This window comes from Engraulis encrasicolus, chromosome 2 (genome assembly GCF_034702125.1).
Source record: "Engraulis encrasicolus isolate BLACKSEA-1 chromosome 2, IST_EnEncr_1.0, whole genome shotgun sequence".
In the NCBI taxonomy this organism is placed as follows: domain Eukaryota; kingdom Metazoa; phylum Chordata; class Actinopteri; order Clupeiformes; family Engraulidae; genus Engraulis; species Engraulis encrasicolus.
The window spans coordinates 44,417,482-44,489,570 of record NC_085858.1 but is presented as its reverse complement, the minus strand read 5'-3'; the positions used below and the strand labels follow the sequence as shown (position 1 = coordinate 44,489,570).

Below are 72,089 nucleotides of genomic sequence, written 5' to 3'. Positions count from 1 at the left end.
GTAGTTTGCCTGCCTCTATGGAAGTACCAGCACTCAAGCAGGGAAAAGCAGAGGAGATGGGGTGACAATAATAATAATACAGTAATAATAATAATAATAATAATAATAATAATAATAATAATAGTAATAAAACTTGTCTTTACTGCATTGTGGTAGTCTTTCATCCAAGAATCTAATCTTTGCATGCTTCACATAAGCAAGAACTTCAGTATTGATTCATTGCATGCAATACATTTTCAAAATGACACAGAAATCCCATATGACACGTTTAAGCTCAAAAGTCAACTACAGTGTGTGCGAAGTGAGTGTCAAATCCCTTAACCCAGCGTAGCTTTTGAGGGAGGTCTTAATGGAGCTTTGGGAGTATTACAGCCCTAACCAATTTGTATTGTCTGTACGCCACACCACAGAACAAATATGAATATCCTGTTCAACTATCTTTGTAAACTTTAACTTTATTAAAGTAGCAAACCGTGGCAAAAAAAGAGAAATAAAGACAAGCTTTAAAAGAGGCAGGAAGTGTTTGACAACTGATATTTTCCAAAGATAGCGATGTGCATCCAAAGCATCTGAAACTGATGGACAAAGATTGAGCAGACAAAGAAAACTGAAAAAAAAGATAGAGGGTTAGACAAAATATTACATAGAGCCCTTTGATAGGAACAAAAAATAATGTAGCAGAGTGGAAGTTAGTGATTAATTATCAGTTTTAAGTACCACATTTTGGTTGCAGTACCCGACTACGCCACTAGAGTGAGGTGGAGCCCCACTCTAGAAAATGAAGATTATTCACTACCGTTAAGACACCCAGGTTCGTTAAGAACAACAGAGACGGAGAAAGGCGAACCATTCCATTATTGTTTTATTAATACACAATTTCTTCTTGAAAGTAAAAAAATAGTATTTACAATAGTCCACTGAGGCTGTTCACAGAAACCTGAATAGACAACGCAAGACAAAGACTCTCCCCGACCCAACCTGAGCTTCAATACTTAGGATACATGCATTATGACACTTTGCACGGCAAACAAAAGTTAGTGATAGACATGCAGGAGAATAACACGCACACAATTATTTACACTTGATAGATAACACAGTTAGTATTTACACAGCAAGCGTGAAGCTATGGAGTAGGCTAGGGGCGGCCCAAACGAGCTAGTCAAATTACGGCAATGTGCACAACTCCAGAAAATAAATACAAAAGGGGACAAACAAACTCGCCAAACGAGCACAAATAAAACAGAAAGGAAGTGCACACACATCCATACGCGCAGTCACCGCTCATGGGAGCACCAATTGCCACTGCTCCCAGACGCACCAAACACACTCACATACACTCAACACTCGCTCGTCACAGTCGCGCTCCTGTACACACGCCCTCGGCGCGCGTCATCAGCCAGGACTCTCTCCAAACAAAGCAGCAACTCGGACCAGCAGTCGGCCCCACAGCTAGCAATCTGCAGGCTACCTGCACACACACAAGGCACGAGACACATGAGCATACAGCTGCAATTACATTCATAATAAAAGGGGAAAGGAGGAATGACATACCGACTGGTGAGAAACAGAGTAATCAATCTGCAGCAGAACGGGCGCGTCACGACACTCCAATACCCGTAGGCTACCTAGTCAAGTAATACAGCGGGTGAGATAGGCTACACACAACGTTTACCAGCTCTTCGACATAGGCTGTCAAAGGACAAGTGTGCATACATACCCAGGATACGACAGTCCGTGAACGAATGTCCACGATCTAGTTGGAACTAATTACACTTCACGCGAGCAGCCAATTCTCCGTGAAGTACCAATTTGGAGACGTAAGTTCAGGCTTACGGAATCCCCTAACGCACGCAAATATGCCACCAGCAAACATATCTGCTGCCTCCTGCAGTAGCAGGTGCCAAGGCCTTTTTAAAGACACTCAGGCATTTGGCAATTGGTGGTGCCCACAATCACATGACACCAATTCACCAGCGACTACTGCTATGGCTTAAAGGCGCACGACATTCAACATGCTACATTCTACCCCGGCCGATTTTGTCGTCGCCCCGACGACAACACACATACATCCATCAACCTGGGCCCTAGGTTGCGCCCCGAGCGCAAACACAGCCGCGCACGCACTCTCACACAGACGCGCACTCACACATTCTCACACAGACATGCGCACCCACGAACATCAAAAAAAGGAGGTGAACACATACTATGTAAAAATGAGATTAAGCAGCAACATTACACACACACACATACACACGCAGAGACAATGCAGGATGACACCAGGCGCTGTGAAAGTTTGGTTAGAGGGGTCTATCAAGCCCGGCAGCCTCCCAGGGCTGTGCCCCCCTCGCCCGGTAGATTTCGGTCCAGCTGGCCGCCTATGGGGCGATGGTCCCTTGTCACTGGATTGGCCTGACGGGGAGGGTGGGGTACCAGCAGGAACTCGCACCCCATCGCAGTCGCGCGCCATGTGACCTGGTTGCTGGCACCGCCAGCATATGAAGAGCCCACCTCGCGGCCCTGGTAGAGGCCGCTGCATCCTGTCAACATCCTGCTCCAGTTGGTCTATTAGTCGTTGTTGCTGTTTCACCATGTCCATGATCTTGGTCAAGTCATTCCGCACGTTCTCCCACATCTTACCAAAGCACTGAAATGACATGTAGGTTACAAAGCTCACAAGAACATAGGCCTACAACAAACTGTAGCCTATAGAGAAAAAAATGTCACAGTCCCTGAACCGGGCTGCTGCCTTGTTTGGAGTTACCCTATTACAAACACAATTTCACAACCCAGACATAGAAGTTAAACAACTGGACAATTGCCTACCACAGCGCAAAACAATGAAAGGTTAAGTTGCCTACCCGTCTCTATTAAGTCCTTCTCCTGCCGACACACGTCAAATGTAGCAGAGTGGAAGTTAGTGATTAATTATCAGTTTTAAATACCAAATTTTGGTTGCAGTACCCGACTACGCCACTAGAGTGAGGTGGAGCCCCACTCTAGAAAATCAAGATTATTCACTACCGTTAAGACACCCAGGTTCGTTAAGAACAACAGAGACGGAGAAAGGCGAACCATTCCATTATTGTTTTATTAATACACAATTTCTTCTTGAAAGTAAAAAAATAGTATTTACAATAGTCCACTGAGGCTGTTCACAGAAACCTGAATAGACAACGCAAGACAAAGACTCTCCCCGACCCAACCTGAGCTTCAATACTTAGGATACATGCATTATGACACTTTGCACGGCAAACAAAAGTTAGTGATAGACATGCAGGAGAATAACACGCACACAATTATTTACACTTGATAGATAACACAGTTAGTATTTACACAGCAAGCGTGAAGCTATGGAGTAGGCTAGGGGCGGCCCAAACGAGCTAGTCAAATTACGGCAATGTGCACAACTCCAGAAAATAAATACAAAAGGGGACAAACAAACTCGCCAAACGAGCACAAATAAAACAGAAAGGAAGTGCACACACATCCATACGCGCAGTCACCGCTCATGGGAGCACCAATTGCCACTGCTCCCAGACGCACCAAACACACTCACATACACTCAACACTCGCTCGTCACAGTCGCGCTCCTGTACACACGCCCTCGGCGCGCGTCATCAGCCAGGACTCTCTCCAAACAAAGCAGCAACTCGGACCAGCAGTCGGCCCCACAGCTAGCAATCTGCAGGCTACCTGCACACACACAAGGCACGAGACACATGAGCATACAGCTGCAATTACATTCATAATAAAAGGGGAAAGGAGGAATGACATACCGACTGGTGAGAAACAGAGTAATCAATCTGCAGCAGAACGGGCGCGTCACGACACTCCAATACCCGTAGGCTACCTAGTCAAGTAATACAGCGGGTGAGATAGGCTACACACAACGTTTACCAGCTCTTCGACATAGGCTGTCAAAGGACAAGTGTGCATACATACCCAGGATACGACAGTCCGTGAACGAATGTCCACGATCTAGTTGGAACTAATTACACTTCACGCGAGCAGCCAATTCTCCGTGAAGTACCAATTTGGAGACGTAAGTTCAGGCTTACGGAATCCCCTAACGCACGCAAATATGCCACCAGCAAACATATCTGCTGCCTCCTGCAGTAGCAGGTGCCAAGGCCTTTTTAAAGACACTCAGGCATTTGGCAATTGGTGGTGCCCACAATCACATGACACCAATTCACCAGCGACTACTGCTATGGCTTAAAGGCGCACGACATTCAACATGCTACATACATAGAGCCCTTTGATAGGAACAAAAAATAAAGAGGGGGAAACTGTGGCGCTGCGGTTGCAATATTTCTATGACTTTTTCTTCAAGGCCAATGGACTGTCTGGGTCAGTTCATTTGCCTTGAAGAAAAGGTAAAAAAAAATATTGCCACAGTTTCCTCTTTATGTTTTGTTGTCTACTACCCACTGACTGTTAGAGCACCCGTGTTGAAAAGCTTGAATCCTTGCAGCGCTTCCGTTTTTTTCCTTTTTTTCTGAGCCATTAGATATGAAGTTTTAGGGGGGACACACAACCAAAAGTTTGTCAATGGAAGATAGTTTAACTCAACAACAACACATAAAAAAAACACTGTAGTAACAATATTAATGGGTAAACTGTGCCAAAAAGTGATAGAGTGAAAGACAAAACGATAACGAAAACGAGAAATTATATGACAAGAAGTAAATAGAGAAGGGCTGTGAAGTTTGGTCATGACAAAAGGATAGAGTAGCCTAGACAGGGCATGACAGACAGACAAATAGATGATCAGATAATGATCAGATGATCAGCATCAAGTCAAGTCAAGTCAAGTCAAGTCAAGTCAAGTCAAGTCAAGTCAAGTCAAGTCAGCTTTTATTCTCACTTTCTTCATATGCACAAGTCACACAAGGAAAATGAAATCCCGTTTTCTCTACCATGCCAGGACATAGACATATACAAGACTGACATTTTACAGACTGACATGAAGTACAAGACAGGATAGGTAACAGTGATGGACTGGTAACAATAAGTGGTCAATAATAAATACAGTACAAATGAACATTTAACATTTAACATTTAACATTTAATATTTAACATTGAACATGTAAACAGAAGATAAGATAAATATAAAATAGAATGTGGACATTACAATAATAGAATAAAATAGAATATAGAATATATAGATAACGACAGACAGACAGATAGGCAGACAGACCATTCCACTACACTAAAATTGAGGATATAGTGTATATGACAAGGGATGTATGCCAGATATTATATGCTGAAACATGAAACGCCATCATACTAGTTGTCATTAACATGTCACATATGGTATGCTCTGTGCAAGCCATGCACGCAGGTAGCAGTGTTTGAATTTAGTGTCTGCTGTGGCTTTCCAGCCATTGTCTTTGGAACACACGAAGAGTCTTAAAGAACAAGGCCGACAGGCAGACAACAGATGCATCCCTCTAGCGAGTTTGCGAAACATAGGGCGATGATGCGTCCGCCCGCGTTTCTCGTCTCCAATTGGCCACAGCGGCTCCCCTATGTCTCCTTCCCAGGTAGCAAAAACCGTTAAGAACAGTCGGCCCAATCTTGGCAGAATGTCGGCACTGTCGGCTGAGAGTCGGCTCGGCTGGAACACTGGTTACCGTGACTCAGCCAACACTTCATAGAACACTGAAAATAACTGTCACTTCATGCAGTAGGCTAGCCTAACTGAGCCAACACTCTGCCGACACTGAAAATAACTGTCAGTCTCATGCAGTAACTGAGCCAACACTGAGCCGACACTGTCGGCATACGGTCATAGGACCATTATTGGGCCGCGGACAAAGCCAGAATCGGACCGACTGTTATCACTCGCGAAAAAAGGATCGGGCCAACCATGGACCAGATAAACTTTGCTACCTGGGTTCTGATTGGCTTTCATTTAACAGCGCGCACGACTTACAGATGTTTAAATGCCGTACCTGAAGATGGTTTTTATCACGTTTTGCAACTTAGTGCAGTGTGAGAATGACACATTGTAAACAGTCCCTCTATGTCAGTTCCAACCTTTTTTTCCCCCAAACGCCCCGCTGGCCTCCTCCTAACCTGTCAACCACCAACCCACCCCCCCCCACAAGAGGATGTGCTTTTTGGTTATTATCTTTTTGCAGTTTAGGCTATAATAAGCTTGGATTTGGAAAAGAACATCTAATTTCAAATTTCACATAGGGCCTAGATCAAGTAGGCATAGGCTAGGCTACATTACAAATTACCAGACATTATTAGTAGGGGAGAGGGGGGTACAAAGTAACGGTTTTTGCTTTTGAGCTGATATCTTCACATATAAGGCAGTTACATTATTTATTTTTTAACACATGAAACGTACACATCTCTGTTACATATTAGCACTAGTGGTTTGTTATAAAAACCTACCATTGCTTTACATTTTTACTGTTTGTGGAGGATGTAAAATGTTACATTTTACCCCACAGGTAGTGTAAATTGTAACAGGGGGAGGATTAGTTGTAACACATGCTGAAAATATGTATTTAAAACAATTTACTCAGTATAATTTCACCACAAGTGTGTTTGTTTATAAATCTACGATACTTAAAGATACTTTCTTACCAAACACACTAATAAAAATAAATGAATAAGCTTTAGAGGCTTTAATTGTATTAGTCATTAAAAATCACAAAATCCAATCTCACAGTATAGCTTAATAATAACTTTTATAAACACTTATTATGAATAATATTTAAATAAATAGAGCCATACTTCAAATAAAATGTGATAGGTTTGCATTTGTGTGCCAATTTTATTTCACCTTTATTTTACCATTGACAAGAATGAGAATTTCACTGAGATTTACCGTGTTACAACTAGCCCCCTAAAGCTAGATTTATGCTTCGCTCGCATAGAATCTGCGTCCGTCCGTTTTCTGTCTATGCGAGTCCACGCCCCCCTCTCAGAGGCTCTGCGCCCGTCGTCTAGCGCCTCGAAAAAATTCTAACTATCCGTCGGACGGACGCGGAGTACGCAGACAAAAAGGCACTATGATTGGTCGTCTCGCTACTTCCTTGTTCTGTTCTTGTGGCAGCGCAATGCCAGTAGTTTGCGAGAGCAGAGCTGTATTCTGTTAAAAACTTTATTAATGCCTTGTGTGTAAATGTGTGTAAATACACGAAGCTAAGCTAAGTAACAAACAATGCATCAGTTGAACACTCGTGGCACAATGCCTGCGGTTTTACTACCGTTCCTCCACCGAATGTAAACACACATCGGCAGAATCAACTGTCTTTACATGCTTGCATTTTCTGCTCGTGAAAACAGACTGGGTATGTCAAATAATGATACCACTGCATTGCCTTTGCAATTTGTGTGAAAATACCTAGCTAACCGGGATAGAAAGCAACATTGCTTAATAATGACCGCAGTGCTTACAATGTAGTGAAAGTAGCCTAATCGCGCAATTTCAAATGTGGCTGGCAACGAGACCTCGGACCTCGCAGAGCTCGCAGATGCATGAATACAAAATTGGTTCGTGGCCATTCCCACGCGACTTTTCACGCTCGCAGTTGCTGAAGTCTAATCTGACCTTTAGCCTCAGCCATGATTGTTGTCAACCTAGCACTGGCTACGAAGTAGCAACAAACTTCATTATGGTATCATTTTGTAACTGAGAAAACACAGTATCCGGCAATATCGGAATAGTTTTGGTAGCTTGTACCCATGCTTCACTATACAAAAAACAAGCGGCTTGGAAAAAAATACTTTCAGGGTGCTAAAACACACTTTGTGGAATAACTCAATGAAATCTCAACGAAAATGTTTGAAATTTTTCCGAAGGCTTCTGTTGACTCAAACAATCGTGTTTACAAAAGTAGGCAGAAAATGATTGGTCCGTCTTGATAAAAAGTCCGTGTTACATCTTGCCCCCCGTTAGTTTGTGCCCCGTGCTCCCCTAGGTTATTTATCAACCTTAAGTATCACCATTTCAGCATCATGTGCATGTGGGAAAGAATCTAAACATAGCCAAAGAATAAATAAATAAAACCGTTTGGGTGAATCATGCGCTTATGGGTTCACCCTTTGGGTGAATTATGTGCTTAATTTACAATGCCAACTTTTCACCGTCAAGGAACAAAGCAGTGAGCTTTAGTGCCACTGTTTACCAAATTCACACGACTGCAAACCAATTACGAATCAAAAATGGCATGTCAACTAATTACGGTTACATGTCGTGGAGCATTATGCAATGCAAACGCCCCACTATCCGAGCACAAACATCTGTGTCAAATACTGCCTGCCGACTTCTAAACCGTTCATTTCCGCGAGTTTCTGATGAACCAAAATAGCTGAGCACAACGCGACACTATCATACACAACAAGATAAAGTCCCCTTCCTGTTTGACATCCTCATGACCCGAAGTGTATCACAAGACCATGAACATTAAGTGACACTCACAGTGGTGTTGGTGTGCTGTGGAGAAGGAACGAAGTTGCCTCCCACTGTCCAAACGCAAAACAATGCCGAAAATTGAATGCTCCCCTCAGTTGTCTCACAATGCAATCAGTTTAGCCTTGCCGGTTTGGTAACATATCCGTTTTGGCACGCAAGCTTAGCCTTGCCGGTTTGGTAACATATCATATAGGCTACGTTTTGGCACGCATTCGCTCCAGGCCAAAATGCCTCTCTGCCTCCGCCTGGTGGACACAGGAAGGAACAATTGAAGGAATGCGTTTCAGACGGACGGACAGCGGACGGATGGGCGGACGGACGGGCGGACAGGCGGACGGGCGGACGGACAGACAGACCCTCTTATAGAGATGCTGGGACACATCTAACAAGACGGAGCATACTACACGTAGGTAAGAAAAGAACAGAGAGAGAGGGAGAGAAAGAAAGAGAGAGAGAGAGAGAGAGAGAGAGAGAGAGAGAGAGAGAGAGAGACAGACAGACAGAGACAGAGACAGACAGACAGACAGACAGACAGAAAGCAACAGAGAGAAGTGATATTGATGAGAGATATGGAAGAAAATGAATTGATAGTCTGAGAGAGAGAGAGAGAGACTCAGAGAGAGAGAGAGAGAGAGAAACTCAGAGAGAGAGACAGAGAGAGAGAGAGAGAAACTCAGAGAGAGAGACAGAGAGAGAGAGAGAGAGAGAGAGAGAGAGAGAGAGAGAGAGAGAGAGGTGATATTGATGAGAAAATGAATTGATAGTCTGAGAGAGAGAGAGAGAGAGACAGAGAGAGAGAGAGAGAGAGAGAGAGAGAGAGAGAGAGAGACAGACAGACAGACAGACAGACAGACAGACAGACAGACAGACAGACAGACAGACAGACAGAAAGCAACAGAGAGAGAGAGGGGTGATATTGATGAGAGATATGGACCCAGAAGTGAATTGACAGTCTGCCACTGTGCAGCAGCATCTCCTCCATTCCCCTGGAGAGACGGCAAATGGGCCAGAAGGAGCAACACACACACACACACACACATGCACACACACACACACACACGCACACACGCACGCACGCACACACACACACACATGCGTGCGCGCACGTGCGCACGCACGCACACACACACGCACACACGCACGCACGCACACACACACACACATGCATGTATACCACACATGCACACAAATACACACACACATACATACGCACACACAAATGCATGCCAAACACTCACGCACACACACACGCTCACACACAGACATACACACACACACACACACAAACACACACACACTCACACACACACACACACACACACACACACACACACACACACACACACACACACACACACACACACACACACACACACACACAGTAAGGCCTACTCCCAAATATGTACACACACACACACACACACACACACACACACACACACACGCACACACACACACACACACACACACACACACACACACACACACACACACACACACACACACACACAAACACAAGCACACACACACAGGAGAAGCTTCAAATGAGTCAAGAGGAGCAGCTCTCAAATCAATTGCCTTCTTCCCAGAGAGACACACACTCCACACACTCCTATCCCATACTATCCTTCATACTAATTTCATTTGGAGGGATTTTCTTTTTGGACTGGAGCACTTACGTCTCGCCATGCCAGGCTACATATACGCACGTTTACACACACGCATGAATGCACGCACGTACGCACGCACGCACACATACTCAGAGAGGAAAACCATACAAACAACACACACATGGAGAGAGAGATAGAGAGAGAGAGAGAGAGAGAGAGGCAGAGAGAGAGACAGAGAGACAGAGAGAGAGAGAAGGTCTATAGATACATAAAATAAGTCTGGTGTGCCTCGAAGTGCTCAATCAGAATACACACTGTGGAGTGAAAGAACTTTTCCCAACAGTCAATACCTACCAAAAATAATTGCACATAGACTTGTTGTTTCTGTCTGCTCCAGACTGTCTTTGTCTCTAAGAATAGATACAAGAAAAACAAAAACTTAAAAGTTGTGTGTGTGTGTGTGTGTGTGTATGCGCGCGCGCACAGAACAGACATTGTTGCTTGCAGGGAAGGACACGGATGGGACAGAGGGTCCGTTGTCCCAGGCCCAAGGGGTGTGTGTGTGTGTGTGTGTGTGTGTGTGTGTGTGTGTGTGTGTGTGTGTGTGTGTGTGTGTGTGTGTGTGTGTGTGTGAATTGGGTCTCCATTACATTGTATGCATTGAGTGAGGGCAGGGCCCTTGATGTCTTTGTCCGGCGCCCGACCAAAACTGTCGATGGTCCTGGTTGCATGCATTGGCACCAAAAGAGATGACAGACCAAAGTGTGACTCCATTGGCACTCATTTAATGCAATCTCAAATAACTTGCAGTGCATTGGTTGATCTGATATCACCAAGTATTTACTGATCCAGGATCAACATCAAACTTGTTGGTCCAGGATCAATGTTACAATTGACCAATCAGGGATCATTTTGAGATTGATGATGTCATTGACCAGAGACACGAACATTTCAAATTTCCCTCTCCTTTTACCATCGGGACCATTTTGAGCCTGCAGGACCCTGCATTAGAGGGGACTCACTACTCACTGACAGACAGAGATCCACACATTTTGATGACTGCTTCAGAAACACCTTGCTTTCTCAAAGCAGAGGTAAGGTTAATCAAAAAATCTTTATGAGTGAAATTCAAACCAATGTAACCTACCAGTAATTACCTTCACATATCATGGGTGTCCACAGGTTTAGATAGCCTACTATCTATTAGCTACAATATAATATTATCAATTGTGGTGGGTTAAAACTATCTTAAATAAAACTTAAATAAAACTCACAATGATCCTGGACCTTTGTTTATTTTGCCATTCACACTGAACCTGGACCATTGTTAGTCTTACCACTCATATTCCTGGAAACCAAGACCTTATGGAAGATTATATTTTACTTATGTGTTCTCACCGGTCAATCAACCATACATTGTAGTTCATGTTCATGTTCATCGACCGAGAATTAATCTTGGGACTGAGAGTACTATATTATGTTACATTTGAAAACAAATCAGGGGGCCCCTGGCAGGTGGGGCCCCTTAGGCTGCAGCCATATCTAGCCTGTGCGTCAATCCGGCCCTGCTGCCACCCCCTCCTGCATAGCTACCATGGGTGCTGCCAGGGCAGGGGGCGGATGTTACAGGTTCTGAGGGCCCAAGCACTGACAGCACTGGCAGGGGCCCCTCAGGGCTTCCGTACACCGGCTCCGACAAAGTGCTGCGCACTTTTGCTTCCGACATAATTCGGACCCCAAAACCAAATTTCACACGAACATTGCATTGATAGTCAATGGGCAGCGCCGACAAAATAGAACTCGTCTCTAATTGCTATCCGACATCGGCCAATGTCCACGGACATCGGCGCCAGTGTGCGTGGTTCTGTTGAAAACAATGGAATCACAGGGGCCCGTAAGGGCTTCCGTACACCGGCTCCGACAAAGTGCGGCGCACTTTTGCTTCCGACATAATTCGGACCCCCAAACCAAATTTCACACGAACATTGCATTGATAGTCAATGGGCGGCGCCGACAAAATAGAACTCGTCTCTAATTGCTATCCGACATCGGCCAATGTCCACGGACATCGGCGCCAGTGTGCGTGGTTCTGTTGAAAACAATGGAATCACAGGGGCCCGTAAGGGCTTCCGTACACCGGCTCCGACAAAGTGCGGCGCACTTTTGCTTCCGACATAATTCGGACCCCCAAACCAAATTTCACACGAACATTGCATTGATAGTCAATGGGCGACGCCGACAAAATAGAACTCGTCTCTAATTGCTATCCGACATCGGCCAATGTCCACAGACATCGGCGCCAGTGTGCGTGGTTCTGTTGAAAACAATGGAACAATGTGCGTTACGCCCCTTTACGGGGGAAAATCAAGCCGAATGTCTCATTAATTTACATGCTACATAGGCTAGCCTAAATGAACACAGTCCATGCCTCAGCCACGGCTATTTGGCTATATTATTTGAACAGCCGGCAACACAACACGTTTTCGGAATGTTGAGCGTGGACAACGCTAGTCTACAGGTCCTTGTGTTTCGTTTATTCTTTCCCAACACTACCAATTGACTTGCATTGGCTGTTTTCCCCCACAAATGGGCGTAACGCACATGGAAAACGTCACGCCGTTCATGAGTATAGCTGCCACCACTCCTGTTGTCCAGAGGTTTCTCCCATATTTCATTACCCAGGCTCCGCCCTCCTAATGACACAACACCTTGTTCAGTACATTCTTTTTTTGTGATCAATTTTTTATTTATTCAACAACATCAAAATAGTGGAACAACACATGTACAACAACATAATCGACACAAAGCCCTCAGCCCACCCACCCAACCAGACCCCCCNCCACACACACACACACACAACACATAGAGAAAACCAAAGAAACAACATGTAACATCAAGACAAGGACACAGACAATCACAAAGACACATACATACACCTACACACCAAGCGGGAAATTACACACTGGGTTACCCCAACAGCTCTCTAAGAGATGATGCAGCTGACTGCCACGAGGATAGTGTTCTCTCTGAGGCGGCATGAATCCGGGCAGTGGATAACTCCATATAGACCACATCTAAAAAGGAAAGAACCCACTGCCTGGTGGTAAGTTTGTGGGGTGGTTTCCACCTTGTGGCTACTAGCTTTTTGGCAGCCGTCAAACCAGCCAGAACGATTCGTTTAGTCAGAGCAGGTATGTTTAACTCAGAGAAGTCGTTGAGGATCAGAACAGGCAAAGTAACAGGTATAGGGGTGCCCACCAGCTCTGCCAGAGCCAAAGCCACACCGTTCCAGAACCGTGCAACTGGTGGGCACTCCCAGACCATATGCACGAATGTACCCTGACAGTTAAGGCTACAAAATGAACACATAGGTGAGTTTACCAGCTTCATATAGAAAAGCTTCCGTGGGGTTAAATATGTTCTATGAATGAAGTTGAAGTGTATTTGTTGATGGTTTGGGTTACGTGATGCCACCTGTATATTTTCCCAAACATCATCCCAGTCAAACTCTGGGTCAAGAGCAGGATAGTCTTGTCTCCACAATCTATCTACAACTAATGCAGAATATGAGGATTGAAGAATGAACCTGTATAATGTGGACACCATACCCTTAGTACCATTACATCTTGAGAACACATTAGCTAGTGGATGTGTGGGTAGCGGTTGCTGCCAGGGGACTCCATACGCCTTCATTGCTGACCTTATCTGCAAGTAGAAAAAGAAGGAAGACCCTGGGAGATTAAACAACATTCTAATGCCCTGAAAGGAACCAAGGCAGGAGTCAATGTAAAGGTCGTTTATATAGTGAACACCTGTATTACTCCAGTTTGATGGAGAAATAGGTCTCCCCCCAATCAGCAAAGCTTTATTATGAAACAAAGGAGAAAGAGTATGCCATTTACAGGATATCTTGCATTCTTTTTCAACCAGCCGCCAAATATGAAAAACATTGGATATTAAGGGCCCAAAACGCAACATGGTTTGTCTGTCAGAAATATTAGCAAAGAGAATATCCCGCAAGCTCCATGGTTGCACTATTCTGTCCTCCAAGCTCCTCCACGATACTGGTGTATCTGGATCATTCCAAACAACAATAGGACGGAGGATGAAGGACCAAAAATAATATTTAAAATTAGGCACTGCTAATCCCCCGTCCCCCTTACTTCTTTGTAATGTGGAAAGCTTCAGTCTGGGGCGCTTTTTGTTCCATATGAACTTTGACACGTCCGCGTGTAGTTTTTTCCAATAGTCTGAGGGAGGGCAGAGTGGAATCATTGAACTGACAAAATTAATTCTAGGCAAGACATTCATCTTTACAATAGCAATCCGGGCCTGTAGGGAAGCAGGTAGCGTAGCCCATTGATCCATATCTTTTCTAACAGCTGTGTGCATTTCCACAAAGTTGTAGGTAGTAGTACGGTGCAGAGAGGGGAAAATCCTAATTCCTAGATATTTAAAATACTGAACAACAGAAATAGTAGCAGGGAATGTTAGCAAATTGGCTGAGGGATTCAAGGGAAGGAGAGCAGATTTGGTCCAATGTATCCTAAATCCAGAGAGCAAGCCAAACTCCTCACAAACAGACAATAAAGATGGCAGTGATTGAATGGGGTTTTCCATAAAAACCAAAACATCATCTGCAAAGAGAGATACTTTGTGTTCTGTGCCTAAAATAGAAATGGGGTGTATAGAGACAGACATACGTATCATTTGTGCCAGGGGTTCCATTGAGAGTGCAAAAAGTGAGGGGCTCAAAGGGCAGCCCTGTCTAGATGATCTCGTAACAGGGAATGGACTAGAAAATAGTTGCCCTGTTAGTACTTGGGCAGAGGGGCTGGAATACAAAACTTGAACCATATGCATACCTGCCAACCTTTAAAAATTTTTTTGAGTAGCAACTTATCGCGGCGCGGCAATTCACGGCGCAACAACTTGGCATGGCAAAGCAACGGGGTCGCCGGCGGGCCCATCTGAGAGGCTACTTTGTTTTGCATAGTCTGCCCTACACCTAGGGTTGCCAAATGTCAACAGGGAAGATATGAGACACTTCATTCAGGCAGGGGGGTCCTCCCCCAGAAAAAAATGCTTTTCTTAGATGCAATTTCCTGCATTTTAATGCATTTTAGCCTAACATCCCGTGTATCTGGCAAATAGTTTATCTTGCTCTTCACAGTACTTTGAACTACCATAATTTATTAAACTTTCATGAAAGATTTTTTTGTTTTTGTTTCACACCATAACACCAATAAAATGCTATGATATAGTGTGCTGGAGGCCTCTAAATTAACTTTACTGATCACCAGCCAATATGGCTGTTAATCTTACTAGTCAAACATACCACCAGTCTGGCTAGTAGGCCTAAGTGGCTATTAAGTTATCCTATGTACCAGCCAAACAGAGCATTTGGTCACTTGGGGGGTGTTAAGGAGCTGGAATTGAGTATGAAATTCAAGCATTTGCTGATTATTTTTTTGGCTGTAGAAGGTACATGTAGGAAAATGTATAATTTGATTATAAAATACCGAGGAATTTCAGTGATTTTTATGAACAAAAAGTTGAATTGTAATGATTCTTACACCATCTCCCCCAATATTAATAAATGGTGATGTTGTCACCTACTGTGAAGGAGCATCAGCAGTAGAGAAAAAGATAAAGACAACTGTTATCTAAGCTAGGATAATATCAGGTTAATATTATTACGTTGGGGGCTAACATCAAAATCACACTTTCAGCATTCATTCAGTACAAAATGCGTCATTTAGTGGCTCTACTGAGGGACGGGGGCTAATGGCCAATGCTCTTGGAACTTCCACGGTAACTTTTGAGGGGCATCGCTTCTTTTTTTTCACTTCTCTGCATAATAGTAGGCCTATCTACCCTCATCTGCCGTCATGAGTTGGCTATTGTTCACTGTTCGGCACATATATGATGATAGGAGAATTGATTTTATTAATAGATTGCCATACGTGATTACGGATAGTAGTCGTGGAGTGATGCATATTTGGTATGACGCACGACCTGTTACACCTGTTCACAGAATGGGCCATGACTCAGGGGGGAACAGTATTCCTATACGGTGTCATGGTAGGTTACGGATGTAGACCTACTCCGAGCACAACCGTTAGAACTATCGCTTTATTTTCCCGAGTTAAAATGATCCGGCGCAAAGGGAAACCGAATTTAGTTTGCTGCTAATCTGCTAATTTATAGCGCGGTCATCGACACATTTTCTCATTCGGAAGTAATCTCGTGTCGGTCCAATATCAAAACAAGCAACAACATATTGCCGTCAAATACGGCGAAACATTGGGTGAATCATTACGACAGACCTCGGCCTTTATTTATTTTCACAAGTTTAGGGATTTAGCAACTGGAGGCAATTCACTATTACCATACAGGCTAGGCCTATAACTTTCTCAAAGTCCATTTACCTTTGAAACGGTGATTTTGACGATGCTCACTACAGCGACAGTACCAAGATGGATAATACATGACGACAGGAGGAGGACACTTGTTTCAGAGATTATAGGAGTACATTAACCAGTCTCTCTGCTTGTGTGATTAGTTCTAGATTTCGAAGCAAACTTTCTGTCGGCAGCTGATGCCTCGACTCGAGAGGAGCGCAGCATAACAAATGAAGACATCCAAACTAGTTCTAGCTCTCTGATTGGTCAATATTCCCCCCACACGTTGCTGGCCAATGGAAAGGCCAGCGCGAGACAATTGCAAGCAGAGCCATGTCTACGGCTCTGTCTGGTTGCAAGTCTACAGAGCAATTTATAAGGGCCCATGAACACACTTTGCTATTGGTTTTCCCCGTATTTTGAAGTGACAGCGCCGTAGTTTGATGTCAAAATCCGTATCTGCTACACAAAATGCGTAATGGTCGGCAGGTATGCATATGTATGAGATCCTTGCCAAAACCCATACTTTGTAAAACAGACCACAAGAAAGGCCACTCGAGGCGGTCAAACGCACGAAGCGCATCAACAGACAGGACGGCTTGTGGGACTTTTGCATCCTTTGCAGCATCAATAACATGAAGAAGCCGCCTCATATTATCAGAAGCAAGTCTGCCCTTTATAAAACCAGTTTGATCACAATGAACCAAGTGGGGCATAAACTTCTCTATACGGCGTGCCAAAAGCTTTGCATATATTTTCAAGTCTGCATTTAACAGACTCAAAGGTCTGTAACTAGTACACTCAATGGGGTCACGGTCTTTCTTTAAGAGCAATGTAATGAGCGCAGTATTGACATCTCTAGGAAACATCCCAGCCTCAAGTGAAGCTTGGATCATATCAAGAAGTAGAGGGCCTAATTTCTCCCAAAATAAAAGATAAAACTCGGGGGGTATTCCGTCTAAGCCAGGGGATTTATTTGATTGCATAGATCGTGCTGCCATTTCCAATTCGTCTAGCGTTAAAGGATTGTCAAGGGATGAAGCATCTTCTTCAGACAAGCGTGAAAGATTTAATTTCCTTAGATAATTCTCATAATCACATTCATTTAACTGACCATCAGATTGATACAAAGAGGAATAGAAACTACAAAAAATGTTATTTATGTGTTTTGGCTCTGTAGTGACTAGGCCATCCAGTGACCTTATGGATGGAATGTCAGCAAAACGCTCATTAGATCTTAGTCTCAAGGCCAACAAATGGCTGGGTCTTGACCCGTGAAAATAATACCGCTGTCTAGACCTATGAATTAAAAATTCTGATTGTAGTTTCAAAATGTCATTTATTTCCTTTTTAATGAGATCACGTTTTGTTTCAGTGTCTAAAGAGTAATTATTCTGTAGAAGGTTGTCAAGTCTTGAAAATTCTAATTCAAGAGCTTGTAGCCTGGCAGATTTAGCTTTACGCATAGTTGAACTGAAAAGAGTAACATTACTTCTAATAAAACATTTCACTGTTTCCCATAACACCCGGGGGTCGTCCACTGAACCCACATTAAAAGAGAGAAATTCATCCAAACAAGATAAGAATTGGTCTCTGAAAGCCTCATTCTTCAGCAGTGAGGAGTTGAACCGCCATCTAGTGGCACGTTTGGTTAGACTTTTTAAGGTGACCCGACTAAACACCGCTTTGTGATCAGAGAGCGCGATGGGGAGCAACACTGAGGCATCAATTCTTTGAAACAGATTAGGAGAAGCAAACAGAAAGTCTATTCTTGAAAATGTTTTGTGCCTGTGCGAAAAGAAAGAATAATCTTTGACCCACGGGTTCAGTGACCGCCAGACATCTACTAACGCGATACTATCGGCCCAGCCACGCAGGGCAGCAGATGCCTGTTCTTGTTCACGGTTGATGTAGAGTGGGAACGATCGACGGCCGTGTCCCACACAGCGTTCATATCAGCCCCTACCACCAGAGAATAACCAGTCAGTTGTAACATAGAGGTGGTTAATGAATCATAGAAGAATTTATCACATTTATTTGGAGCATAAACAGAGGCTATGGCTAATTTCCGCCCATGTAGTTCGGATTTAACAATGACCAGTCTCCCTTCCGTATCGGTTTCGACTGCCAGTACCTTTATGGGAAGACACCGCTTAACAACAACCGCCACTCCCCTCGTTTTCGTTTGAAAAGATGAAGACGCAATTACATGGTAAAACTTATTTGCTAGACGCTTGGAGTCGTTGCTCAACAAGTGCGTTTCTTGCAAGAGGGCGATATCGATTTTCCGACGCCGTAGCACTGACAAGAGACTGGAGCGCTTGTGTGGTGCATTTAAGCCACCAACATTCCATACGAGAACGGAAAGGTCACCCATTGATATGATCAAATGGTTCTATGAGATGGCAAAATAATAACTGAGAGTCCCCGCAGCAACCCGAGTGTAGTATGGTGGTAGTGTAAAATAATGGTAGATTATCAGTAGTGGAATCCTCAAAAAAGCAGAAATAATTAAAACCAAGACTGTCATCAAGCACCCCCTCAGTGACGAGACAAAACAATACATGGACAGACATAGACGAGGACAAAATAGGTAAGACAAAGACAAAACTCAAGACGAAATAAAAAGGACAGACACAAAACATAACTTTACGCTGATCCGTGACCAGGAATGGATATGGGGCGGCAGTAACCCAACATTTCAACCCAAATGACTTGCAGCTCAATAAAACTAAGCGTGACGGCAACTGTAGCAGAAAAAACTAACGTGAATCGGGTAATAACTAGGCCTACATTATGTAACCAATGCGGATACAGTGGAAAACTGGGACCACAATAAATTATCAAGCTAAGGACACAGAACCCACTGCGGCGTCTCATAGTGGCTAGGCAACCCAGTTCTCATGAAAAAAAAAAACAGTTCAGTTGAAGCAGAACTGCTAGCTTACCAATATGTCCAGAAAAACGGTGAAACTTCAAAAGTAACCTTATAAACTAGTAGGTGCACACGATCCGGAGCCGGCATTCAAACGCCGTAAACAGCAAAGTGTCACTGTCACTCGTCCTCAGCAGCCACCGATGCATCGCCAGACAAGCTCTCGGGGGGAGACCGCCTCGCGCCCGTGGGTTGTTCTTCGTACGCTGGCTGGCTGTCGTCCGCTAGCTGACCGTCGTCCGCTGGCTGACCGTTGTCCGCTGGCTGACCGTTGTCCGCAGGACCCACTGGATCGGACACCGGGTCAATGAGCGGCGTGAAACTCGGGAGCGAGTCGATGAACTCCTCGGCGTCCGTTGCAGAATTGAAAGACTCGAACTGTCCAGCACGTAGCTTCACTCTCAGAGTCGCAGGATAACGAAAACCAAACTCGACACCTTTGGCTCTCGCTTTGTCCATGACGTTGTAGAAAGGTTTGCGCCTGTTGAGTGTGTGCGCGCTGTAATCCAGGGTAAAACGAACCTGCTTTCCTTTCACTTTCAGAGAAGAGTTCTTGGCTGCATTCAGAATGCGTTGGTGGGTAGTGAAGCGTAGCACCTTAAAAATCAGGGTGCGGGGCCGGGGCTTGTTCGAATCATCCTCACCACTGTAAATCCGGTGTGCCCTCATTATTTCCCCTTCGATGTTCCCCAATGCGGGAAACCAACGAGGGAGAGCACGGGTCAAGTATTCCACAGCATTTGAACCCTCCGCACCTTCAGCCAGGCCGACGATGCGGAGGTTACACCTCCGGTTGCGATCCTCCAAAGCTGCTAGCTTACATTGCAACTCTTCCAGCAGGCTCTCATGGTTAGCTAGCACATTAGCATTACGTTGAACATCAGAGCGAACCTTCCCAATCTCGCCCTTCACAGCACCAACATTCCCTCTTAAAGTCCCCAAGTCCTGTTGTATCTTGGACAGTTTGGCCTCGGTCTCCTTGCCAATCCGCTCAAGTTGATCAAAACGTGCCTCAAGGAAACCACGTTGCTTGGCCAGCACAAGGTCCGCGATAGCTTCAATATCGGACTTACTGTTCGACGATTTAGATGCAGTTTTCCTGCCTGTTCCTGACATTTTGATACGGCACACGGTCGACTGAAGTATAAAATTACTGAAACTGTTCGACTGGTGTAGACTAGCTACAGAAACCAATAATTAAAACAATTTTCACAAGTCTGGGTTGAGGAGAGCTGAACTAAGCTGCCATCTTGTCCAACCGATCACGTGACTCCTCCTTGTTCAGTACATTCTAAACTTCGGCCGGCTGGGGAACTCTGCCCACTTAGCTGGGAAACAATCAACCTTGAAAATCTCCAACGGTCCTTGGTAGAGGCGTGTTCAAGGCAGTCACGTGGTTTAAGTAGAGACGTACTATTGAGACTAAGAAAATGTTTGGTTTAAATTTTGGCATAGCCTTTCCTGCCCTTGACTAGCAAACCAAGGGAGTTGGGTCAACCATGCCGTTTGAGAACGTTAGTTGTTATGCTCTTGGTCAGGACAAGTCTCGATGAGAAGTGAAAGTCAATGATAATCAGTCTAATATTTCATATCCATCTGTCATTATAATTCCAGTAGGGTACTCTCCTAGTCTATGGCATTTGGTAATTCACACTATTTTTTTTGTTCCTCATAGAAAATGAGCCAAGGCCAGTGAATCTCAGCGTGAAAAAATAATAATTGATAGCCTACTATTTTACTCAAGAAACAACTGAAAACAGGTCAAAAAGACCCAAACACCTTGTATCAGGGAGTGATAAGGGTGAGAGCAAGAGTACTGAAAAAACCTTGCCAGATACAATAGCTGAATTAATGAACAGGCCAACTGGTCCCATGTTGAGGGGGGAGGGGAGCTGAGGGCCTGAAGGACCAGGCCAAATTGCCTCCACTCCAATCCCCCTCTCAACGGGTACAATGTTGTTTTGCCCAGGAGAGCACTGACTCATGTCTTTCATCCATGCCAGTTGAGTTTGTGTGGCTGACCACATCAGGCTCAGGATACAGGAGTTAGTATGTTGACAGGGACAATCTGAATCGGAATAGAAATGTGCATGTAACCACCTTGATCTGAAAAGATGTGTCTAACCCAATTATAATGGGCAAAGACCTCCTAAACAACTGTATCTCACTCATTTCGTGAAGTATTCACGAAAAAAATAGATTAATTTTCGTGGTGCATTCACGTTATTGCCCGTTTTTCGTGGTAGGGCAACGAAACGCTGCCTATTCACTTGAATTGCCCGACTGTTGCCTAGCGACATGGGCGCAGATAGCTTTTAAAAACTGGGGGGGGGACATTTTCACAACCAACCGTCCGTCAGGCTGGGGGGGGGATTATTATTGTACACTGAATATCATTTTTTTATTGTTAGTGGCATATTCATCTTCCGCTAAATAATTTTATTTGCTTTTGTAGGTCTACTACATTAACTATTTTAAATCTTGATACATGATATTTTTTAACAAATGTTTAAACCGCTCCAGCTTTACAGATTCTACTGAGAATGTGCACGAGTCTCCCTCCCACCAAGACTCACCCGCCCCTGCGCGCGCTCCTAAACACACCTCTCCCATCCCATCAGCAAGTGCTACAGTACTTTCCCAACCAATTCAACCTTTAAACAGGACAACTGTGTCAACAAATTTCACGTTGTACTACTAATGTAGGCCTACAGCAGGCTATGCAACAGTGTGTGATTTAGTACTGTAGACATTTTAAGACGACCAGTCTCGCGGTGGTAGGCCTATTGCATGTAAAACACAACTTCAATCCAGGCGCGGTTTTGGGGCGTGTGATATTGGGGTCTCCCCCAGATTAGACATTTTTGATAAAAGCGGCGCATTTAAATGGTGATCTTGAGCTCTTAAGACAACCTCCTTGCTACTAGTTCTACTCAGTCATTTTTCTACCACGCTGCGTTTCAATTGCATCTACACTCCACCGCTACAAGCCACACGTTTGCGTTGTAGTACCGCTTAACAACAATTCACAGTAAATGCGTCCAACAGATTAACACCACCGCAGTCATCATTCCAAAAAGGAGCTCCTTAAAAAAATTAATGAAGTCAGACGTTGACAGCATACAGACCAGGGGCAGTGAACACGACAGCTACCTGCGTTAGGCTAGCCTACTTGATTGACAGCTGTCATGGCATGGCCCAACAAAGATGTCTTTTCACTCGAAAACAGGCGACAAAGAGACCAAAAAGCCCTTCTGAACAATTAACATCAGCTAACATCAGAACTAGGCTACAAACAGCGTCACAGCGGACATGAACCTATTATTGACCTTACCTTAAAAGTTGTCTTGACCGCAGTAGAACTATTTATCCCAACTTTTAATCCATGCGTTTCCACCATCATCATTCACGTTCCACAGTTTTTGTAATCCACATCATAGCTAGCAAGAATGGGACTATCCTCGAGATTAACTTTAATTATAAAAGCAAGCAACTGGTCTGAGCCAAAAATGTAATGTAAATATGACGTCTGCTCTTCGCTCCACTTCCTTCATAAAGCCAGCTCTGTTTATGGCGCTTCAAATCTGGGACTTCAGTGGCTGTTAGCCAATCAAAAAATAGATTTATATATATGGTGTAATACCGTTTTTTTTTGCCACATATGAAAGTGAATGGTCCAGGGAGGCGCTATTTCACACATTGCAAAATGCAAAGGCAGAAATCAGATATTTTCTCCAAAAAGGTGAGGGGGACGGATCTAGGTGAATGAAAATCTGGGTACGTCATGTCCCCCCCGTCCCCCCCGCTATCTGCGCCCATGCCTAGCGACCCACTAGTTTGATGCCCTTTCGGTAGCCTACCGTCACATGGTAATCAAACATTTCAAACAAGCAATTTAGGGTTAGGTTTAGGGTCAAGGTTAGGGTTAAGGTTAGGGTTAGGGTTAGGGTTAGGTTTAGGGTTAGGTTTAGGGTTAAGTAGGGTTAAGGTTAGGTTTAGGTTTAGGTTTAGGTTTAGTTTTAGGGGACATAAGGCGTAAGTACCGAAAGGGCGTCGAATTAGTGAGTCCCGAGTGTATCAGCAGTGTTCTGTCAGCACCCCCTCCCCGCCCCTGCAGACGCTTGGATAACCATAGCAGAAGTGGGGCAATTCAAGTCAATAGGTAGCGTTTCGTTGCCCTACCACGAAAAACAGGCAATAACGTGAATGTACCACGAAAATTAATCTATTTTTTTCGTGAAGACTTTACGAAAGGCGTGAGATAGGGCTCTCCTAAATGTGTGAGAGCAACCTGAGGGTGGGGTGGTTGGGGATGGCAACATTGTATCATTTCATAGAGTCAACAACCTTTTAGTGTCTTATCAAAAAGGGGAATCCAAGGTACTCTTCTTGTACAAAAATATTAAAAAGCCTTCATTTAGACATGGCTATTAAGTTTAAAAACATGAGAGCAGAGACCCACTCGGCGCGGAGCCTTCTTCAATCTTTTAGTGTTTTTCCCTCGCAGGCAGCTAAAAACCCCCACGTACTCTGGTAATCTTATCATGTCCCAGTCTTTGTAGTGTTCCAAATGAGACTGACAGGCAAACAAGAGATTCCAACCAGTTACACGGAAGCCGTCCGTTCTGCCGTTTCTGGCACTGCAGCAGTCATTTGGCAATTTTCTCTTTTTCTGCAAATGTTACGCTCATATTGGGAGTTAATTGCATCCCATTGTCTCATTGCTTTCCTCAATCCACCCACGTGACAGCAAATAAAGCAGAACCCGATTTTGAAACGTCCACAGATGTTGTCTATTGGCATAGATCAAACACAAAAGGCATGCGGTTTCTGTTTTTCCCACGATATTGCAACAGCCCTCGCAATGAGGATGCCTAACTGATTCAAGTGTCAGTTGAAGAAAGACCCCTGGCGTATTTTGCCCTGGGCATAAGGAGTTGGGTCTGCATTACATTGTACATATTGACTTTGACCCGTGTCTCATCACACCTGTCAAAAGCCCTGTGTTCTTGTACTTGAACTTTCAGTTCTAGTAGCCTACTTCTAGTACTTAAATGCAGATTTGAAAAATCATTGTCCTGTCTATTTTGTGACCTTACTTTTCAAAGAAAGGGCAAAGAAAAGTCCCTGTTTGGCTGTTGTCCATTTCCATTCCCATTGACAAATCAATACATGATCACCAGTGGGTGACCTCTCTTTGTGTTTGATAAGAGAAGACAGTCTAGTTGCTATGCTTCACGTTACAAACGCGTGAATAGAACATTCCATTCTTGGGGACAATGTTCACCAGGCAACAACCTTGAGCCTGAATGGGCAAGACCCAGTATTGGTTTCGCATTGTTCCTACAACGTAGACTGCAGTGGTATATGGGACCTGAGTGACTCTCAGTAGTCAATTATTGATGATTTTTAAATCTAGCTAGCCTAGTAAGGCTATTATGAAGAATTGCACAGAGGTACGTGGGAGGACTTACTGTACAGTCAGGCTTCAGACAAAATGAAAACCTTGATCAAAACAAATCTCAAACAATAGTATGTTAGAATGAGGTTTGCAAGAGCAATGCTGCTGTTCACAGGGTACTCTTCTGCTGTCTTTTATCTTGTGTGTTCTCGAGACTGAAGTGAAGCTTTTTAAATTCCTGAGACAACTTTTTCTTTTACAAGCATTATTCTTGACTTTTTTCCCGCATTTTTCTTTTTAAAATTATTATTATTTATTATTCTACATAGCATACAGCAGTTGCAACCGACAAATTATGAATATCTTGATTGGAAATTCAAGGGAGTGTGAAAAAGCAAAAATGTGCAAAAAAGGTTCACAGCATTTCAATGAAACCCCCCATATGTGTGAAAAAACGCATATTTTTAGTGCATTGATGTAGTGGTAGTAGATCTAATGCATAAATTCACACTTCAGTACACTGTTAAAGTGTGACAAAAATACGGCACATGTTAATTAAGTAGTGACAACAACAGTCAATTGATGGTTTTTCATTTTTATTTTTTAACATTTATCATCATATCTTGAAACTTTGAAATACAAGAACAATTGCAGGCACTGTATTGTATATATATTTAAGTTTAAAACACTTTATTGAATTATTCCCAGCCATTGACATAGAGATATCATTCTTATGAGTTTCCCTCCACAGATGTACAAGCTGTAGCAAAGGGTGTGTGTGTGTGTGTGTGTGTGGGGGGGGTTGTTAGCAACCAGGTAACCAGGTATGTTGGCTGGACTGGGGGAGAGATGGCCAGTCCAGCCCTGTCTCAGACCCACAAAGGGGGATGGGGGTGGCAGAATTTAGTCCTCATTAGATTGCATGTACAGGTATTGAGAAGAAGTGCCATTCAGATGACTTTGTCCCTGGCCCCTGCCAAACCTGCCAACGGCCCTGGCAATGAGCCGCTGCATGGTCCGTTCTTCATGCTGTGACGTGTGAGTAGATCATCACATCTCGGTGTGAAGACAACATGACAGCAGGTCTTTAATGAACTCAATACAGGCAATGGCACACACAGACAGAACAGTCTTTAACTCATTTATAAAATAATACAATTACACTGTAGGAAAAATTGCCTAAAGCAAAACATACTAAACTGAAAAAGATACCCAAGCTATCACTTTCTATCATCGCTCTGCTTTTTTCTTTTACAGCACCTCCACATTCCCATCTGCCAAACTTACATCGCCTCTGCTCCTTGTCTAAATCTCTCTCCTCTTTCATGTTTTTGTGCATTCTTATAATTAATTTCATCCTTTTTTGTCATTTTCGCTGTATTTTCGGTAACACTTTGATTGACGCTGGTGTCATAAGCATGTCATTACAGTGTCATAATAGTGTCATGACACAGTCATAGATAAGTCATAAACATTATGTCCTTGTCATGAACATTTTATGACTATTTATATATTGGGTTGGCTTTGCCATAAACGAATGTGACTTAAGGTCAACAGTCATAAAATGTTTATGACATGGACATAATGTTTATGACACATGCATAGCACTATTATGACACTGTAATGACATGCTTATGACACCGGCGTCAAGTAAAGTGTTACCTGTTTTCTTTTTCCCCTTTAGAGCAGGAGGCAGCCTTTCTTCTTGATCTTGGTGGGCTGGGGACAGAGCACGGCGCGGATGGCCTCGTCAAACACAGTCTTCAGCCCGCGCTGGGTAAGGGCAGAGCACTCAAGGTACTTCACCGAATCTAAGGACAAAAACACGCACACACAGACACACAGACACACAGACACAGACACACACACACATGCCCGCACAAACGAGCATCGAACATGTGAGCACACACAGACGTGCATTGCACACAGATGCAAACACACAGACACAGACACACACACACAAATGTGATTATATATTAACGTCTACAACCTTATTCATGCTTATCTCTCTCATTATCCTCATTTCATGCAGATGAAAAGATATGCTCCATGATTAATGCATCAATCAAGAATAATATGTTTGTTTTCACTTTACATCCTCAATGGAGCCAATTCTCGTCTCTCTCATCCTCTCCTCTGTCAGAGATAGACAGACATACAGTAGATAAATCTCTCTCTACCTCTCTCTTTCTCTCTCCCCCTCTCTTTCTTTCTCTCTCTACCTCTCTCTTTCTCTCTCTCCCTCTCTCTTTCTCTCCTCTCTCTCTCTGCCTCTCTCCCCCTCTCTCCCTCTCTCTCTCTCCTTCTCTCATCTCTCTCTCTCTCTCTCTCTCTCTCTCTCTCCCCCTCTCTCTTTCTCTCATCTCTCTCTTTCTCCCCCTCTCTCTCTGTCTCCCCCCCCCTCTCTCCCCTCTCTCCCCCCTCTCTCTCTCCCTCTCTCTCCCATTCCCCCCTCTCTCTCCCCACTCTCCTCATCCTCTCTCTCTCTCTCTCTCTCTCTCTCTCTCTCTCTCTCTCTCTCTTTAATTACAACCCTAATCAGTCTGCCATCATTACACTTCATTTCACATACCTCTGATCTACAGAAAACACAACACAATTAGATAGATGGCTCTGCACTTGTGACGGATTCCTGGATCCACGAGATATTTCTGGCATTTTACATGAGGTAAATAGCACAGTCTCTCTCTCTCTCTCCCTCGATCACTTGTGACTCTCTCCATCTCTCCATCTACTGCTATGTTCATGGTGTGCATGAGGTTGCATGTTGTCTGTGCAAGCAAGTTTGTGTAAAGTACAAGTGTGTGTGTGTGTGTGTGTGTGTGTGTGTGTGTGTGTGTGTGTGTGTGTGTGTGTGTGTGTGTGTGTGTGTGCGTGCGTGTGAGTGAATACATATTTGGAAGTGAGTTAGTGTGTGTGTGCGTGTGTCCATCCATCTGTCTGTGTGTGTGTGTGTGTGTGTGTGTGTGTGTGTGTGTGTGTGTGTGCGCGCGCACGCGTGTGTGTGTGTGTGTGTGTATTTGCGTAGGCATGCGTGTGAGGACACCCATGTGTTCTCCCAAATGTTAAACTTGGAGAGGGAAATGTTTCATGCACCCCCATGCTGGGCTTGCCTTGTTGTCATGCAACGCACATCGCCCACAGTTATGTCATGCACCCAGAGATGTTTTCATGAACCAACAACATGGTTGAAAGTAGTGGACAAAACCCCCCGGTATCGTCCATTTTAATGTTAATGTTAATCGTCCATTTATTCATGTTACTTGAACAGTACATTACATTACATTACATTACATTACATTTAGCTGAGGCTTCTATCCAAAGCGATATACAGGAGTTATATAGAGGGTATTGATTACAGCCTCTGTGCATTGCTCAAGGGCACCCAGGGGTGTGCCAGATGTTATAAAATGAGTGAACCCAGATAGAAATGGCCAGGTAAAGTTAGCCGATAGCACAAGAGTTAATGGTAACACTTTATTTTAGGGATGCATCTATTAGCACTAATACATACAATGTTAATGCCTGCATAAGTAACTTGTAAGGCATGTACTAAGCAAACGCTAAGGCCTACTAGGTCCTTACTAAGGTTAAATTGGAAATAAATCCCTTATTGTGCATGAACAAGACATTTGCAAATACATGCCTAACAAATGTTTGATTTTGCTTTGTACATGCCTTACAAGTTACTTATACAGGCACATTGTATGTATTAGTGCTGATAGATGTATCCCTCAAATAAAGTGTTACCGAGTTAATATTACTAAAACTGTCAATCAAACTTCTGGAGATTACTGATTTGGAGGGAATGATATGCGTGGGTGTGCGTGCCAACGCACTCTCTACTCTGTCAGTGCTGCAGCAATTGCTCTGAAATTGTCTACAGTGGCTCTCTACTCTGTCCATCATCTAATAATAGCATAACTCTTCACATATCTACATCCCCTAACGGACAGCTTAGACTTCAGCATTTCAGCATTTGATTTGGGCCACAATATGTATGAACATATTTATACAATACATCTCCATCTTTAATTGAGCACAGAATTAGCCTCCCCACCACTGATCGCCCCCTCACCCCCTCCTCCCTCATAGCACCTCCCCTCCCGCAACATGTCATCATGCATGAGTGGTAAGAAAACACGTCGACTTGAACCGTCTATTGTGTTCGTTTGCGCATCTCGACCTTGCATGTTAACTCGTGCTCCACAACACCCTGTGACAGGTTAAGTTAAGGCATGGTTTTGGTCAGGGCACAATTTTGACATAATTTCACTATTGCCTTGCTTGTTTTGCTGTTGTTGGCAAAAGTGAAGCAATAGGAACGTTGCTTTACTGACCGGTTACAAGGGCAGGGCAAACATCGTCACATGACAAAAGTGCTTTCCTGCGGCGTTGAGGAGCACAACTTAACTTGCAAAGGCGTCTCACCTCAAGGTGGAATGCACTTGACTTGCTTGAAATCAATACGCCTTTGCATGATGACAGTCTGCCTCCCAATACTTTCAAAAGGGTACCAGGACCGCTAACAGGTCTTGGCAGGAGTCGCAACCTGGGATGACAATCACCAGTGCGCTTTCTATTTTCAGAAGGCATGTTGAAAGCTCTCCAAATGGGTGATGATAGCATGACAGGGCATTTGCATATTACAGGCCCCTGAAATGAACAGATCACGACGGCTGATGTGCTCAGATCTATTAAGGGGAAAAGGTTGTTGCGTTATCCTATGAGTTCACTGACGCTGGCCATATGACATGATGACCACAAATTACCGTACACAGTCAGCATGTACCGTGACTACCGAAGCAGAACATGATGCTCTCTGTGGAATTTTAAAACAAGATGTACTCACTTTTGTGATTTACATTTTGAAACATTAATGTTTGTATTTGAAATTAATTTGAATGAACAATCCAATAAATTGAAGCGGCTATATAAAGTGTACGCTGGCAACTGTCCATTGTGTCAAAGTGATTAAAAAAAATCCTTGCCCCATGAAAAGACATACTTCCAAATCTGCAGAAATGTGAGGGGTGTATTCACTTCTGTGACATACCGCACCATGTCAAAGCTGTCTTTAAAAGGTACAGATGCGACCTCTACACGAATACATATTGTGTGAGTACACATGTTTTTTCTATGTGTTCATACTGTACCTATTTCATTGACACTATGTTTCTTGGCTTAAATCAGCAGACCAGATATGATTAATGTGTGATATTGCAGCTGAGTGTTCTTTATTTATTGCTGCTGGCAAAACAAATTGGCTCTGCTTCATCCATCCCTCCTGGGGACAATAAAGATACCTCTGACTACGTCCCTGTCACATCAGCTTAATGGAAGTGGAGGGATTTTATGCGACACATTGTTTATGTGAAACACCGACGTCAACACTCACGTCAATGCTTGTCTATTTTCACACACCCCTGTTATTCCTTGTTTCATTTGTATGTTTTTCTTTTTCATTCTCTGTTTGTAAATGCCAACTGCTTTTTCCTGGTGCCGTAACCTTTTGCAGAAAAGTTATGCGTCTACCAAAGTATCACATGTGCACCTTAACATTCTGCTCTTGTAGTAAGTACGGTCACTCAGGACATTATAGCTGCGAGCAGCAATGCGGGGCCAAGCAGTAAACTTGCCAAAGTCGCCACGGCAACAGAAGGAACTGCAGCACCCCCTTTGGTCCAAATCTCGCCAATGTTGGTGTGCATTCCTCGCCTACTCGCCACCCACTCATGGAACGTTGGCTAAACGTTCCCGCAAGTTTAACTGCCAATGCAAAAGCAAGAAGTACTGTCAGCTATCCAAACTCTGCGTTTCAATTGGTTACTCGCTTACTCGCCCCGCTCGAAGTTAAAATATTTTAAAAATCGGAATCCACCCACATCGCTTGTGCTCTCCTCGCCTCCTCGCTTCGCTGGAACACATACGATACGACTTTCTATTGACTTCACTCGCTGAGTGAGTAACTAGTAGCGATGTGTGTGAGCCTAGCATTACTTACCGATCTCCTTGGCCAGTGCCAGGCCCTGTGGGTAGGTGATGGGGGCTAGCTTCTTCTCCTTCAGCTTCTCGATGGTCTCCTTCTCGTCCCTCAGATCCAGCTTGGTGCCCACCAGGATGATGGGTGTGGAGGGGCAGTGGTGCCGCACCTCTGGGTACCACTGAATAAATGATTGAGTGAATGAAAAAATGAATGAACGAACGAACGAATGAATGAATGAATGAATGAAATGATGATGTTTAAGTACATGAAAGTCCTTGTGCTCAACCCTTCAGTTGTCCATGCGCAGGTGTAAGGCAGGGAAACTTGATCAATATGAAAAGTTCATTAAACACGGCACACTAGATACTGTTCTTTTTTCTCTATATTTTTTGGAGCAAAAAAAAGAGAAAAAAAGAACAGTATCCATTGTGTGGTGTTTAATGAATGTTTCATATTAAATGAAGGAGGCTATTTCATCCTACTCCGTAGCCCCACAATGCACGCCGTTCCACCAGCGGCACGCTGTAATAGTCATTGAAAAGTTAACTACCATAGTACTACACTACTATGAACACTGGGCCTTTAGAAATGCACTACAATTTGGTCATTGCCATTCTGGTAACAGAACATTTATAACACAGTGTCTTAATGGGTTAAGTTAGTCATTACATGCGATAGTCAGGAAAACGAACTTTGGTAGGCTGAAAGACGGAAGCGAATGATGCTAAAAGAACTTAAGGGGTCCATGTAGCCAAGAAAAGCATTGGTACAGGAAATAATGGTAATAGAGGATGATTAGGGTGCAGCACAAATGTACACATTACACAGAGACATATAGAGACTGAGTACCACCATTGAGGGAGGGGGGAGACATGGGTAGCAAGGGATGATGAGGATGCATCTGCGCACACATACGCAGACACAGAGAAATATCATGCACTGTGTATGCACACATGTTCAAACATTTACTATTCATTCACACATGTACACACAGACACAGTAGCGGTGGGTGGAAATTTTGATCAGGGAAGCACAATACAGAATAGCGCAGGTGACGTCAGCATAATAAGAGGTGATAGGCATGGATTTCAGTTCTTGCCATGATGAGGTTTGCAGCAAGTGAAACGTAAAAGTGTAAGTAAAAGGGACACAAGCTTGCTCCACAAAAAAATCCCAAACTGTTTTGAGATGTGCACGATGCAAGGGGTCACTAGAGAATGCACAGGTTACATAGGCTAAAACCTCGGATATGCTCTCAGATATCGGCTACCAACCATTCCAGTGCAAGTCCATCACCACAAAACCGGAGACCTTTTGTAACCTAACAGACAAGCGTCACAAAATAGTGAGAGATCCCCATCAGCCCAGCCCTCTGCACGAAAGAAGAGAATAATAACTTAAACAACAACAAATGCGCTGTCTTTCTCTACCTTGCTTGTTGTCACACGCGCCCTACTGTTATTCGTGATGACGGCCAGGAAATATTGCGCAATACTGAGGAAACCATCAAAGCATTGAGTGGGCCTCGGCTGCTAGCGTCAGTGCATCTGCCACGAATGACTTTATCCAGCATTGACCACAACAACAGCCAATAAGACGTCCTTGATTACAGCACATTAAACACCTCTCTCACCTCTCTTTTCTACAACCGACAGTGGGCTACGCTGCGCACAACAAAAGCACCATCGGTAACTTTACGACAACATAATTTGCCATCACCGCATTGAACATCGAGGCACTCGGCGGTGCTATTACATGTAGTAGCCTAAGCTAAACATGACTTACCCACCAGTTGCCTCTCGAGAGCACAGGTTCATCAAATCATCAAATCGCCTATCCAATTCCTTTGCAAATTATAGATTGTATGGTCCAAATATCCTGTAGGAATCCCAACACCGATCTCAAGAAATGTTCTCTTTTGCTCTCCATGGTGTCAATATAAAACTCTGTACAGTCCGTGAATGAGACTGAAGAACAGCGCGGGTAAAGTGTCATCTCTCTTACAAAATACTTATTTGATATTGGTGGTCAACAGCTTTAGGGCGGGTTTATTAGAGCCAACTTCCAATCACTACGAGAAAGCCAGGAGAAGCACATCCGTCTAAAATTTACCCAGGAAGTTTTTCCATACAATGCACAGCATTACAGCCGCACTCTGATTGGCCAATGCTCCTCAATGTTTTATCAATCGGCGGCAAGAGCTCAGGTGAAGCAACAAGCTGTTGCTGTATGCATGCTTCCCCTCATACACGGCAGTAGCCGAACTAAAAGACTGCTCGTCGCCATGGTTACTCCTCAAACAAAATCTTGCACTCGTGGGGGAATGTGGTAGAAATCATAGCCTAGATGTTAAAATAACTGCAATTTTAACCCGCCCCTGGTTGAAATTAAATGTAGCATTCATGAAAATACAGTATATAGAATCTTGACAATATTGATCAATAAATATGGTTCGTTTTTGAGCTGAGTTCCAGTAGGCTGTGCTTCCCCTAGCTTCCAATAGGAGTCGCCACTGATAGACACAGGCCCACACACGTGCCTGGATTGGCATTGTCTAGCAATTATATAGTCAAACACAGTCACACTCTTATGTTTTTTTTCCATCCAAACACCCTCTTACTGAGATTCTTTTAGTCACTCCTTGTGTCTTGTGATGTGCAATGTGTGTGAGGCTGACACGGCTACAGAGTTGTGAGTGGTGTTTCAGCACTATACTACTAAGTCATTAAGGCATTTCTGAGAAATCTCCACAGTGCAGCTCAAATACAGCTTGGCAATATGAAAAGTACATAAGAAACACAGGGAGCGCCAGCGAGAGAGAGAGAGAGAGAGAGAGAGAGAGAGAGAGAGAGAGAGAGAGAGAGAGAGAGAGAGAGAGAGAGCAGAGACATACAGGGATGTTAGCGTTAGCTGAGAAGAAAAAGGGAGTTAGACAAAGAGAAAAAGAGAGAGAGAGAGCCTGTGAAAAGAGATGGAGGGAAAGAAAAACAGAAAGTTAAGAAGAAGTAGAGAATGAGAGCGTGGGAGAGTGATAGAGAGAAGGGGGGGGGGGAAGAAAGCGAGAGAGAGGGAGAGAGTGAGGCAATAATGTTATTATGTGCTTGAAAACACATTGGTTAGTGATACCCAGCAGGCTTGGCGTTCTTTAATATCGCCATCGTTCATTATTCATGGATTTCTGCTGTTGTTCTGCATGACCCTGCGCCGCTCCGGCGGGATGCTTGCTCATTACCCAGCGACAGCCCCTCATCCCTCACCGGGAGCGGAAGAGGCAGGAGAGGCAGGCCAGGGAGGGGCACCGCTACGCTATGCTACACGCAGCTGGAATTGAATAAAATTCCTCTGCAGAGTAAGGCAGACTTAGCCAGTCCTTGCCACCCATAGAGCCAATGTCAATTCACGTTTCCCTCCATGTTACGTCTGGGTTGTCAAGCTGACTTGACTGACTTGACTTGGGTCTTCAGGGATGAGATCACTCGTGTTGACAGATGCAGGGGGCAAACAATGATGCATTACAAACGAGCAGGTTACACGTCATGACCAAACGATAGCGTTTGGGTAAAATCTGGTGCACAATTTAAAATTCCAACAGTTCAGTTGAAGAGCCCTCCTACCAGAAAACGTTTGTCAATTTTGTCTGCTCCAGACCATTTTACGAATTAAAAGTGTATGGTATGCACTAGCCTGGCTTTCGCGACTACAACTCTCCTTTGTGAATTTAGTCTCGTTAATTTGCATTATCAACTCACCCGGCTAGGTAAGGTCAGGCAACTTAACAGCTACTTCTCCTCGTCCCTCTGTGAGGCAGTGAGGTAGAGTGGGACCAACGTTATGCATAGATGGACTTAAATTCCTCTGGACAGACAGACACTCCACCACTCCATTCTACCCCATTTGGAAACACCAAATAAGAGAGTTACGTCACTTCCCACGACCTCAATGGTTAAATCTTTCCACAGCTCTCATGGAGCGTTTTACATGTTAATCTCTATTGACTTTAGTTCCAATGGAAGTAGTTACTTAGTTCCAGGAGGTGGCCGCAGAACACAGAAAATGTGGTTAAGGTCAATGTAATTCATTTGTACTTAATCTTTGTTTGGTATGTAATGGTTCTGTGTTAGTCTCCAGTGAACAGAAAGTTGCAGTTTAGAAATATTTTAGTCTACTTGAACCACATCACCAACCGACTTCCTGGTCCCAGGTTGACACAACTCTTATTAGACGGCTCATGGTAACACCAATCTCAATCACTGCAACAACCTACCATACATGACCACTACACCCCAATCCTCCTTACCAAGACGTCACCCCATCTCAGCACCATTGCCAGCTATACAATAATCGATTCGGCAATGCAATGCGATGCGGGGCATGGGCGATTCAATTCAATGCGGAAAGTTCCAGAATCGATGCGGCAATTTTTTTAAGTTTCAATTACTTCCGTGGATATTTCAGGAGCAAATGAATGTGAAATTAAACAAAAGCTCTTCAAGCATTGAAAACTGCAAGACTGATACAGAAAACAGTCAATAAAATGTTGCTCAGTATCTGTCTACGTGTATTGCCCAGTGGCGGAACCAGACATGTATTATTGGGGGGGCAATGGGGTAGCCACATGAATTTCACAGGGGCATACTCTTACACACTCAAACACTATAGAATAGAAAGGCCTAAAGAGAATGATGTTCTTATGACACCCGTCACTGGTACCAGATTGAGCGGTTTCCGATTGTCATCTATGGGTTAAAAAAGGGCTTTGGGCAGGTATTCTGTAAATTTGTGGTCATATAAATCAAGACTTCTGTTTAAATCTGGCAGGATTTTAGTTTTAAGGCGTTCTTTTGAGTATTTTTGGGTTGGTAATCATTGGTCACATTTGGCAACCCTAACACCTGCTGTAAGGTACTGTCACTGAATCCCTTCTAAAGTGCACCCTATAACTGCACCCTTAAGTTTTAGGTCTCCGATTATGTCAAAGAGTAATCAGTCACAATTTATGTCTTTTGGTGATTTGTTATGTGATTTTTTTGTGATTTGACCCTCAGAAACCCATTGCATTGCAAATGGCAAGATTTACAAAGAGCTATGTGCCTTACATTGACTGAACCTAACTCAAATTACATATCCCAACACCACACAGTCATTTCCGGATAGAAAATAGTATTAATATGAAAAATATCACATTTCAAGTAAAACATGGCCATTTTTATTAACTGCTTTCTGTCTTTTCTGAATACATTTTAACCATTGTAGAGGTAATCATTTAATATATAGGCTACTCTTTTTTCTCCAAAGATGTGCCAGAAATGTGAGAAACATAAGTTTTTGAGTAAAGTATGATATGAAGGGCTGCTCTTTTTGGAAGGAAAATGCTAATACCTGGGTGCTACGACAATTGAATACACTGACAGGTGTGTACACCTGTAGGCTATCTGTGTTTATGTATGTGAGAATCATATAGTGATGTGAGATGATAAAGATAAGTGTTTCACTGATGCCCATTATTGCAGATTTTCAACGTTTCTACAGAATTCTCAGAAATGAACATAAAAGTTTCTGCATCAAAGACTTTGAAGTTGAAAGGAAATTAATGCTTAGGTGTCTGAGAGTTAATCAAATTATTTTCTACCATCTGTGTTTTTATGTAATTTCAAATTTCCCATCAATAATTTAAGTCTGAACTCAGACTTCAGATTTCAGAGTTACTTCCATAAAATCCAGTCACTGTAATGTGGCGATGCTTCTAAGAGCTTGCTACAATTCACACATATAAAATACTCATTAGCATCTAGTCTATTCCAACACAAAGACAGCAATTAGTATTATGCCAGTGAATATTTGGACTTTAGACACGAGGTTTGAGTTGAATTCACAGGAATTAATCATGAAGCTACATTCATTTACCACCAAAAACGAATCTATTTATTTATCACATGGGCAATAGAGCAATATATAGGCCTAGTACTGAAAAATCTTAAATGGCAGACAGCTAACTTTTCAAAAGGAAAACGAAATGAATCTGGACTGAAATAAGCAGTTTTTTTCTCTAAGGCTTTTCTTCTTCAGGACGGAAAAGCACACATCTGCTTCTATGAATCATTGCCGTCAGACCGTACAAGACATGCATACCACTAGACAGAGGGGATTCTAAGCTTTCGAATGGCACCCCATATGCCTACTGTAAATTCATGAGGGTGGTGTGTACACAGACTTGCATCGAAATGTGTGTGGGGAAAATGGTTATCCTTTCTTCACTCGCGATAGAGATTTGCAGGCGATCTATCTTCGTGTAATGCAAGTGGGCGGGGCTCCTGTCCATTTTCTGGGGGAGCACCTGGGGTAGCCAATCAGATGTCAGGGGGGTCAAATGCCCCCCTAGCCACCCCTGGTATTGCCTCAACATGCCTGATGAAACATTTGCTTTGCTTTCAGTAGAAATGTAATGCATCACAATGCATCGTAGAATTGAATCGAATCGAATCGCTACCTCCCGAATCGTAATCGAATCGAATAGGGAGGCCAGTGCCAATGCACACCACTGTTGCCAGCACTCCCACCCCCATCCTCCTCACAGAGGGACACAAAACACTAGCTTACCAGGTTACCTCCATCCTCCTCACAGAGGGACACAAAACACTAGTTTACCAGGTTACCTCCACCCTCAGCTTCGGGTCAAAAAGAGCAGACAGTGAGTGGTGCAGTGAGAGGTGCACTTTGCCATGTGATTGATTAAAAAATGCACCAGGCTTATCATCAAAATTGACCTTTATTTCATTGCTATCTTGATTTGTGAATGATTAATTATTCCCAGATTTACTGCCTCCGCCAAAACATCCTGTCTTCCTGCATCCCTTCCTAGACACACCCGCACACACAGGCAAATGCACCCGCACACACACAAATTCAAAAGTAGCCGAGCAATTAGGACTACTGCAGGGCATAAATGTGCCCCCATCAAGGCAGAAAAAAAGTTAATTTACAAATTACATTTTGTCCCCCCTTTCTGCATTGTGTTTATCATATTTAGGACATTAGTGTCTGCACGAGTCCAAATTACTGTGTGTGTGTGTGTGTGTGTGTGTGTGTGTGTGTGTGTGTGTGTGTGTTTGTATATGTGTGTGTGTGTGTGTGTGTGTGTATGTGTGTGTACTGTATGGCCCCATATTACAGGACCACCTCACCGCCCCCACAAACACACACAATCACACACAATCACACACACACACACATTGTGTTTGTGTGTGTTTGTGGGGGCGGTGAGGTAGTCCTGTAATATGGGGCCATACAGTACACACACACACACACACACACACACACACACACACACACACACACACACACACACACACACACACACACACACACACACACACACACACACAAATAAACACAATCTTTCTCCCCTGACTCATCAGTGTGCTTCTGTATCTGGGATCACCTGCTGGCTTGCTATATTAGTTCTCATCAGCCAATGAGGAAGATGCTTTATGTGAAGCATGACAGTGCATGTTCTTATTAACTGTCTCTGTGTGACACACACACACACATGGGCAGGGCTGGATGGGGGAGAAATAGGGACTGGGCACTTTTGGCTTAAAGGCCCCCCTCATAATTAGTGGCGTAGGACTGATATATATATGGTAACACTTTATTTTAGGATTACATATATTAGCACTAATACATACAATGTTAATGCCTGCATAAGTAACTTGTAAGGCATGTACTAAGCAAAAACTAAGGCTTACTAGGTCCTTACTAAGGTTAAATTAAATTGGTAATAAGCCCCTTATTGTGCATGAACAAGACATTTGCGAATTCATGCCTAACAAATGTTTGATTTTGCTTAGTACATGCCTTACAAGTTATTCATACAGGCTCTTTGTATGTATTAGTGCTAATAGATGTAACCCTAAAATAAAGTGTTACCCTAATTTTTTTTACATTTCTGAAAATAGGGGCCCACGAGGGTGCAGGGCCCACCGGGAAATGCCCGGTATGCCAGATGGTCAGTCCAGCCCTGCACATGGGTCTCATGTTCTCTCTCATGGGTCTCATGGGAGACCCCCGGCCGTCAGCCATAAGTGGTTCTGAGAAATGGCGACGCCTGCCAAACACTCTACGTCAGGGGTCCCCAAACTAAGGCCTGGGGGCCGGATGCGGCCTGCCACGTCCCTTTGACCGGCCCTCCACCTCTCTGCACCTCACCATTTGAACTGCCCCAAAGAAGCAATCCTATCTTGTCTTGATAGTTTCTCATCTCACTGAAATATAAACAGGCCTACAATTTCTATTTTATCACCCATAAACTGTCAATCACCATATTTGTCTAGCCTTTCCTTGGTATTTTTACATGGTTATTACAAATTAAAAGGAATACCTGTGGTATTTCAAATTGAAAAACATGTGAAGTACTGACTTCTTTTGCAAATCACTTGTAATGATTAACTATTTTGTGCTAGAAATTATGTTCATAACAGGCAGTGGCCTAGTATAAAGCCCACATGACTGATCCTGGCCCCTGATCACAGTCAGGAACGATAATGTGGCCCCCAGAGAAAAAAGTTTGGGGACCCCTTGCTCTACGTCTTGGTGACCGACCCAACATGAACGGTTCTCAGTGCCAACAAACAATTGTCAAGTTTGGAGTCTGTGAGTGATGCAAATACTTTTGTCCCCTTGACAAAAACGTCTAGTGTACATGAGTGTTGTCCAGGACTCAGAGTATTCTGCATGGCAAAAGCTCCAGGTACCCAGGCATGCCAAGGCCAGACAGTCGGGGGCACTCAACATATCTAGCTCAACTGCACATCACCATGTGGTCTGAGGCTGTCCACAATAGCTGGAGACAAATACATCATGGCTGAAGAGCTCAGACAAAGACCGTGGGTAGTACAGACATGCTGGAGGACAAGGCCTTGAGATGAAGTGAAACGGTAGCAAGCGAAACCTCCGTATACAAAAGAGGAGGTGCTATTTTAAAAGGCTCCGAGAACAAGACTCCATCCGAGCTCACACACAGGCAGTACAATTATTATAGCACTGACGTCAGATGAATCTTTCCAAGGACTTTTAACGGCCCAAAGGCTCAGTCCTCTGCCATTCCGTCGCAACGTTTTATTCCAGTGTCCCAGTGGAAGAAATTATACACGACCAAAAGCCCAAATTAGAAGCAAAAATAGTAAACAAAAGCAAGCGTAGCCTAAAGCAGCAAAATAATAAAATGCCACAACAACTATTAGAATCACAGTCAACCCATATGGATAAAAAACACAGTCTTACCCCATCTGCTATTTTTGTATCTTCTGCATTAGTGTGTTCTATGCTGTCGGCCTTTAAATAGATTCTAATTTGTCTTCTAAAACCCTTCGCAATCCATCAGGTCTCTAACTACAAAAAAGGGTGATGTTACCATGGAGATGAGAGGAAGTTGGAAAAAAAAACAGAAGAGCCAAGAGGAGGAAATTTGAATGATAGCACAAGTCCCATCCACAGAGTGAAACCTGTGATCTGAATGCTACTCCAAAGAGATTAGTTTTTCTGCTAGGAACCATCCCCGCATGATTCAGTTGGACGGGACATTTTCAAATCGGAGGTCAACATTTGATGGGGTTAACGCTTGAACAAATTATTCTTTTTTTATATATGAAAAACAGCACTAAAAATAGACAGTGAGGGAGCCGGCAAGAGAATGGAAACTCCAACAAATGGCCGTCTTACCAAAACTGCTGCAGAGAAACAATTGGCTGAACAGACTAGTCATGTACAATCATCATACTGTCTTGTAAGGCATAAAAATAGCCAAAGAATTAAAAAGTTGCAGTACTATAAGGTCATTTTTTTCAAATATCAATAAACAATATCAGTACATATCACTCATTACATTTTCGTGACTGTGATTTAAATTTCCACTCCTAATAATAAAAAAAACTCTTATCACTTGCTTAAAGGGGCTCCAGGTTTTCCTGGTGAACCAGAAGCTATGTGTTGATGCCCAGGGGGCTGGGCTACACAAACCTTCTGGTACACCTGTGATTCGCTCTCCTCCTCCGTTTACGAAATAAACGGGGCAGCACGACGAATCAGGATCGTAGGGAGGGATTTCAGTGGGTATGACGTTTATCGAACGCAACTCCCTCCCCCAGGGTAGTTCGGCTGTGCCCGCCCCCTCCCTGAATCACAACAGTAATGGCGGCGTGCGAGGAGTTATCATGCGTCGGGATGGAAGCAGTAATTTCAGCGGTGTTATCCAAAATACCTCAAGTTGATTTTCTAAAGGATGTTGTTCTGTTCTGGTTCCCTGACCTGGCAGCGCTTACGTGACGACACGTCCTACGTCACAAAGCTTCAACGTGAGTGGTCGAAGTGTCATGTCATTCATATGAGGTTGCTCCAACCGCGTGCAAGCATCTTTTGACTAAACCCCGCCTGCGGAGAGGCGTGAAAGGGCAGTGTACCAGTAGCCTGTTACTTACAGGCTACTGGTTCACCAGGAAAGCTCCAGGTAGGATTGAAAGTTGAATTAATCACAGTCCCGAGTCACCCGATGCTTAGGTGAGTCATTAGTAAGTGAACTATGGCTCTCGCAACTGCTTCCACGGTCCGCTGTCAGAAAACCCCACATGCAACTTTTGACAGCGCAGTCCGAAGGAGTGTCGTGGGAAACACTTTTCATTTGAAACATAGCTTTACATACCGTATTCAGATTTGTATCAACTGCTGGCATTCCGTGATGAAAAACTGTCTCAGAGCGAGATGATTGAAACAGCATTTCATCACGGTGTAGATTTTGAGACAGGCATGCCACGGGCACATCGCAAACGACATCATCCTACCAAAGAAGGTGGATCTAACAAGAAGCGTCATTTTGTTTCTTTTCCGGTATCCACTTTATGTCGGGTGAACGCCCCTTTAGGAGACCTTCGGTTAGGAGTCCTGAGGTTGAGAATCAATGAAGTCCCCTGAGCGCAGTAGATGGCGGTAGCGCACGTCTTACGCAAAAACCTCAAAAAGAGAAGAAGAAGTAGGGGACAATGCCCCCTTAGAGACCCAACTTGAGCACACGCTTTTGCCAGCCTGATCTCCAAAAATTCTGTGCTCCTGGACACGGATGTTAAGGACACGAAATCCGTGTCCAGGAGCACGGATTTTGCCAAAATTCCGTGCTCCTGGACACGGAATTGTTTTCCGTGCTCCTGGACACGGAATTGTTTTCCGTGATGGGCACACGGAAGTGCTTTCTATAGGCTATTACCACAGCACTGTGTTAACTCTATCATTAGAAAATACATACCAAATGCTAATCCTAAACAAAATAATGCTATAGCAAATTAAGTTGTGCCCTGACCAAAACATTCCCTAACCTTAACCTGTCATTAAAGACATATTTTTGAGAAATACCTTTTCCAGTTGGTTGCTAGGCTATCAAACTCATATAATGAATGAAAGAAAACTAGCTGTGCCCAGACCAAAACAATCCCTAACCCTAACCTGTCAGTAAGAAATGTTTTTTTTTTAAAGGCAAAATATTTGAAATTAGAAAAATCCTGAGAAAACACAAGACTGTGGAAATAGCCTATAGAAAGCACTTCAAACAATTCCGTGTCCAAGAGCACGGAAAACAATTCCGTGTCCAGGAGCACGGAATTTTGGCAAAATCCGTGCTCCTGGACACGGATTTTGTGTCCTTAACATCCGTGTCCAGGAGCACAGAATTTTTGGAGATCATGTTGCAGCTTTGCATTGAGTGGGCGTGTTTTGAGATATCTTGGTTTGATTCAGTATTTAGGTCCTACCCTGTGCACCTCTAAGGTGTTTGTTGCTTGAAGTGCATCTGCTTGACTCTCTGACATTGCCTGTCTACCGTGATTACCAGCAATCACTTAATGTGCGTCGTCTACACAGTATATTGGCCATGAGAGACAATAGTTTGATATAGACATAGGGGTTTGCTGCCTCTGCAGGGACTGTCAGCTTCCTTGATATGCATTAAACCTACTTTAATCAATTTGCTACAAAGAAAGCAGCAAGGGCCTTTTGTTTATTGTTCAAGCATGCATGTAATGTAAAGTCATCTATCCAGAGTATTCATGAATGAATCCCGACTTTCCCCATGTGTTAATTTGATGATAAGACTGATGATATACTGTATTTACTCTCAAACATGGTCAAACAATCTCATTTTTTCCCACCAACATCTCTGTATCCCGAAAAATAGACTCAAAGGGATTATCTAGCTTTGACATTAGGAGAAACCATCTGCCATTGACAGCTTGAATGAGTCAGTTTGGTTGTTTTTCAAGTGCATTTTTCTTTGACACCTAACTCTAAGTAAGACATGGCCGCTGTTATAAATCACCAGAATGGCAATGACCAAGTTGTGTAAACAGCGTAAACGGCACATACAAGTGAACATAAAGCTGAAGAAATAAGGTCTTTATTTTGTGGCCCAAAGTACAGTCGTTTTTGCAGCTAAAAATGGCTATTTCTGGAAATTCAAAATGGCGGACCACGGACCAGTGCAATTTGTCCAGTCATAATACCACCATAGAATTTGGTGGTGGTAAGTATTCATGAAAAACATTAGTGAATGGGTAGCATGAATTCTGGAAATAAACAACTAAAAATCTTACACAGTGTACCTTTAAAAATAGCTAACTCATATCGGACCTACGGCCTTCATCAGAGTGTGTTCAGCTACAGCTGTTAGATACAGTTAGCTTTGCCTCAGTTAAGAGTTAGCTTAGCTTCTGTTACACAAGTGTGCTTTATTGTTAAAAATCTGTGTACACATTGGTGCTCTTTAATGTATTGGCCTACAAAATCGAAATAGCAGACCACCTACAACCGAGACAAGGAATGATGTAATGATGTTGAAAGATGTGCTTGTCTTTGATCAGATATTTACAGCCTGACCTGTTACTGTAATGGCTACAGTATTTTACAGTACAGTCTGACCTGTTGCCTGACCTGTTGCTGTAATGCAACAGTATTTTACAGTACAGACTGGCCTGTTAATGTTACTGTAATGTCTACAGTATTTTACAGTACAGCCTGACCTGTTGCCTGACCTGTTACTGTAATGGCTACAGTATTTTACAGTACAGCCTGTCCCGTTACTGTAATGTCCAAAGTATTTTACAGTACAGCCTGACCTGTTGCCTGACCTGTTACTGTCATGTCTACAGTATTTTACAGTACAGCCTGACCTGTTACTGTAATGTCTACAATATTTTACAGTACAACCTGACCTGTTACTGTAATGTCTACAGTATTTTACAGTACAGCCTGACCTGTTGCTGTAATGCTACAGTATTTTCCGGTTACTGTAATGGCTACAGTATTTTCAGGCTTGCAATGCATTTGATTGATTACTTCTCTTCTTTCTGTCGACTTAATTGCATTACAAGAGAGCGACGGTGGAGGAGAGAGGCCAAGGAAGAGAGAGAGAGAGAGAGAGAGAGAGAAAGAGAGAGAGAGAGAGAGAGAGAGAGAGAGGGGGAGAGAAAGAGAGAGAGAGAGAGAGAGAGAGAGAGAGAGAGAGAGAGAGATAGGGGGATGCAGGCAGGGTCAAAAATAAAACAAAGAGAGAAACACACACATACAGAGAGAGAGAGAGATAGAGAGAGAGAGAGCGACAGAGAGAGACAGAGAGAGAAATGCAGATAGAGGAGAAGTGTATCTGAGTTAGGTAGCCTAAGGCTTCACAGTGTTCTGCTGCACTAAGGTCTATTACATGAGCTGAACGGCAAACAAAAAGTATCAGAAAGGACATTGACAGTGGAACGTGGAAGGCCAGGATACTTCACGACAGAAGACACTTACTAGGCACCATAAAGACACACAGATAGACAGGCACAGAGAAACCGTATCTCTCTCGTTCGTATCGTTCTCTATCTATCTATCTATCTATCTATCTATCTATCTATCTATCTATCTATCTATCTATCTATCTATCTATCTATCTATCTATCTATCTATCTATCTATCTACAGAAATGGTAAATCAATCCAGTTGAATCATTGAAAGGACAAAATCGTCATTTTTATTTTTAATTTTTTTTCACATTGGGCCCTTGATTTCACTTTATATCCTCATGTTCTACTACAACTTCCGCCTTCACCAGACTTTCAAAAACTGCATTATCAGTGAAACCGAGAAGTTTCCAAACAAGCAATACACCTACGCATCATGAGTGGTAGCCTACCGTAATTACGTGTAATAAATTAAAAATAACATATGTTGTGGCTGCAAAACAATGGCCCATAGGAAGTCATGTCATGGATATAACTAAATCACATATCTTGGGCAGAGCTCCAAATGACACACACATTACAGGGGTGAGTAGAACATGATGTTATAACGTGAAGTTCACCACCTGAAACGCATTGCAACACAGCACCAGCTAAGCTACACAACTCTTTTTCACAGGCTGGATAACACAAATAGCAAGTAATGAGTCAGCCCAGCCCGTGACTCAGACGCCAAATGAGCGTCCTACCCTACCCTGCTTCCCAACAGGCCTTGCTGTAATGAAATGAAATCTCTGATCGAAGGCTCTGAAGGACGTTTCAGACATGAAGGAAGACATCAGTAGGTTTGCCACATTTGAGTGGTAAAAAAACGGGACACATTGAGGGCGAATTGATGATGTGTGTTTATTTCAATGGGGTAATATGAAGACGTGCATTATAAAAAACCGGGACAGTTATTCAATTTACCTCGACAGACCATAAAAACCGGGACAATCCAGGAAAAACCTGGACGTGTGGCAACTGTAAGTAATGACTTAGAAATAATAATGTGAGAAAGGGAATATTTGGTAAACATTTTAACCTGTTACATAATACAGGCGTTATAAATCTGCTGTTACCTGAATGCCAATGAGCCCTGTGCTATGTCATAGTATTGTAGTACTATGGTAGTTAACGTTTCAATAACTATTACCATGTCCCACTGGATGTACGGCGTGCATTAAGGGGCTACCCTTGCAAAAGGAATCATCCAATCACCTTGCACCATTAAACGTAATATTGTTTGTCTTTCTCTCAGATATTTGCAGTGCATTCCACATAAAGGGATCACATGCATTCATGCGTGAAAATATTGTACATTTCAATAAAACTTGTCAGACATTCAAGATGGAACCATTGACTTAATTAGTATAATCAATCATGAAATGAAAAAGGATCCCACTGCACTGCACTGCCCCCTAGTGCTAGAGGTACCAAATTACAGCCAATGAGGATGCTATGGCACACTCTGGCTGTATCTCAAAGTCAAGGATCCTGGCCTTGCTAGGACGTAAAACGCCCAGTGATTGGATACTCCGCGGAGTTCACTTAAGAGTATCCAATGACTGGCCGTTACACATCCTTGCAAGGCCAGGATCCTTGACTTTGAGATACGGCCTCTGTCTCTCTTTTTCATTACCATTTATTCAAGCAAAAGCAGACCATCCATCACTAACCTTGGCTCTGACGTTTTCAAATGAGGCTGGACTGACGAGGGAGAAGCAGATGAGAAATACATCCTGAAACACACACACACACACACACACACACACACACACACACACACACACACACACACACACACACACACACACACACACACACACACACACACACACACACACGAATTATGGATCAGAACAAATCCTGTCATTGGTTATTCCATCCAGGTTCTACCTCTAATAAAACATTGCTTTCCAATTGCAGCATGCCCCACAGTCCACATTTTTATTTCACCATAGTTCTTTGTGCAGTTCTTCTTTCAAATAGAGCCTAGCTCATGCCAATGGTTTGTGTAACTTTTAACTTTGAAGAGTAAGGATTTCTCCAACTTCCTCTAGACTTTTACTTAAACTTTAAGCTCATAGCTCTTCGTGTGGTCTTCTTCTTTAAAATAGAAGAACTTACTGTGGCTTGTACCAATGGTTTGTGTAACCTTTAACTTTGAGGAGTCAGGCGTTTTCTCCACTTCTTCTAGTATTTTCCTCAAACATTCTACAGGTCCTATAGATCTCTGTGTTAAAAATCCCATGTGCTTACGAGCAGAGACATTCTAAAAGGAGAACTAAGAAAATATTTGTCTTTGACTTCCTAGTGCGAACTTTTGTTTGTTTTTCAGAATTTTCTAATCACGTAGTAGGCATATTGTGGTAGTGCTCCTCAAAGGGTTCAGTCAGGGGTGCGTTTCTCAAAAGCGTCGTTGATAGCCAGTTAGCAACTTGGGTAGTTGCCAATGGGAAATTGCATTGCAAACAACAAAGTAGCTAATGTACGTAGCTAGCAACTATGGTTTCGAGAAATGCACCCTTCTGTAGAGTTGTCCTGCTTACTGTCTGTGGGTAAGAGAGGGGTCTCAGTCTGTCGTAGTCCTCCTGTCCAGCTGTATCCCAGAGTCCCAGATTCACTGGTTTGCTGTCCACCATCACATTGGCGGAGTAGTTGTCAAACCTAGGCAAGGCAAGGCAAGTTTATATGTATAGCGCATTTCATAGCGCAATGTGCTTCATGAAAACAAATGCAAAAAGAAAGGAAACAAGAAAGAAAGAAAGAAATTAGAGTCAAAGAAAATTAAAACATTGAGATAAAACATATGGTAAAATAAAAATAAGAATGAAAACATATAATTTAAGCTAGGGGAAAGCCTCTGAGAACAGCTTCGTCTAGAGTCTACGTAGATTTAAAGCTATCAATAGTGGGTGCCTTTTTTACGTCATCTGGAAGCTGATACAAAACCTAGGAGGAGATGTCACAAGAGCTTGTGAGTGAGTGTGGATTTTTCCTCTTCTTTAAGCTTGTAGCTTTTTTTTGCGCACCCAAAGTTATTTATTTTTCTCCAGAAGTTGAGCGTGCCCTCTGATAAACTTGAAGTCATCCGTCTGCACACAGTAGCCATGACACCCAGAGTCTCAGGAGGAACTTGGACACACACTTGGCTGCATCTTCTGGGATGTCATTACTTGTGTCAGACTTGGTTTCAGACACATATACCAAGAGCTCAACACAACAACACAAACTCTACGGGGGCATGGGACTCATGGTGTTGTCGACAGAAACACACAGACATACACAGACACACGTGCACGCACACACGCACGCACGCAAGCACGCACACACGCGCGCGCACACACACACGACTCACTCGCTCTCTCTCTCATTCTTTCTCTCTCTCTCTCTCTCTCTCTCTCTCTCTCTCTCTCTCTCTCTCTCTCTCACACACACACACACACACAGACTCATTCTCATTCTCTCTCTCTCTCTCTCTCTCTCTCTCTCTCTCTCTCTCTCTCTCTCTCTCTCTCTCACACACACACACACACACACACACACTGACTCATTCTCATTCTCTCTCTCTCTCACACACACACACACACACACACACACACACACACACACACACACACACACACACACACACACACACACACACACACACACACACACACACACACACACACACACACACACACACACACCTCTAATGGTACCTCAAGAGACGGTGGGCTTAAGGCAGGTTTACCACCGTGAAATCTTATCCAGTCTCTTGCAGTTATTAGTCAGCGTAGCAAGGAAAAACCAACCAAAACCCTCCACTGCCCACCACAAAAAACACATACAGCTCAAAAATGAATAAAAGTCAAAGTAATCCAGTTGTGTAAATGCAGACTCTCTGTTGGATTTGACTGGTGGCTGTAGGCGATGTCTTGTAGGCAGCTTTTCTGCAAATTGGCAATGGACTAATTCCCCTTGAGGAGGCTCAAACTATATTACCCTGGTCTTACCATGCCCTTGGAATCATTTAATTCATGTAGAGCAGTGATTCTCTACCATTTTTGAACAATTTCCCCCTTGGACTCATCACAAGCTTCCCAACGCCCCCTTGACCTCATCATAAGCCGGACAACGCCCCCCCCACTGATGTAGGGGGTCTGGAGCAGCCAAATGGAGAAACAATCACTGGTGGGACGGGTGAACTGTGCTGAAGTTTGTTAATGTGTGTCTGATTATGCCCAATCTCTAGTGTTTGGTCGTGGCGTGCAATTTGCTCAACATAATAAATCACCTATCATCAATCATCCCCTACCTCATCCCTTCTCCATTTGCTGATACTTTCACCCCAGATGATCCAACCCTGATCTAACATGGAGGGAAATGTAAATTGACTGGAGCTGTTGGGATGGCAAGACCAGGCTAATGTTTTGTACAACATAGCCTGATGCATCAGTCGGTTTCACAGTTGATGAAGGGAAATGAAAAGCAGTGGAGTCACTGGGTGGCACATTTTGTTTCAGCAGTAAATGTAAGAGTGGTGCAACCGCAGCAAATGCCAGAATTGCATAAATGAAAAAAAAAAGTTAGTGGGTTATCTAATAAGTCTGTATATTGCTTGTACATTCATTTCCAAGTTAATTCATGGGCATTAGCTGTGGTTGTATCAACGGATGTGTAGTACTAAAAAAAACGTCATTCATCCCCATTCAAAGTGCAATGTTTGTTTTGACTGGAGGCCCTCAGTGTAATGCTACATGGTAGGGCTGCACGATTATGGAAAAAAAAATCATAATCAGGATTATTTTGGTCAAAATCGTAATCACGATTATTAATCACGATTATTGATTTTTTGCAGATTTTTTGAAAATTGTAACAAGATGAAATATAACCAAGAATGGATTATATACGGGATGAGCAAATTAAAATGAATTGTAATAATTATGTAAAGGCAATAGCATGAAACTTAGGTGGACAGATTTCTGGCCAGAAACACCAGCCTGTCAGTATGTTCTGGCTTTAAGGACGCTCTCAAAGGTAGGTCACTATTGCCACGATCAAATCACGATTGAGATCACAACAACGATTTCATAATTTTGTCACGATTTTCGATTATTTTCGATCAATTGTGCAGCCCTACTACATGGACTTCATCTTCTACTCCTGCTGCCTGCACGAGGTGAATCACATACAGCACAGCACAGCACAGCACAGTACAACACTCACACAGTGGGGATGTACTCTCCGGGGAAGGCATTGGTCGTGTAGCTGATGAGCAGACAGGTTTTCCCCACAGCTCTGGAGAAGGGAAGAGAGATGGATAGAGAGAGAGAGAAAGAGAGAGAGAGAGAGAGAGAGAGAGAGAGAGAGAGAGAGAGAGAGAGAGAGAGAGAGAGAGAGAGAGAGAGAGAGAGAGAGAGAGAGAGAGAGAGAGGGGAGGGTGGAAATAATGGGAGAAAGGGAAATTAGTCAAAGAAAAGAATACTATTGACTAACACATGATCGACTAATTACATTACATTGCATTTGGCAGACGCTTTATAACCAAAGCGACTTATAATCGAGGACATAATCATAGACAACATGATTATGTCCTCGTTTGTAAGTCGCTTTGGTTATAAATGCAATGTAATGTAATGTAATTAGTCTATCATGTATTGGACTAATACACTACACTCACTTCCTGCACATGGGTGTATTAAAGTATGGATAATAGTCACATACAATCCATTAACAGACAACAGAAATCAACAGCCATAATTGTATACTGTACATACAAGCACAATGTAAACACATGACCGGCATGCATTGCACATGCAATTAGGGCATAGAAGTGTCTCTCGGTTTCTTTTATTCTCTCTCGATCTCTGTTACACTAGAACTGGACTACACATACGTGACCAACACACCATCTGTTAATGTCAACTTGACCTGCTACAAAATGTCACACAGCTCAAACTAAAACACAAAGCTCAAACACACATGACAGTCTGCACAGATGACTCATTGCACACTCATCGCCACCTCTAGATTATGAAGTCAGTTGAGTTGACACACACTTTCCATTTCAGAAACAACGGTGCTTGGCCTCAATATTTTTCATCCTTAACGACTGACTAAAATTCAGTACCGGTATATGCTTGTTTTCAGGTGAATTGACCATTTCCCCCTGATAGATAGATTTCCCCTGATAGATCCAATGTAAGCAATTCAACAAACACATTTGTTAAAATATGAACAATGATCATTATAGGCATGCCATTACCCTGACATGCCTGTTAATACTACGGTGCAAATTCTCAGCTTTTCCGGTGAGTAAATGTGAGAAGTGAGAACAATTTGTATGGAGAGAGAGATGCATGTAGCCTATGCAGACAGGTGCGTGCATAGGCTTGATTTTGAAATATAACATTCCAAATAATACCATGACATGACTGCCCTGCCCTCCACTAGATGACAGATGTGCATACTGTATAGACACACACGTCTAATTTTCATTACCTTCAACATCCTTAAGGGGGCGAACGTGACTAAGACCTGAGGGTAGGGTACTAAAAGATAAAGCCCAATCTTGAAGGGTAAAAGTGAAGAGATAGTGAGGCAAAAAAAAAAAAAAAAAACAGAACGAGACCTAGAGGGCAGAGATGTGTTGACACATGTTGAGAAAAATGTGTATGCTCTAACTCTTCTAACAAGGTGCACATGTCCTAGTCACATTCAGGGAAGCAGACAGGGGGTGGGACAAAGGGGTCTCTTGTCCCGGGCCCAGGGAGACAGGGGGCCCAGAATTGGATCCTAATTGCATTGCATGTATTAGGTTTGGGGCCCTTTCAGATGCCTTTGTCCCGGGCCCAGCCAAAGCTGTCAGCAGCCCTGGTCACATCATGTGACATGTAACAGGGTGCATGATAGGATAAGCTATGAACATCTGTCTAATGGTTTTGTCTGGTAAGAGAAATGCCAAGATGAACATCCTTGCATGTACACTCCTTGGGCCATTATAAGGATTTTTGTCAAAATGGGATTTTAACCAGCGGTATGAATTTGTTCTTACCAGAATGGCAATGACCAAGTTGTAAGTGCATTACATAGATTGTATATGGTACTAACTGCATTTCTAAAGGCCCTGTGTTATGTGATAGTATTGTGGTACTATGGTAATTAACTTTCAATGTCTATTACAGCATGTCACTGGAGGTACGGCGTGCATTAAGGGGCAAAATAGACTATAACTAATAAATAATGACATAGAAATCGTGAACTTGCAGCTGTGAAACAGCACAGCCTCGAGAATGATGGCAGGCTGATTGCACCTTGAGTTTGGCTTTCCACCTGAGCCTGTAACGAGTGCTGGCGTGCCCTGACAGGATTGCAGGAATGCTGGCTCCAGGCACGGCACTCTCCAACCAGTCAGCCAGCCAACCAGAGCCCGACGCTGCTTCAGCTGACAGTTGCAGCTTTTGCAGCAAAGGGTTGCTGAAGGGCAGAGCTTTACGAAACACTAGCCCCAGGCTAGAGAAGCTGGCAGATATAACTCAACCTCCCATATAACTCAAGGGAGGGATGCTTGGCAGCTAATGTTTATCAGTACCTTTGCATAGAAATCAGTTTCCCCCATCTTTCTTTATCATGTTTTTTTGGTCTTTTTGGTGCTGGCTGGTGTGGTAATCCTGAAGATGGACATGCACTGACTGCATTACCTGTCCATAGTTTATAGAACATTTTATGTGTGAGTGGTAAGGTTTCAATATGAAATAATATGTGTAGGCCTATTTTGTTTATTTTAGTGATAAATTTGAACCACTGTTTCTATTTTGCCTCCACCAGTGCCTTTGTCTTCTCCTCTAGCCCCATTTTTACTTGTATGTGCTTGAATTAAGGCTTGCCTCTCTTTTCCATCTGTCTGTCTTTCGCTCTCTCTTTCCCCAACCCCCTTTCACTATCCTCCCGGCTCAAAATATCTACAGTACAACTATTTCCCTGAAATCCACCTCTCCCTCTGATAATAGACTGTGGAGTGTGGAACGTGTGGAGCGTGGAACGTGTGGAGTGCAACTCCAGCTGGGATTAAGAGCAGGAACTAACAGGTTGTCTGGCATTCTCAGAACTTTCTGAAAACTGTGCTCCACTGCTCCAAAACACTCCACCCCTAGACGTCATTCTATACTTCAGTGAACTTGAGGTCTCGATAACACTTTATGTGATGTGGTCTACATAAGGCTGTCATAAGAGTCATAAGAGTGTAATGGCACGTTGTTGATGTTTATGACTGTTTATGATTGTCATAATTTGTCACTTTGTTTTTGACATGTCTTGACACTCAACCAATGTCAACTACACATTCCAAAAAAAGAAATATAAATTGTGACAACAGTCTTCCTGAGAGATATTCAAGTGTGGACACACCCGAGCAACGTTTCGGTGTTGCTACACCCTCTTCAGAGTCCTGAAGAGACTCTGAAGAAGGTGTAGCAACACCGAAACGTTAGTCGGGTATGTGCACAGAATAAAGTCTTGAAAACTAAGCTGCAGTGTGCTCCAGCCTCTCCTTTCCAGTGATGTCTATCCCACTGTGATGCACCTGCAAGCTGAGGGATGATGCGTAGAGTCCGAATTCAACAGATATTCAAGTGTCTTCCTCAGAGAGATTCAAATTCAGATGAAAGCCTCTGAACTGAATTCTCTAATTCCAGTGTCACGGTGGACCTTAGTCCTTCTGTATTTCACAGAGACAGAAATCAAATGGCAGTCTCACAGGTACAACACAAGACATTGTGCATGTGTAATAGGACCCCTTGGACAAAAAAACAGCCCATTGTCAGTTTCACAAAGAGAGAAGCATCATGTTCGTGGCTCTGATAATACTCTAAATATGACACTCACTCATTTTTTGCTCCACTGCAAACTGAACAAAATGAACGCTCAGCTGTTGAAAAACTCCTGAGCTGAAATACAGTATAATAAGGTAGGCTTTGGTTTTAGTCACCAAGTGGATACTGTGCAGGATGTGGGCCAGATGCACGGTTGTCAGATGTGACAGATGATTTGTAAAACATTCTAAAAACCTGCCTTGAGGTACTAAATGTAAACTAAACCAATCTAAACTAAGTTCTATTTATTTATATGGCCATAAATCTACAGGGGAAAAAATGCCTCCCAATACCCTTTTTTAACCCTCAGACGGAAATTTGAAACAGCCCAATCTGGCAATTCTGGTCAGATGTGAAACACAGTGTACCGTAACTAGAGAAGGTTGAAAAAGGTAGGTCTGCACACTGCCGATCAGCTCCAAAAATAAACGTTATTATTTAAAAAGCAACGTTTCGATCACGCTGGATCTTCATCAGGCATTTATGCAGACCTACCTTTTTCAACTGTCTGACTTTTTGGTCTGGCACCTGCAACAAGTGTTTTTGGATGTGCGCACCCTACCCAAAACTACCGTAACTAGAAAAGGCCCACAAAAGAAAAAGACAGGAAGGATCTCAGTTACAGCCAGGGCTCTGAATTATCTTTTTTTTCCACCACCAGCCAAAATGACTACTAGTAGATGATAATTTTTACTAGCCAAACACACAGTCACGAATGGGTCAAAGCGGCTTGTAAGTTGGTCTTTTCTACTTGGCAAACTGAAATGTCACCAGGAAGACGCAGGTGCGTCAAAACATCAGTCACTTAATGCACCAAAAAATAGAAATCTCTAAAAGTATGCTGAGTGCTCCGGTCCTCCCTGGGTCTAGTCACTGAGAAGTAGCCCAGTCTGTCCTCATTCTGCTGTGCTGGACTGTGAGCACCACAAGGGCTGAAGCTCAGACATCCTTCCTCTAAGTGAAATTTCACCAGCATTTGGCCAGTTGGCAGAGGACGCGCACACAGACACCACATACACAACAGACACTCTCTAATTGACAACTCCTGCCTGGTGCTGGATGATCCTCTCCCACTAGGGAAGATTTAGAAGTCATCGTCTGCAATGCCTGCCCTCCCTACAGCTTTGCTCCATTCTGAAAAACACAAGGAGAGACTCTTCAGAGGGCTCTTGACTTAACCACCTCTCCACACTCCACAGGCAGCAGCAGGAGTTTCTAGTGGTCCATCTCCGGGGACTCAGGAGAGGAGGCTGGTGGGTAGAGAGTGGAGTACAGTACTTGTATACTCTCTCGAGGCCCCCTCTTCATTTTCAAGTGTCTCTTTGCTATAATTGCTAGCTAGCCACAGACTGCACTGTACACATGCGCTCTCCACTCGAGCCTTTCCGCTCGCAGTACACAGAGTGGCATTTTTTGTCAACTGAGAAGCATCTCCATCCAAACAAACAGCTGCTCTTAGGCCTCGTTGCTCAATTAGCACATTTTTTCTTTACTTCATCTATTCAAGAAGATTGCACAAAGATGACATTAAATTACACCTAGCCCAGATAACACGAAGAATATCCAAGGTGGCGGTGATTGACAAAGGACAAAAAAAGAGGATGGTGAACAATGTTGAACTATTTGAGTGTGGCATTAACATAGATTAACAAGGCTGTATATCCCCTTAAGACGCGGCTTTATACATTTGTTGTTACCAGTATGGTAATGATGACCAAGTCGTGGTGCATTACTAAAGGGCCTGTGTTGTGTCATAGTATTGTAGTGCTATGGTAGTTACATTTCAATGACTATTACAGCGTACCACTGGAGGAACGGCACGCATTAAGGGGCTACGCTCAAACAAAGTGTTATATGCAACTCTCTAGGTGCCCATTCAAAACTCAAAGAGTTGAATTTAACACTAAATCGAGTGGGGCCATGTATGCTCAGAACAGTGTTGAATCAACACTGCAAAGTTTACTGTGTACTAGGCCTATATTATTATTATTTTTTACTGTAGATTACTTGCATATCTGCATGCTGAGGAAAACAAGGAAATCCTGGTTAATTAAGACTGTGTTAAACTTGTGGGTTTTTTCCGCATACCTCAGCTGACAGGTGTGTTGGGGATGATGGGGTGTGTTGGGGGTCACTCAGCAGACAATTTGAAAAAACTCCCGCACACTGACCATTTCGCTATTTTCTTTAATATACAAGAAACGCTGTGTATTAAAGAAAACAATGAAATAGTCAGTGTAATATAAAAGTGTCACGTATCAGTTCACCAAAAAGATGATGGAGCACATTTGAGTGCAGTGCACATGGCCTGGGGAGAGCAGTGTGACTCTGTGTACACGTGTGTGTGACAAACACACGCAGTTCTCTTTTTAGGCAGTCATTAGCCAATTTCCCCTCTTTGTGTCTTCCTATACCCTCTGTCTTGCTGAATGCGTGACTTCTCACAGAAACTACTCAACAAAAGAAATGCGCTAACTTAGCCTACTTCCATCATCATCACGAACACTTTTTAAAAAGTTTAGAAGTTTAGGAGTAGACTTTTTTGTTTCAACAAGATACTGTCAATTTGTGAAGGCTATAGGGACATATTTGATCTTTCTGAAGAACCCTGAATATCAACGTCATTCAGCCATTTTTATTGGCTGGGAAAGATGGATAAAAGAATATGCGTTTCAGGGCATATTCTGGAACAGAGACATTTTTTTGACAAGTTCCATTCTTTCAAAGGCTCGTGCTATCTCATGTCATCATGTTTTATTGAACAGAGTGCAGCCATTTTGATTGTGGAGGAGAGACAGTACCTCCTGACGGCACAGTAAAAAAAATTGGGTATATTGGGTAAACTTACGCAAATATAAGATATAATAATAAATAATATGTACAGCACTGTGGAGAGCTGAATTACTCTGGCAGTGGAGTCAAAAGGCAGTGTAAAACTGTACAGGTGGCCTGTGTAATTTCAAATCTGATCTTATTTACACAATTTTGAGTAGAATCAACTCTGACCATGATACAATGACAAAGAGTAAAATTAACACTATATTTGAGTGGGAGCTAATGTTATCTGACAAGAGTTATTTCAACTCTGTAGCCCCTTAATGCTTGCCGTATCTCCTGTGGCACGCTGTAATAGACATTGAAAGTTGACTACTATAGTACTACACTACTATGACAATGGACAGGGCCTTATGTATTACATTATGACTTGGTCATTGCCATCCTGGTAACAGCTAATGTATAATGCCGTGTCTTAAGGGGTTAAGAGTTCCATTGACACACAGGTATTTGGGTAGATGAGAGATTATTAATGGCTTTGTGTGGGGCTGAGCGCTCCTAGGTTACTCTGTGTGTTGTTTGGCACTTAGCTGCAATCACCTGTATTAAAAGTCTTACATAATCGGCCTGTGACGGCAGACATTTTGTAATGTACTCTGGGTGTACACACTTCTATGTTTTTTAGACCTACAAAGTTACATGAGGAGAGGCAAGTCAGTCATAAACCATAAGATGGTATAACAGGGGGGGAAACGGAACACACCATGGACCCTATGAACTGCAAATAGACTGCAATAAATAAATAGACCCTTCCCTCTTGGATGCAGCAGCAAGGCCAAGTGGTTGTGTGACTACGAATAGAAATAGGGAATTAAAAAAAAAAGAACAAATGTCAGTCAGTACAATGTTTGAGAGGAGGGCTGGCTATGTACCCAAACATGACCATGAGAGAACAGAACTGGGCTTGAGATGGATGACTGAAATAAATTCTGCTGCTCAGCGTAGGGGCCAAAAGCGGAACTTGCGCTTGCATGGGTGTCTACACGCTGTAGGTGGTAGAAGAGGAACCGAGTCACTTCAAAATGGAGAACTTGAATACAGGATATCCTCAAACAGTCAACGAAAGAAAAGACAGTAAAACCTCACTTGCAGCTGGCCTATTCAGACTGTTACTGCATGCTACCGTATGTAGATACGTAGAATGATTAGGGTTAGCTAATGCATCGACAGGGGTTTGAATAGAGAAGTGACTTTCTTGGGTGAAGGTTTAAGGATAACAGTTGAGTAGATCTTTCCGTGTGAGTGTGTGCGTGTGTGCGTGTGTGTGTGTATGTGCGTGCGTGCGCACACACGTTTAAAGTGCGTGCGTGTGTGTGTATGTGTGTGTGTGTGTGTGTGTGTGTGCGTGTGTGTGTTTGTGTGTGTGCGCGGCACGCACACGAGCGCCATTGTACGGCATGTGTGTGTGTTTATAAAACGTTAGGTGTCAGGGCAAAATGTATGTGTAATGTAAGATGACAACCAAAAGTGTAACATACTGTTTAGTTGGCCTACCAAAGTCTCCCCTTCTCCTCACTCAGACTTAAGTCAGTCAAGAGCAGCATCTGCATGGAGCAGTTGTGCTGAACATCTGCCTTATCATGAGCAAAAACCTCGGTAACACTTTATTTTAGGGATACATCTATAAGCACTAATAGCCTACATACAATGTTAATGCCTGCATAAGTAACTTGTAAGGCATTTAAGCAAACGCTCAGGCCTACTAGGTCCTTGCTAAGGTTAAATTGGTAATAAATCCCTTATTGTGCATGAACAAGACATTTGCGAATACATGCCTAAAAAATGTTTGATTTTGCTTTGTACATGCCTTACAAGTTACATATACAAGCACATTGTATGTAGCCTATTAGTGCTGATAGATGTATCCCTAAAATAAAGAGTTACCAAAACCTCCAGCATCAGTGTTAGGCTACTGTAGGCCTACACACATAGGCCTATATTTTTTTTTTCTGCTTCTTTTGCTGAACCTGACACAGAAAGGGTGTGTAATCTGCATAACAGTGTTACAGTATGGCAGGTTACACACACATATATAGCCTACTATATAGGCCTATTTGCTGTTTCTTGGGCTGAACCTGACACAGAAGGGTGTGTAATCAGTGTGTGTTGGCTGAGGGCTACTGAAAAAAGGAAAGCAATAGGCTACTGAGAGGACACTGACACAAAACCGTCATAATGTAAAACAAACGATGAAAGTGTGAGGCTAACTGTGATGGTCATTGATGGACCGACACGCTATCCTTGGTTAGGCTACTTACAAATGCATTGACAAGACGAACGCCGCTAGGGGCCATCCATGGCCATGCCTATCCGACAGAGGATGATGCGCTACAGGAAATCTATCAACCACTTAACCACTTTTTTTTTCAAAGCGACAAAACAAGGGTAACAAGGGAGCATCACCTTATCAAGTCGTAAGCCTATGCTCTGCCTTCAAAACCGTATGGCTACACATAGCCTAGGCTATGCCGTTTAAACACGTCGCATTTCAGACTGGGTGACCAAATCTTCTGCAGTTCAAAGACAAAGTTCCAGCAGCTCATGTGATTAATTAAATCTTACATTTTCTTTCAAGTTCTTTCAAGGACGTGTGGTCCGCCAAACCAAATTGCCTGAACAGTCAGTGAAATAACTGACCGTATATTAGGCCTATATTGCCCAATCCAAGGCGCGTTTTCTTTGCCACAAATCTCTTATGTAGCATACCTACACAAACAGGTGATATAGGCCAATAACACCCAACAGAAAATAACATTGAACTTACCCATCTCCTACCACCACACATTTTATAGCTTGCATGTTTCTGAAAAACCACGGGCCACCACTGCTATTGACAACTTGGCAGAGAGTATTGAGAGATACAGGAAACAAGTTTCAACTGTGCTCTGCTGCCTCCGTTCCCTCCCCCTCCCACACCCTCGCTGTCTCTCGCTCTATCTTTTGCGTTCAATCTTCTTTCGCTCCGTGTCCAATCATGCACATGTGGTTATGACAGACGCCTCAGCTCAGCGCTCAGTGAAGAGGCGCAAGAAGGAAGTGAGTTTACCATAGCCTAGTGAGAAAAAAGTATCTTATTGTGTTCAAGTTCGACCATAAGAGGGAGCCAAATTTTAACCTACTAACTTAGGCCTAATTGAAGCAAATTCCTGCCAATTGATCCCCTGTTAATTTCTGTCTGACTTATTCAGCATAGTTGACAGCATGACTTTGTTTGACATTCGGATTTGATGTGAATGTTTTCATTTGTGTCATTTCAGTTAATCAGTGACTGAGATGGAAGGTAAACATCTCGTCGTCATCGTACACAGCACGAGACTTTTATTCCCAATTAGCCTGGCATGCATTCACACAACACAAGAGTGAAATTAGTCATTATGTTTCATTAATCATAGATTTGCTTTGCACAACTGCATAATGGAAGCATGGAGACACCATCTCTCTCTCTCTCTCTCTCTCTCTCCCTCTCTCTCTCTCTCTCACACACACACTCTCTCTATCTCTCACTCTCTCACACACACACTCTCTCTATCTCTCACTCTCTCTCTCTCTCTCTCTCTCTCTCTCTCTCTCTCTCACTCTCTCTCACACACACACACTCTCTCTCTCTCTCTCTCTCTCTCTCTCTCTCTCTCTCTCTCTCTCTCTCTCTCTCACACACACACTCTCTCTCTCTCTCTCTCTCTCTCCCTCTCTCTCTCTCACACACACACACACACACACACACACACACACACACACACACACACACACACACACACACACACACACACACACACACATACACAGGGAAGCCGACAGGGGGGACAAGGGGGTCAGTTGCCCCGGGTCCAGGGAGAAGAGGGGCCCAGAATTGTGAATTTGGTCAAGAGTATTGGGTCCTCATTGTACTGATGGATGGGTCCTATTGGATGATTTTGTCCCAGGCCCAATCAAGGCTGTTGGCGGCCCTGCACACACGCACGCACACACGCGTGCACGCACGCACGCACACACACACAGAAATGAAAATGAAAACGAAAGTAGGCCTATGTGATAAACAAAGATGGCCACTATCAATTCACTAAACAGAGAGGCCAATCTCTAGCCACAGTGGCATATCTCTCTCTGCAACAATTAGCATTTAAAAGGTGGACAGGGAGCCTGTCACCTAGTGCCTCAGCTTTGCCATTTACACCTTGTCACATTCGGTGTGTTCATACTGTTAAAGGGCTGAGGCCTAGTAGGCTATATGAGCCTGTTTACATTGCCGCCATAATCAGGTTATTAGAATAAACAGGTTATTGGAGTAAACTGTTTATTGCTGTTTACATGCAGTCCGTCGGTTGCTTGTGTTCCACTCAAGTGTGTGATACGAAGCTAGAATTTAAGGCTTGTGATTGGCTACTTATCATTCTAGAATGTCAATAACCTGATAATAACCCGATTATGCTGGATACATGTCTTCAGATATCAGTTCACTAGCCAAAAACCTACCTGTGCAAATCGGATTTCTCATAAACTGATAACGGCAATAGACCGATTATTAAAATTAATTATAAACATGCCGAACTGTGCCTAAACCAAAACTCATTCCTAAACCTAACCTGTCAGTGGAAAAATGTGTTTTATAATAGCATGCCAGATGCCACTTCCGCATGTCGATGTCGAACTTTGCCTAAACCAAAACTCATTCCTAAACCTAACCTGTCAGTGGGAAAATGTGTTTTATAATAGCATGCCAGTGATGCCACTTCCGCATGTCACTGGCACATGCCACATACCACTAAAGGATCTAACTCCTACTGCCAAAAACTTGATTATAATCGGTTTGTTGATGTGCATATGTCTTGTGGGTTGTTATACAGTTGGGGTGTGGTCCAAACTCACAACGAAACTTCAAACTACGGAAATACACATCCAAATCTTTCACAGTATTGTCCTATTGTCAAGTTCATTTACAAGCAATGCCGGTTTGAATTACTAGACTACTGATACGTAACTTCCTTGGATTTTCAGTCACAGACATTGGCTACGTTTAGGCCTAGGCCTACATGACGTTTTTTAATTCCGAATTAAGCCTAGTAATTCAGAATTTTACTTTGATCTTTCATTTAATTCCAAATTGTGAAGTGTTTACATGACGTTCTCAATGCAGAATTAACCTTCATTCAGAATTAGAGTGAGGTAACTCAGAATTAAATGTCTCATATTAACGTAGCCTAGTGAATGACTGTCTTTGGGATTCAAACCATGAACTTGGAGGAAGTTCATCTAAAAAGTTACTTTAAACTTCACAAGGGATTTAAAAAAATAATAAAAGAAAGACTTTACATGACTGACATTTCCTACATCTACAATCATCACACGTTCCACAAGCTCACACATAGAAGTATTATCTGTAGAATAGGTGCTGGTCATGTCTCTTCTCCCCTCTGCCGTCACATACGGGACATGTCAAATCTCTCTCTCTCTCTCTCTCTCTCTCTCTCTCTCTCTCTCTCTCTCTCTCTCTCTCTCTCTCTCTCTCCCCTCCTTTTTGGACCAGGAGGCTTTTTTTTTTTTTTTTTTAAATCTAGCTCGGCAAGGAGTGGATGAAATGAAATTCTAAAATGCTTTTTTTACCCCCCTCACATTCATGGCAGGGTACTATGGCAACATCACCATCAGCAGAATCTTAGGGCGTATTCAGACCAGGAAAGTCCGATAGTTCACTTTGTTTGGTCCGAACCTAATTTTAAAAATTTGGTGCGGTTGGCTTTCAGACTGTGTACATTTCAGTAAGCGGACCAAAATCGACAAGAAAGCCATGCGCCCTGAGGTCGTTCAGCTATTGGTCAGAAACGACACGCGCAACAAGTTAAGGCTATATGTCCAAATAGGCCTACAAACATCCAAAGAGTTCAGCGGCATGTAAAATAAACGTTCACGGCATGTAGCCTATGGCATAGCGCTCACACGAAATATAGCGCAGACTATCTGAAGCTCATGACATGAAGGGAGTCTTCCTGAAAGCCAATTGATTGATCCCGCGAGTTGGGATAGACACATTTTATCCCTGTTTCTTTCTTTCTTTCTTATAATGTCATATAGCGTGCGGGCGAGATTGCTGGTTGGTTTAGTCATCAATATTAGGATAACCACCTCCCTCCAATCAGTGTTTAACACTTGGGATGTCTGGGAACAACGCAAAACAGGCTCAATGTGAAACATTGGCGAGCTTAATCCACGCACCACGCCATTCTTTCTTCTCGAAAATAAACAGTGCGCTCCACTGTCATTTGGATACGTTTGTATTGGAATACTGGCTACCATTTGCAGCAATATTTCACGCACTCCATCAAGAAAAAAGTAACTTGATGAGCACGGGCATAGCGTTTGGATCATACAAACTTGCCAACATGCCACCACAGCGGGTAAATACCTTCGTTGTCTTCATCACAACTTCTTCAAGTAGCCTATTCCACTAGCCTACATCCATCCAACGCACAGCTAGCAAGCCAGGGGGATAAGTGCCAACGTCGTAATTATTGCTATCATTATCAGAATCCATACTGTGCGGACTACAGTGTTTTCTTCCGTTTCTTCAGTAGATGCTTTTCGGATTTGCCCCAATCAACATTTAAAATGCTGTGATAGGTAAATTAACAGTCTCTTTTTCCTTTCCTGTGCTCCAGTGACAAGCCATCCTCATTGAAAATATGAATGACCGTAGCCTACAATAATGTAGCCTACGCCCACGATTGCGATAGTTTAGGCTATTTTATTAATATTAATATTGTTGCAAACAAACCACTCTGTCGAATTTACACCAGACATGGACATGACAAGTTGTGGAGTCGCTTTGTTTACACTCTGTTTCCCATTAATCTCGAAAAACGACGGAAGCTCCCGAGGTACAAAAAAGCAAAAAGTCTGGGATTAGGTCCGGTCTGCTTTCACACCTCCAAAAGGTCCGCACCAGGGTTTGTTTGATCCGGACCGAGTCCGACCTTTCAGCTCGGTCTCGGTCCGCTTGTTTGGTCCGGACCAGGATTCGCTGGTTTGTATTCAGACCATCCCAAAAGGTCCGAACCTGGTCCGTTTGGTCCTTTGGTCCGGACCAAACGTGGTAGGTGTGAATACGCCCTTAGAAGCTCCGGAACACAGGTGGCGAAGGTTACATGCATGCACACACACACACACACACACACACACACACACACACACACACGCAGGGCCGCTGACAGGTTTGGCTGGGCCCGGGACAACATTTTCTCAATGGGCCCCCCCTCCCAACACCAAAAAAGCCCCCCACCCCCTCATCCCTGACGGTCCCTACACAAAATAGTCAAACGCCCAACCACAACCACGTAATTCCCTTGTGCAGCTCCAAAACACACCACGTCGGGATGACAAGCCCATTTATAACGGATAAACAAAAACTTATTTACAACCTTACGGATATGGACTGAGTGAAGTTATGGTTTTCAAAATCCTATCACAATAAAATCCACGCTATTGTAGCCTATTAGGCCTACTTTAGCTCATGAATAGCACATTTTTCATCACATCGACCATTTTCACTTGACCAAGGGGAATCATGTCAAGGACGCGTGTATGTCCGCTGAACTTCCAGAGAGGGGAACAAGGCGGAGCACATTCATCTTGCGAGTGTCACCGCAATCAGAAATGAAAGTTACAGGTTACCCCAAAACGACACCGTTATAACCCATTCGTTACATTCAATTCTAGGCTATCTAAATGTCAATTTCACACGTTGACATGCCACTGGCTTATTTTAAACCAAATAAGTTTAAACCAGAGTCGAGTTACACTGGCTGTAGGCTAATTCAGCTGACCGGGGATGATTCTCAAATCAATTCAGTCTGATTGGCGTGCGCGTGCCTGCCTGAAACTTTTGATTTGGACACATAATTGCAGAGTAATGCGCATATTCATAGATTCAATTACATAGGCGCATGAAACACATTGTAATTAAGCCGTTGTGGTAATCAAATTATTCGATACCCCCTGTCTCTCTGATACTGAATCCCGTGTGACTTGCTCACGGCCTCCTGTGCCAATGTTGACGACGGGGCTGGAAAAAGTTTGCCGTGTTTGCTGCACAGCTGCTTTTACTGGTGCCCGCTACATCATTCCAGTCTTTCCTGAAATATTTAGCCAGAGAACCCCTCAGCCTTTTGGCTTCTTCCTCTCTTTTTCGATTTTCCTTCTTTTACTGCGCTCCTGACTTGTGCATGTTTACTAACTGGCTCGCGCACACTGACCACTTATCGAATGCTGTCGTCTTTTTTTCTATAAAGACCAAACCATTTTGGAATAGGGGTGATAGGGGGTTATTGGCCGTTTTTTCAAGGGCAATGAAGACAAACATCTATAAGTAATTGTTTGAATGCAAATAGCCTAAACTTTTCTACCCTAAAAAACAACACATTTTGAAGTGAACGTATCATAATTGAGCCCAACGTCATGGCCCCCTCTATTCCAGAATTCCCAGGGCCCGGGACAAAAAGCCCTTTAGTCCCCCCCTGTCGGCGGGGCTGCACACACACACACACACACACACACACACACACACACACACACACACACACACACACACACACGTGCAAACTCACACATGCATGGGCCTACTGTTCATACAACACAACCCATTGCTGGTGCCAGAAATGCTTGTGAGACTGCGTATATTCTCTCTCTTTCTCTCCCTTACATAGCAGTTAGGCCTACCGTGTTCACACAAGAAATTAAAAAGCAAGAGAACAATGTTGCAGGAAATATATTAAAGAAAGCTCAGAAAGTGCACATTTGGACAACTTTGGTTGTTTAGGTGTTCTTTATTCTCTGTCTTTCTAAGGCATCATACACATATTTCATAGCACTGCAGGTACACAATCGCACCTTAGAGGGGGCTTCATTAGGCCTACCTATACTGGCCATGAAATAGCAGTGGTGGACAAAGTAAAAGTAAAAGTAAAAAAAAGAAACACAGTTTCTTTCCAACAAAAGTATCTTATCAGAGTAAGAAGTAGACCAATGTACTTGTCTTACGATAAGCTGATTCTGCACAGGTTGGGTTGAGTTTGTGGTGGGTCCTTGTTAGGTTTTTGTTTTGTTTTTCAGTAATAACAAAGTCTATCTCAATAGGTAGGTAAAATGGAGTAAACGGTGTAACAGCTTTGTAATATCATGTGCTACTGTTGTAATTACACCACAAAAGTACTTTTACTTTTACTTTGTCCACCACTGTGAACTAGCCACAGCTGCATAATTGGCCATAAATGTAAACAAACAAAAGCACCTCAGAGGGGCACGGAAATAGATAGAAACGGCAGCATGTTTGCTTATGCTCACTCATCCAACTCTAGGGACTGGAGGGAGTGACTTAATTTCACATGGTGGTGGCGGTGGGGCATGCCTTTACGGTAAGGTAAAATGGACAGGAAATGGGGGTTGCTAAAAACTGAAGTGCCTGTTCATATCAACCAGAAGAGGGCACCAAATATTCATGTGCTTTAAACTTAAACTCAAACTTTCTGAAAATACAGTGGTGTTATTTGGCCCCACAAATGATTAATCATCAGGGAAATACAATGAATTGAGAAAGTAGATCTAGAATAAATGAATATGTGTTGTTTGCAACCAGTATTTCTACACTCTGTTGTAGGTAAGCTCCAGTGTACTTGCTTCAGTGTTTTTTGTCATGCTATAATGTGATGGTGTAGCACCACTTACAGTTAAGATTGTAGTGATATTGAAGTGGTATTGATCTTATCAGACTTTTTAAATTGTCTTGTGCCCTTCACTGTAAAAAACAATTGCATGTTTTAACTTAAAACTTTAAGTTAACCAGCTGCCTCACAGATTAAAGTTAATTAAAATCGTTATTGTGAGTTGTGTGCACCTTGTCAAAAGCAGAGTTGTGAGTCATCATGTTGTTACACTTGCGGTTGTTTCAACTTAACGGTTCAAGTTAAAAATTCAGTGAGCTTGAGTACTCGAGTCGCAATGACTTTGCAATTATTGTTAATTCAACTTAGTTGTGCAAGTTAAAAATTAAGTGAGCTTGAGTACTTCAGTTGTAATGACTTTGCAATTATTGTTATTTCAACTTAGTTGCGCAAGTTAAAAATAAAATAAACTTGAGGACTTGAGTCTCAATAACTTTGCACTTATTGTTATTTTAACTTAGTTCTGCAAATTAAAAATAAACTGAAGTTCATAGTAAAATAACAGAAAACTTTTCTTCACCCAAAATATTTTATTATAGAGCAACATGTAAAAACAATTACACAACAATACAACAAACTATACACTTCATAGTTAGCTGGCACACCTCAAAGTTTGCAAAACTTATGCATGAAATTTTTTTTAATTGCTTAGCAAAACTAACAGAATTTCACAAATGTTTTCTGCTATGTTTTTAGTATTACATTTAGTAATGTAAACAAAACGCAGCAATACAACATAAATGATGCCGATACGTTACAAAACCAACAAGGAAATATATATTTAAAGGAGAAAATCCATTTTCCATACTTAACGCTCTTCTCTGATCTGAGATTAGTTCATTCAAGCATCTTTATAGTCTTTGCATGTGCCCACAATCAGTCGGGTGTAGTAAAGATGCAATGTGTAAGATTTTTAGTTTCTTTCCAGAATTCATGCAACCCATTCACTAATGTTACCTTTTTCATGAATACTTACCCACCACGATCAAATTCCAAGTATTCATTATGACTGGGAAAATTGCACTTTTCATACATGAAAAGGGGGACCTTCTCCATGGTACGCCATTTTGAATTTATAGAAATAGACATTTTAGCTGCAAAAATGACTGTACTTGGGCCATAATAGAAAACGTTTTTTACTTGAAAAGTTTTACTTGGTAAACGTTCGTGAAAAGATCAAATTTGGCAATAGGCAACCCAGTTTCAATGAGCAGCATAGTTGCAGTACCTTTTTTGACCATTTCCTGCACAGTGCACCTTTAAATGAAATGTGGCAATTTTCTACAGATTTACTGGGGGCACACAAAGGCCAGAGAGGAACGTCTCAGATCAGAGAAGAAGTTCAGTAAAACGTGGTGAATTGTTTTATTAAACAAAAAACATGCTAACGTTGGAAATTTCATAGTAAAATGATACTGTTTGTAACAGAGCATTTCAAAAGGTGTTGATCAGCAAGTTGTGTAGCTCTGGCATCTAAACATTTTAATAAGGTACATCATTCAACATAGGATAGGATGGATTTATGTTACAACATAGTTCAGTATGAAAACATGGTCGACTGATCTTTTAAGTGAAAGTGCACATCAATGCTTGACATTTCTAAGTAACATGGTACTGTTTGCAACCGGGTTTGTAAAATGGTGTGAAGAAAACATGTTTGAGCCATATATCCATCGCTTCCTATGTTGTTGTCTGATCTGAGACGAGTTCATGCAAGCCACTCTGGTCTTTCTGCGTGCCCACAATCAGTAAGGTAAAGTAACTTGATTTTGTAGCTGCAGACTGACAGCAAGAAGGCACAAAATACCAGAAAGGAACCCATGAAGTCATCTCAGCCAGAGAACACAATTCATAATACATACAAACATTGCACTGTTCCTTTGCATAAAAGATTACATAAACGTTTACATACCCTCAGCAGCCACAACCCTAAGTATAACTTACCACCCCCCCTACCCGTGTAACTTAAATGATAACTTCTGCCAATTTTGACATACAGTTGTAATGCTCACACTACCCTGGACTTGTCAGTACCTGAGATTTTTTCCCCCTTCAAACCTTTCAGAGATCTAGGTCATTGTAATGGGGGCAGGCGTTTGTTTACATTTTAAAAAAAAACATCTCAATTTATTCCCAATAACATCCAAAAGGTTATGCAACATTAGCAGACAACTAGCAAACAGCTATACCTTTTGGGATAATATTTGGAGTAGGCCTATGTTAAAAAAAATGTAATGTAAGCAAAGTCTGCCCCCATTAGAATAGCTCAGATCTCAGAAAGGGCTGAGTCAAAAAATGCAGCATCAAGTGAGAGCAGGCAATGACAAGTCAAGGGTAGTGTGAGCAATACAACAGCATATTGAAATTGGCAGAAGTTATAAGGCAGTGTTTCTCAACCTTTTCTTAGGCGAGGCACCCTTTCAATTCATGAAGAATCTCAAAGCACCCAAACCAACAAGCCGTAACCTGGTATTGCATCCGATACCACACAAACTTAGATAAGTAACACATTTGGAGACGTTCAAAGTTGCAGCTTTATCTTCGACAGGCTATGTGTAGGCCATACTGGGGTGACCTAAATTTACTTTATTGTGTAAATAGTGGATGAAAAATGTAAACGTAAATGGTGGATGAAAGATTCCACTGACTAAGCATTAATTTAGACAAATATGTATTATATTACATAACTTATTTATCTATTTAGGTCATTTTCACATTCCGTCAGCCACGTTTCCGCGGCACCCCTGAGGGGGGTGTTTGGCACCCCAGGGTGCCATGGCACCACTGTTGAGAAACACTGGTTTAAGGAATAGAAAGGGACACAAAATGGCCCTGAAACACTCAACTGAAGTGTGTGTGTGCGTGCGCGCCTCTGTATATGCACATGCACACACAGTGCCTAGACTTGACTAACATACCAGGTCTACAGCTCCAACCTCCAGCAGATGTCTTCCATGTGGCAGTTGTTGTGGAGGAAATCGTTGTGCTACACAATTTTAAACGATATGGCAACGGTGTGGCCTTGCTGTTAGGCATAATATATGCGGTTAACCTGCAGTGTCCGAGCGCCATGAAGTACGTATTCGTTTCTGCAACGTGTGGTAGTGAAAATACAACCAGACAACGCCTCAGCTCGAGTCCACAACTTCCGAAACAAGCTGCTGGAAAGGCTCCCTCCTGGTTGACTTCGTAGCTAATCAGAATTCCAAGGTGGATGTCTTTCGTTGCTTCTCCAAGTGTGTCACCATGGGCCTTGAGAAGGAAAAAATTGTGAATGTTTAGAACATGGGGGTGAAACTCTAAGGGACAAAATCTAAATCTGGGACAAAGTTGCGGGTCAAACTCAAAATGTATTAAATAAAAAATGGGCTAAAATTGCACAACCAGGCACTTAATACTTAGAGGCAAATTTCGCAAGTACCCATTCCCATTATTTAGAGTACCGGTAGTTCAAATGTAGCCTGGTTCACACCAGACGGTTTATGTGTAGCTTCAGCTCCCCCTGGCGGAGCAGAGCTACACACACTACCGTCTGGTACACAGCCATAGAGCACGCTCCGTCTCCAACCAGAAAATAGACGGAGCATTTATTGCTTCTGCACGGCCTCCTCACCAACAAAATAGACGGAGCATTTATTGCTTCTGCACGGCCTCCTCACCAACAAATTCCTTCAAAAACCTTCCTGTTAATCTTTAAAGAGTCAATGTAGTCTCTAATCTGTCTTGTGACTCCTCAATGTGAGTTACCGTTTATATTTCAGAAATAAATGCTCCGTCTATTTTCTGGTTGGAGACGGAGCGTGCTCTATGGCTGTGTACCAGACGGTAGTGTGTGTAGCTCTGCTCCGCCAGGGGGCGCCAAAGCTACACACAAACAGTCTGGTGTGAACCAGGCTAGTTCAAATGTGCCTGTGCATATTCTCACACTACCCTGGACTTGTCAGTACCTGTTCTTGCTTATATTTCTCCTTGTCAGTCGCTTTGGTCAAAGGCGTCTGCTAACGCTATGTAATATAATGTAATGGGCTGAGTCGAAAAATGCAGCATCACCGGGTACTGACAAGTCAAGGGTAGCGTGTGCAATACAATAGCATATTCAAATTGGCAGAGGGTTAAAGGGTTAAATAAACCATCTATCTACAGAGTTTTGTTCATCTAGTGTGAGGTTGTTATTTGTGAAGAGTTCTGTAAAAACATCTTAAGTTACAAAAAAATTAGCTTTAGCCATCAGTAAAAACTAACACAGTATGTTAAGGGTGATAATAGTCCAACACTAGAAAAAAACCCAACAAAATTCTGGTCTTTCCTAGAAGGAAGCTCACGCAATGGTATCCATCTAGTGGTGTCAAACTCAAGTTCACAGTGGGCCAAAATCTAAATCTGGAACGAAGTCTCAGCCCAAAATCTATATACTGAATGAAAAACAGGTTAAAATTGTGCAAGCATGCACGTCCCTGTACATATTCCGTTGCATATGAGGGTGAGATATTACACTGGCCTGGGCCCCAGTCATTTGCCTGTGACACACTGAATTGTGTGTAAGTCAAGACATCTGAAATTATCTCGTAAGCCAGATTTTAGCCCCCGTGCCTGAGTTTCACACTCTTGATCTAAAGAACATTGGACTAATTGGTTAATCTCAAACGCTAGGTTGTCTTTGGTATACCTGTCGTTCAGAAAACATGGCCGGCCATCTCTCCATGCTGTCGGCAACCATGGGTTGATCCCCAACTGTTTCTTTACGGCGAAGCGAGAAAGTAGCAGACATCACTTCATCCACTGTTGTGTTGTCTGGGTCTTTCTTCATTACCTCCATCTGAATGTAATTGCACAAGCACAAAGTCCACATGCTATGACAATAGTCTTCAGACTTTAGAGCAAAGTTCAGTCAGTACACAACAGTCAATACACTACATACATACAGTGCTCATAATACTAGCAGTGCCTTTACAAAGGTGAGTAAATGTCAAAATTCTTCAAGTAAATTGTACTTTAAAGAGCATTTTTTTGTGGGACACTGCACATTATATTTCAAAGCCAGTACTTATTCAGATTTGGAAAGGTAATTCAATTTTGTGACATTTCATAGAAAGTGAAGAAATGTTTTGTTAAAAAAAATAGCAGTGTTGACTTCGGTCTATGTTGGAAACTCAAAAATGTTCTGTACCTACTCACAAATTCTCAAAAAATTCTACCTTGCTGAGCATGCTTAACTAATATTTTGTTGCATAACCATGGTTTCTAGTAACAATTTAGCATCTGTGGTCCATGTAGTCAACCAACATCCGGCAACGGTCCACACGTATTGCAGCTCAGTGTAATTGTATTACAGTCCACAATTCCTCTGCATGTCTTGATTTTGCCTCACCAACAGCAGGTTTTTTTATGTCACCCCACATATTTGCAATGCTATTAAAGTGGTGGTTCGCTATTTTAGACATTAAGCCCTGTTTGTGTGACTTCTGGGGTGAAGTGGAGATCTTCTCATCACAATTTTGACATTTGGTCCTGAATGGAGCATTTGGGGATCCAAGACTGCAGCCCCCCCGCAACTTACATTGACTCCAATGGAGCACTCAAGCAATTGATCATACAATGAATCTGCAAACGAAATGTCTCTGCAAACGAAAGTTTAATGCCATTTTATGACCGATTGCTTGAGTGCTTCATTGGAGTCAATGTAAAGGTGGGGGAGCTGCAGTCTTGAATACACAAATGCTCCGTTCAGCACCAAATGTCAAACATTGAGAACATCTCTACTTCACCCCAGAAGTCACACAAACAGGGCTTTAAGTCTAAAATAGCGAACCACCACTTGTGCTGGATGCTGTTTCTCTGTAACCAAGATTTTGCTAGCAAGCACAATTATGGTACCAGACAAACAGCATACTAATGGAGTGGCCAGCACAATTCCCGGACCTTAATCTCATAGACAACATGTGGGCTGACAAAAAATGCTACTTATGAGGCAAAACCAAAAAATGCAGAGGAATTGTAGAATTTAGTACAATTAAGCTGAGCTGCAATACCTGCTGACGGTTGCCAGACTTTGGTCGACGCCATGCACCACAGATGCGAAACAGTGCAGAAACCATGAAGATGCAACAACATATTAGTTTAAGATGC

The 72,089-nt window shown here is 42.9% G+C and overlaps 1 protein-coding gene and 3 long non-coding RNA genes across 4 annotated transcripts in view; all 4 read right to left on the bottom strand.

Annotated features, from left to right (window-relative positions):
* Positions 1-898: 898 nt before the first annotated feature.
* Positions 899-1,887, bottom strand: LOC134462887 (uncharacterized). Its single transcript, XR_010037598.1, has 3 exons — positions 1,718-1,887; positions 1,552-1,625; positions 899-1,468 (listed from the first exon to the last, which is right to left on the bottom strand). It is a non-coding gene; the product is annotated as an uncharacterized LOC134462887 (long non-coding RNA).
* A 1,188-nt stretch (positions 1,888-3,075) lies between these two features.
* On the bottom strand, positions 3,076-4,112 carry LOC134462882 (uncharacterized). The gene is made up of 3 exons (XR_010037597.1): positions 3,943-4,112; positions 3,777-3,850; positions 3,076-3,693 (listed from the first exon to the last, which is right to left on the bottom strand). It is a non-coding gene; the product is annotated as an uncharacterized LOC134462882 (long non-coding RNA).
* A 21,738-nt stretch (positions 4,113-25,850) lies between these two features.
* On the bottom strand, positions 25,851-59,200 carry LOC134439209 (ras-related C3 botulinum toxin substrate 2). Its single transcript, XM_063189097.1, has 6 exons — positions 59,018-59,200; positions 49,775-49,846; positions 47,113-47,230; positions 46,240-46,302; positions 30,792-30,951; positions 25,851-26,598 (listed from the first exon to the last, which is right to left on the bottom strand). The coding sequence occupies exons 1-6, from the start codon at positions 59,050-59,052 to the stop codon at positions 26,468-26,470; spliced, it is 579 nt and encodes a 192-aa protein (XP_063045167.1). The 5' UTR covers positions 59,053-59,200; the 3' UTR covers positions 25,851-26,467.
* Positions 59,201-68,339: 9,139 nt separating this feature from the next.
* Positions 68,340-72,089, bottom strand: part of LOC134462876 (uncharacterized) — a 4,914-nt gene continuing 1,164 nt past the window's right edge. Inside the window, exons 2-3 of the long non-coding RNA XR_010037596.1 lie at positions 70,630-70,779; positions 68,340-69,215 (exon numbers count right to left, since the gene is read on the bottom strand). This is a non-coding gene — a long non-coding RNA (uncharacterized LOC134462876). The remainder of the gene's footprint in view (positions 69,216-70,629; positions 70,780-72,089) is intronic.

Bases quoted from the DNA above. Each gene is read 5' to 3' on its own strand.
- LOC134439209 (XM_063189097.1), bottom strand. From the start codon at position 59,052: ATGCAAGCTATAAAATGTGTGGTGGTAGGAGATGG. The intron at 47,231-49,774 runs GTGAGTGTTGTA...TGCCTTGCCTAG, and splicing joins GGAGAGTACATCCCCACTGT to GTTTGACAACTACTCCGCCA. The intron at 26,599-30,791 runs GTAAGTAATGCT...TTTTGTCCTTAG, and splicing joins GGCACTGGCCAAGGAGATCG to ATTCGGTGAAGTACCTTGAG.